Source organism: Cryptomeria japonica, chromosome 8, assembly GCF_030272615.1.
Source record: "Cryptomeria japonica chromosome 8, Sugi_1.0, whole genome shotgun sequence".
NCBI lineage: Eukaryota > Viridiplantae > Streptophyta > Pinopsida > Cupressales > Cupressaceae > Cryptomeria > Cryptomeria japonica.
Genome location: NC_081412.1, coordinates 302,325,727 through 302,397,815, shown reverse-complemented (window position 1 = coordinate 302,397,815; position 72,089 = coordinate 302,325,727). Strand labels below are relative to the sequence as shown.

General features: G+C 37.1%; 1 protein-coding gene across 2 annotated transcripts; it reads right to left on the bottom strand.

Moving 5' to 3' along the window:
- Positions 1 to 37,103: 37,103 nt before the first annotated feature.
- LOC131060556 (uncharacterized) lies at positions 37,104 to 68,864 on the bottom strand. Of its 2 annotated transcripts, none has more exons than XM_057993822.2 (18): positions 67,916 to 68,864; positions 67,496 to 67,773; positions 65,952 to 66,305; positions 65,702 to 65,842; positions 62,533 to 62,665; positions 62,223 to 62,336; positions 62,041 to 62,114; positions 61,891 to 61,965; positions 48,832 to 48,924; positions 48,445 to 48,505; positions 47,970 to 48,302; positions 47,564 to 47,690; positions 43,709 to 43,808; positions 42,890 to 42,959; positions 42,532 to 42,684; positions 42,314 to 42,409; positions 41,812 to 42,128; positions 37,104 to 38,024 (listed from the first exon to the last, which is right to left on the bottom strand). In XM_057993822.2, the coding sequence occupies exons 2-18, from the start codon at positions 67,553 to 67,555 to the stop codon at positions 37,554 to 37,556; spliced, it is 2,772 nt and encodes a 923-aa protein (XP_057849805.2). In that variant the 5' UTR covers positions 67,556 to 67,773; positions 67,916 to 68,864; the 3' UTR covers positions 37,104 to 37,553. The 2 variants fall into 2 exon arrangements, with proteins under 2 accessions (XP_057849805.2, XP_057849804.2); XM_057993821.2 differs by having other exon boundaries at positions 67,496 to 68,123; positions 68,218 to 68,864.
- Positions 68,865 to 72,089: the final 3,225 nt, after the last annotated feature.

Sequence of the window (72,089 nt, the reverse complement as noted above, 5' to 3'; positions counted from 1 at the left end):
TTATACTCCTCAATCTTGGAATAACTCTCAAAACCCTTTTCCTAATTATCAGAATTCCTCATCTCAATGGCAACAACCACAAGGGAATTGGTCTCCCCCTTAAGGTAATTGGCAACAGTCACCACAATGGAGGGGAGGACAGCAATGGGCAAACCAGTCATCAAGTTTCCTGCACCCACAGCAACAGTCCCAACAGCCAGCTTTAATGCCACCAGCTCCTACTACCACTTCATCCAAGCCAACCCAACTGCCAACTCAGCCTGTTCCAAATCAAAATAATAAACCACAATAGCAACACCAAGTTTTTTCAACTGATCCTAATAACTATCCTGCATACTCTCTCAATATAAGTGATATTCATTTGAGGTCAAGGACAACATTGCCTACTCCATCTCCTCCAATCATAACAGAGTTAACAACAGAGGAGACTACTCTAGAAAGCATACCCGGTAAATCTGGAAACCCTGAGTAGGTTCAACAATCTGAAACTTCATATATACCTATAAGAACTCCCCCGTTTCCTCAGAGATTGCAGGTAGAAGTATCTAGGCAGCAAGATGATATAGCTTTTGATCTTATTGATCAACTAAAACATATATGTGTTAAAATCCCACTCTTTCAAGCTATTAAAGATATTCCCATATATGGAAAATATATTAAAGAGGCATGTCTGCAGAAACCTGGGAGGAAGAAAAAAGATCCAAAAACAGTGCATGCGGTAGGATAGTTGGTTGATATTATGTTAGGAAAAATAGCAATCCCTAAATATTTTGACCCAAGTAGCCCTATTGTCAAGGTAGTTATTAGTGGAACTCAAATCAAAAATGCCTTGATAGACTTAGGAGCAATAATAAATGTGATGACTAAGGATGTCATGTAGCAACTCAGCATTACTAGTCTCAAATCAACTCCAATGGTACTACAGCTTGTTGATAGCTCCATTGTTCGGCCTGAAGGAATGGTTGAAGATATTGTTGTCACATTAGATTCTTGGGAATATCCTATTGATTTCATAATCCTCTCTCCCAAGGCAACATTAGGTGGATATCCAATTCTTTTGGGAAGACCTTGGCTGGAAACGACTGATGCATATATAGGTTGCAGATCTGGAGATATGACAATTTCAGATGGTATTACTACCAAAACACTTGTACTCTATTCTCCAGCACAACCACAACTTTATCAAGAATGAGTAGTATGGCCATACATAGGAGAAAAAGTAGAGGAAATTAATTTTGTTCAAGGGACCCATTCATAGCACTTCAAGAGGATGATACAATACTCTCTAACATCATAAGAAATCATTATGGATCAGCTCAACAGTCATTGGGTATACTAGTGAATCCTCTGCATACCCTTCTTCCATCTGCATGCTTTTTAAATTCTCTTGCAGCCACAGATATGTTTCACACATTGCTACCATAGGAGATACAAACCTCTTGTCTGTCTGAAATATCTAATGTAGAATCAGTAATTCAAATAGAAGTTGTTGCAGGGAGAAATCTGAATATAAATAATCAATTAGTAGCAGATCAAAGATTGTCATTAACAGAATTACTCAGAGCCCAACAACAAGCTTTTACATGGGATTATCAGGACATGAAAGGATTAAATCCTACATTGTGTACCCATAGAATTTATATCAAAGAAGATTGTAAACCAATTAGACAGCCTCAGCGAAGGACTAATCCTGCTTTAAGGGAAATAGTTAAAGAGGAACTGCAAAACTTGCTTCATGCAGGATTCATCTACCCTATTTCAGATAGTCAATGGGTCTCTCCTCTGATTATAGTTCCAAAGAAAGGATGAAAATGGAGAGTTTGTGTGAACTATAGGGAGATCAACACTGCTACTAAAAAGGATCACTTCCCACTTCTATTTATAGATCAAGTGTTAGACTCTCTAGCAGGTCAACAATACTTTTTATTTTTAGATGGGTTTAGTGGTTATAATCAAATTAGAATAGCTTTAGAAGATTAGGAAAAGACCACCTTTACCTACCCTTGGGGCACATATGCATATTCAATCCTTCATTTTTGCTTATGTAATGCTCTTGCAACCTTTCAAAGGGTTGTCCTCAGTATATTTTACAGACATATCCCATGATTGTATGTAAATCTACATGGATGAATTTACTACTTATGGAACTACATTTAAGGAGGCATTACAAAATCTGACCAAAGTATTGTAGCGGTGTGAAGATCATAATTTATCCTTAAACAGTGAAAAATGTTTTATGATGAAGCAAGAAGGTATAGTGTTGGGGCATTGAATCTCTCAATCAGGTATTCAAGTGGATCCAGCTAAAATAGAAGTAATACTTGATCTTTCTGACCTTGTTAAACAAAAGGATGTGAGAAGTTTTCTAGGCCATGCAGGGTACTATAGGAGATTTGTCAAGGACTTTAGTCAAAAAGCAAGGCCATTATATTCTTTATTGACAAAGGAAGTTGAGTTTGAATGGACAGTTAGATGTGAAAAATCATTTTCTCAACTAAAAGAAACCTTAACCCAAGCCCCTATGCTTAAAGGACCTGATTGGTCAATTCCTTTTCACATTCATAAAGATGCATCCGATTTTGCAATAGGAGCAATTTTGGGGCAGAAGCAAGGAGTTTTGGAAAATGCAATTTATTAGATCAGTAAAAATTTGCAAGGACCAAAACTGAATTACATTGTTACTGAAAAGGAGATGTTAGTTGTCATCTATGCCCTTAATAAGTTCAGACACTATATAACTAGATATCAAATCTTTGTACATACTAATCATGTAGCCATCAAGTACCTCATGAGAAAAAGCTCCATTATAGGTAGATTGGCAAGATGGTTATTATTAATGCAAGAATTTGATATTAATATCATTGATAAAGTAGGAAAAGCAAATGTAGTGGCAGATTTTCCGTCAAGGATTCACACACCAAACAATAAGGAGGTCATTAATGATTCCTTTCCAGATGAGCATTTGTTTTCCATCATTGTACATAGTCCATGGTATGCTGACATAGCCAACTACCTAGCAGCTAATAAGACACCCCCACATTTCTCACCCAAAGAGAAAAGACTACTAGTAGAAAAGAGTTTCAACTTCTCATGGATAGCAGATTGCTTATTTTATACAAGGCCAGATCAAGTTATGAGGCATTGTGTAAGGGAAGATGAGACATATGATATACATCATGCCTGTCATGATGAACCCTGTGGAGGTCATTTTGCAGCCAAAAGAATAGCTCTCAAGATATTAACTACGGGTTATTGTTGGCCAACCTTGCACAAGGATGCAGTTAAATACACCAGGAAATGTGACAGATGTCAAAGAATGGGTAGACCAACTCGGTCTGATGAAATGCCTCTACACCCTCAGGTGGTTGTTACACCATTTGACAAATGGGGCCTAGACTTTGTTGGGCCAATTGATCCACCATCAAATGGTCGCTCCTATATTCTTGTTTGTACTAACTATGTTACTAAATGGGTAGAGGTCAAAGTCTTCAAGCATGCCAGAGACAATAAGGTAGCAGAATTCTTATATGAAGAAATCTTCACTCGATATGGATTTCCTAAAGAAATAGTGATAGATCAAGGGGCACAGTTCACTTCCACTCTGAGCCTTAGTTAATGAATACAATGTCAAGCATAGGAAATCCACTCCTTATCATCCATAGGCTAATGGCCAAGTAGAGATTACTAACAGGGAGCTTGAATCAATATTGACCAAAACAGTAGCACCCAACAGAAAAGATTGGTCTAGTAGATTATTTGAAGTTGTATGGGCTTATAGAACCACCTGGAAAACTACAACAGGGTTTACACTATTTGAAATGGTATATGGGACAAAAGCAATTATGCTTGTAGAGTTTGAACATAAAACTTTGAGAACAGTTATTTCCTTAGATATGACTCTGTCTGTAGCACAAGAAGAAAGGCTCCTACAGCTTAATGCTTTAGATGAGATAAGGAAGTCTTCCCTGTAGCATATTGAATCTATTCAAAACCAGCGCATGAAGTGGCATGATCGCTATATCAAGGACAAATCATTCCAGCCAGGAGATTGGGCTCTACTCTATGATTCCAGGTATAAAGATAATTTGGGAAAATTACAGACACGGTGGTTAGGACCTTATGAAATAATTGAAACATTTTTTAATGGTATTGTTAGATTATCTACAATAGATCATGTTAAGTTTAAATTGTTATTCAACGGTCATCGGTTGCACCTATACCATAAACCTCTGAGCAAAGATGAGTTCCTATGGCAGTTTTCCACTACCAAGCATGTCAAGATTATTGCAGCCACTACTGACGGCTTTTCCATCACCACTCCATCTTAATATCTTTGTTGCATGATTATAATAAATAATTCCCCATTTGGTGGGAGTACTTTTCTGCATAATAAATATTCCATTCCGTATTCACTCATTTTTTTCATTTCACTCCATCCATTTTCGCATCATTTTACATGCATGACGGCTCAAATATCTTCAAGTTGCAGTCATTCTTGTGTGATGTCAGGTACGCTCGTGTGTATTTATTTTTTTTGCATGTATATAATTAAACCATATTAACTCTAATTATTATATTTTGCATATTGTCTTTTCTTGGTCCTCCTCTGCATGTGTGGACACCTGTCAAGCTTTGGGTTAGGGGGGGAAGCACGCTGATAATTACTCTAGCAGATAATTTTGATGTCCTCTCGGATTGCGTTTTATTTTTTTTCAAATTTCTAGTTTGAGGTGATATCTTGCATTTTGCTTGTCTGTTTGCTTAGAGTTATTTTTAGACTGCAACTAGATTCCGACCAAGTAAAGACACATTGAGTATATTATAGTGCAGAACTTAGTGCAGAAACTGAGCAGATTTATGCCATTATAGAGTTGAAAGTGTTATCACTGCAATGGGTGGTCCACCTATTCTACATGAGCCGACAGTCCATGAAGTTCTTTTTCAGGCCCAGGATTGTGAACCAATATTCAGGAACAGTCAATGGCTACATTATTTCTTAAAGCTGACAGAGTTTAATGAAAAATTGTGAGGAAATTTACCCACGCACTTTCAAATAGAGAAGCTCGGGTTAAAGATTTGAGAGTGGTGGTTACAGATGAACGGATAGCAGAGGTAATTGGGTTACCAACAGATGGGGAGAAGTACTCAAAGTCCAAGGATGCACGCAATGCAAGAGCAGAATTTACATGTCTAGGAGACTCCCCATTAGTAGTAGATAGACAAGGAACTAGGCGAGAATCCCTTCCACCTGAATGGAAAGCAGTGGCATTGTATGTTTTAAAATATTTAACTTGTGAAGGAAGGTTCTCATGCCTGCATTCTCATCACTTCAAGCTCCTAAGTCATCTATGCCATGGAAGAAGGATGAATGTTCTAAGCCTATTGTACAACCTTCTTTCCATAAGTGCAATAGAGACCCAGAAAGGTAGGCCTCTTTTTGTTTCTCATCATTGCCTAATTAAGTTATTAGTTGATAAATATTTGAGAGGTGTTTATCCAATGCTTTGGAATGAATTTGTTGAAACTAGAATGTTTAGGGTTGAGAACTTGGTTATAGAGGAGCCACTTCCATCTCAAGAACAAGAAAACCTTGAAAACCTGGCTCCCCTCTTGAACCCTCATCCTCTATGATATCATCATAACAAAATCTTCCTGTAGCAAAGGAACCCTTACAAAAAGAAGCTACAGCAAGGGTTCCTTCTCAAGGTCTAAGAAAAACTAGGGCTGCCACATGAAAGGAAAAGGACAGAGAAAAACAAGTTGATATAGAGCATAAGGAGAAGAAAAGAAAAAATGAGAATTTACCCCCTCTTGCGGCCAAGAAGAGAAAAAATTGTAAAACCAGTTCCTGTAGTAACTGTTGAAGTAGGTGAAGAATTGGCTATAGGAAGTAGTCGTGCAACCAAAAAAGGAAAATCTCGAAGAAGTAGTGGTAGGCTTCGTAAAAAGTTTAAAAGTCAAGACCAACCCACAAAGCCAAATATTACAATCCTGATTGACTCCCCAAAACAAGAATAATACAGTCCACTCACGATGATATCCCTCCTTCTCCACCAAATGAACCTCAAAGAGACCAAGAAGAAGAGGAAGAACTGCAAAATATTGAGGAAGAACAAGAATTACAGTTCTAGGAAGAAGGGGAACTCCAGGATATTGAGCAGCCTCAGCAGGAGTAGGTTTTGAAAGACTGGACAGCTTAGCATTTGTTGTAGAGCAGGTTATTGAAGCAGGAAGCAAAGTAGAAAGGAAGAAACCTAAAGCACCTGTTTATAGGCCACCTACTTCCCTTACTATTCATGCAATAGGACTTGCTCTTTATGAGGATTGGGAACTTGAAAAGGTAAAAATGCAAATGATAATTGATTACCAGAAGAAAGTTATTGAGCAAAAGGATGATGAAATAGCCCAGCTTAAAGCTAAGGTGGAAACAGTAGCCACCATGGTACCACAACTGATGCAATGTCGAGCTCCTCCTCGTGTTTACTCTCTATACTTAAGAGAATAGCACATTAGTTTCCAAATGATGAGGATTGTCAGAGATTTAAGTCCCTCATTGAAAAAACCAGAAGAATTTTATAGCGCTTCTCAGACATCTCCTACACTAATCAAAAATCTACTCTGTGAACTATATGTACATAATTATGTTGTTCATGATGATGTTGATTGGAACCCTCTCCTTTACATTGGAGATATCCAATTGAGGGCTCTTATGTCATGGATACGTAATGAAATATCAAGGGGAGAATAGTTTCAAGTGCATCATAAGGAATAACTTGAGCTTTCATTGCTCTTAAGGGGTGAATCAAGGGAACCTAGGTGACTTTACTTTGATTGGCAGAAGATTGTATACGAACCATATTATGCAAAGGAAATCCTACGCTTAAGGGAAGAAGTGTATAAAGAATATGAACAAATGGCTCCAAGGGAAGGACAAGCGGCAATAGGACATGTAGTCCAGTGCTAGAATAGCCTAACAAATGAGTTGAAACAATCTAAGCCACACTCTACACAAAGTTACCATGCAACATTAAACAGAGCACCCAAGTATATGCACTTGGGAAGAACAAAGGGATGACATTGGCTACCTCTTAGCTTTCAGCCTTCAATCCTCCTATGGCCATTAATGGGATGTAGGGACAATGATTCACCATACAGTGAAGCAACAGAATGCACCAGGTGGAAGAGATTGGAGAAAATGAAAGGATTCTACTGGAGCTTATCTACAGGTGGTTCTGAACAGGTTACCCCAGGCAATTTCCGAATCAATGTCAGAATCCAAAATTTTCTTGTTGCTGGAGGATCAGCAAGAAGTTAGGTTAGGGGGAGATGATGAGCCTACATAATGGATCTATTTTGATAGATTTTTTATATAATACTCCTGCCTAGGTCTTATGATTAGATGACATTTGGATTATAAACTCTTTTAAGTTGATACCTTTTAAGTGTTTTTGAAACTGGTTTAACTTATACTTAAGGATGTCATATAATGATCTATCTATGCAAATATCTGAAAACAATTATAAATATGGTTTTCATTATATCATGTTAGAATTAGTATATACACATGTTTTTTGTGCATTAATATCATGATGCAAGGTCAGCAAAGGTGAAGTAAAGACAAATGGTGGTTCAAAAGATCAACAAATATATAACTGCAATGCAGACCCAAATAGAGAAATGCAGTAATGATCGAAACCACTTGACTGGTTCTTCATCAAATTGATTTATGAAACATTTATAACTGTTCTTAGTGGAGCTTAGATCTAGGAGGCTAGTCATGCTATATTTTCTAAGTTGCAGGACAGATGTTGTTCTGTTGTCCTATGCTGACTTCTTCTCTTGTTAATAAATCTTGTTCACCTATTTTGTAGGAATGTGGTTGATCAGTTAGAAGTTTGTTATAAGTTTTCCTATAAATAAAGGGATCTCTCTCCTCTCGAGGATAGCAGAGAATGACCATAGTATCTTGTAATACACAGTCTTCTGGTATTGTTTATGTATTTTCTAGTCAAGATGAAATAAAGAGATCAATTCGATTTTGAATAATTAGATAATTGTAATCTGAAGTTCTTGAGATACTCACTCAAGGCAGCCCACTTGGTGAGTAATCCTTTGTATGTTTCAGTTAATTTCGTACTTCTATAGTAGTTGTTTATGTGGTTATTTGCTCCTACAGCCATAGGAAACAATTCGTGTGTTTGTTCCTGCAGCCACAGCAGCAAAGTAGTTCCTGATGCCCACCAGAACTTTTTCATTTAACAGTAATTTCCATTTGTAAGATTAAAGTATTAGTTCATTTGAGATTCTGTGTGTTTACTTTAGGAAGAATTCCCTTTCCTGTAGTAATTTAGGATGGTTGCAAATGAACTTGGTGCACATATAGTGCTGGCCCATTTCAAATTTACATCCCTAGTTGATAACTAAATGAGCCTTTGCCACAGGAAAAGTTAGCTATTTAAGGATATTCAATCTCTGAAATGTGTTTTATTACCTAGTTACTATTCCAGTTGTGAGGATCAACATCCATGACCAAACCATCAATTGATAACCTTGAATGTAGCTTTGGATGAAACATTGATGTCAACTTCCACTTCCAATTATGAATTGCTGACAAATTTGCAAGTCACTTACTATATGTTAGAAAATTTTGGAGTTATATCAGATAGAGAGTGGAGCATGCTATAGAAGCTCATACAATGATTTCATAATATCAATATGTATTGTATAATTTATATTCACAAATGCATTCAGGCTTTTTGATTTACTTTGTTTGTAATTCCAAGGATATTGTAATTTGGTGTGGCTTGAATTATGTTTTATCTTTGTTTTATGACTCAATGAATGCTTTGGCGTGCCTTGAATTAACTATGTTCTATCTTTGTTTTATGATTCTATGAATTTTTTTTTGCAGCTTTCAAGGAAAACAGTAAGACCACTGAGAGGGGGGTGAATTAGTGGATCATTAAAACTTGAAATTCAACTTATGAAGACTATGAAATCAAAGAGCAAGGATATTAATATGAATCTTTTGTAATCTTTTGTGTTCATATTACTCCTGTGTTTACATTACTATACTTAGTAATCTTAGGTCTTATATCTCATTAGTAAGTTGTGGACACCTGGATGTTTATGCCACGCAGAAAGTGTTGGGATACTTTTTTGAAAATTTCCTGCTATAGGTTAAGGCTTATTTTGCTATGAGGTTTTAGTCTAAAACCCTAAACCCTAAATCCTAGTCTTGTTGTGATTTTCTTTTTGTTTCGTTTGAGCGGTGACCTTCAACAACCGGTTCCTAATGCTTTAAGTTATCTCTTAAGCCTATTGTATCGTTTCAATGACCGGCCCCTTAGCGTTAGCCATCCAATTTACCTTTCATCGTGGGCTCCATATTCACCCTATACCTCTACCAAGATCAACAGTCATAGAAGCCGCACAATTGCATGATTGCATTAACCTGCGCGACAAGGCTAATTTTGTAATGCCACTGCAAATGTGTCAAGGGATGACGTAACTCTGATGGGCAGTGTTGGAAGCCACTGAATGATCTAGGTTGGAACCTACATGGCTTGAAGGTGGTGGATATCGATAAATAAAGAAGGGCCCCACTTGAATAAGTCATGCCCTAGGTGGACCAATGAATAACCGCCACATGGATAGATGGGTCATGAAGCAAGGATGTGGGCCCAAGGCCCCATCTCCTAAAAGGAGATAAATAGTGATCACTTTGAGAAATATTAACATGAATTGAACATGCAATTGTGCGATTAAAAAAAGATGCAAGTGAAGGCTAACCCTACAACTCTGCAGATGACATAGTACAAGTGCACCACTCAAATAAGTCACTTCTCGAGAGGACCTAACGTGGATATAATATAACCACCTTCTATCAAATCAACAGCTATGATTGTCACACGATTGCACAATTGTTTCAAGATGCACCCACAGGCTAACTCTGCAACGCCACTACAGATGTGGTTGTTGGTAATTGACACTCATCCAGAAAGATTAATGGCATTTTGGGTTGTCATTGATGGCAACTCATCATCTCAGGGTAAATGGTTTCATTGTTTGGTTAACCAGAATTCATTGCACTTAACCAGTATTGGTATTCACATTGCTTTACACCAGCACCGGCACTGGCATTCACTTCATAACCGGCTAAGTCTTGATCTCGGCAACTTGTTCTAGTCCTAGTAACGTGTATATGGAACCCGGTAATGGATAGGACCCAATTAGGAAATCTTTTGATCCCAATTATTTCATTCATGGATTTTGTGGTAACGTGTGATGGCCGACATGGTCATTGGATTTATGTTTGGATTTCATTATGTTCCAGCAGCCGACATGTTTTTATTTTTTATTGAAGCCGATATGGTAAAGACATAAGCATATTTAAGAAGATCACTTCAACGATAGATCAGATGGGTAATCCAATGCGAATTATTGGTTGCGAATATTTTCAGTGAGTATTTTGGTCAGCGACTAGAAGCGTCTATGTGTAGTTTCACGTGCATAGCATAACCAGTAGCAAAACATAGCATCAACAAACCGATGCACAAAGAAGGTTATCAGAGCATTCACCAGAAGTTATCCAGCATAATCAAATGCAATTTATAAGTTCATTTTCAATTGTAAACACTTTGTAATATTTTGTAAGTCAGTGAGACTTCTTATTTTGTGCTTGAGCAGTGAGCTCTAGGCAGTTGGCCTTTCTACATGTGCAGACCCTCTCATGTAATATTTATATACCTTGATCAAGTATATAGATATTGTGGGTATGAGGCCCACTGTGGTTTTTCCCTTTACAGGGGTTTCCAAGTACAGAGCTTGGTGTTATGGTGTTGACTTTCTATGTGTTATTTGGTATATGCACTTTAATTTTATTTATTGTTAACTGGTTGATAAGTAATAAGTTCAAAACTAACATTACTGGTAGAACACTGATTCGCAACCCCCCCCCCCCTCTCAGTGTTCTTGGATTCCAACAATTGGTATCAGAGCTTGGTTCCTCAAAAGAAGTTTAACCACTTGAGGAAGATCCGGAATTTGGAATCAATGGAAACCAGTCTGCAGCAGCAACTTAGACTTGCTCTTGAGGATCTTGATAATGAGCATATGGAGAACAGTAAATTGAAAAATGAATTTAAGCAAGCCCGTGAACACATCATTTCATTGCAAGGAAAGCTTTCAGCTTCCAATGCTAAGAGAAGGGAACTTTGTGATCAATTGCAAAATCAGAACACTAATGAGGAAGATTCTATGAAGGATAATTGTCAGAAGCTTACTCAGGAGAACACTATCTTGAAGAATGATATGCAAGCCCTAACTATGAGGATGTGCAAGGAGATTGAGGACAGAAAGAAAAATGAAGAAAACATAGCTCAAGCATTGAAGGATAGATCTGAGGAATGCAACAGATTGACTAGTGAGAATGATATGCTGAAACTTGAGTTGACCCAGTCCCGGAACAATGAACATGAACTTGAAAGATGGATTATAATCACGAGGGATGATTTGGTTATTGCAAATAAGTACAAGGAAAAGTTCAAGGATTTCTCTACTAAACTTGATGAACTACTGAAGAATCAAAGAGATTCTAATGACAAAAGAGGTCTTGGTTATGAAGAAGGAGAAAGATTTGGTACTGCACAACAAGATCAATCATTTGGATAGAAGCAGAAACATGACAACCGGAACCATAAATCATGAGTAAGATAGCCTAATGCTCACAAATTCAATGGTATATACTTTATTTGCAATAAATTGGCTAGTCAGTGCAGAAATAGGAATAATCATAACAATGCATCATTCACCGGTCTTGGAAATGTAAGATGTCATACATATAGTAGATTTGGACATAAGGCTAACCAATGTAGATGAAAAGGAAACCAAGTAAATCAAGGAGTTAACAAGGCAATATAGAAAAACAATATTGTATGTTATGCATGCAACAAGATTGGGCACATTGATAAATATTGTAGAAGTAAGAACCCATCAGCAACTAATGGAAATGCAGATGAGAAGGGAAAAGCAAAAGTGGAAGACATCAGGAAGCAGCATGAGATGAGATGGATAAGAACATCTGATATACCACAAGCAGAACAACTGGTAGAGTCATTAGGTCCTACATCGGCAGCAGATACAACCGATAACTAAGGCACTCGGCCTTAGGGGTAGGCAAATCATTGAAGATCATGCACGTACCCCAAATTAGGTTTGTATTTAGAAAATTCTAATTATGGATGGTTACTCAGAAGATTTCAGGTGTTTACCGGAACTGGCTCTTAAACTATGTGAACCGGTAATGCTTCCCGACAACATTTATTACAATGAATAATTAGGGTTAACGGAGATAAAAGGGAAAAGGTTAAGTTATTTCTTCACATGGCAATTGAGCTTTCAAACAAGTGAATTTCCAGAGCATTTCAGAGTCCAAGGTGATTTGAGCGAGCAATTTCTTTCAAGGCAATTTGATCTCTTGACAGATTTTCAAGGTATTTTCGTGTTTGCAGAAACCCTATTTTTCGTGCTTGGTCATAATGGCTTCATCTTCATCTAGCATCGATAATCCTTTGGTGGTTGAGATTAAGAACCACCCTCATTTTCAAGAAGCATCCTTAAAAATCTCTTTTGTACGAGCCATAAGGTGCATTTTTTAAGGTTTATCACGGAGTTCTTCATACTGAGGATATCAAGTCCTACATCCACTGTGATATTGAAGAACTTGGAGATTATGAGTTGTCTTGCGTCTTCACCCAAAACCTAATTTTTGACAACTAGCTCAAACCAGAATTTGAACACCTGCGAAGAAAGGGTTTTACTCAGTTCATGGATTTTCCAACTTTTGATGAGGTTGAATGGGTATGCTATGTTTTGAGTTGCATTCACGGATAATTCATCTGGTTGGACTAGTCGTACAAGATTACAGAGGAAGCTATCAAGAATGTCACATGTTTTCACAAAATCGGAGGTGTTCTCGACACAAGGTGTAAGTTATCAAACATTAAACTCAAGAAACTCATTGGTGCAACTCTTGATGGATGTTCTTTGAGGGTAGATGATGTCAGAGAAATAAATGAAAAGTTTACAGCAATGATTATCGGATATAAGGTTTACCAGTCAAACTGGTTAAACTTTCTCTCTGATAATACAATTTTGATGGCACATCAGATAGCTGAGGATACCCATTATGATCTATGTAGTGTAATGTTAGAAGAACTCATGACTAACCTACAGAAGATCAAGCAAGACAAAAAGAATACCTTCTAGTATGGCTCCTTCATTATCCGTTTGCTATTTTACTTCTTGGGCATTGTTCTCAGTTTTGGCAAGATTCAGTGGGCTTTTGACCGCCCGGTAGCCACACAAGTTGCACAAATTATGGATAAGCAAGGGAACAAGACAAGCAAAGAAAATTTATGGGCATTTTTCAAGACATTCAGGAAGAAATAAAAAATAGGTCCCAGATCTCCAAATCTATAGTAGAAAAATATAAAGATACCATTTGTTTTATGGTTAATAAAGATGAATGTATGATGGAGGTTGTACAACCTAGGACAATTTGGATAATGCCAATGGGCTATGAGGTTGACGAAGCTACACTAAATGCCTATGCACAACATCTATTGCAGGCACCGATAGATGAAAAGGAAGAAAAATTTGGTACTGCACAAGAGAAAGGACTTAAAGTTCATAAGGGATAGGTAGTTCTAGTAATCTGAAAGAAGATGACCAAGGTAGTGGTAGAGTCATTAATAAGTGAAGGTCGTGATAGGGCCAAAGTTGAGCAGAAACTCAAAATTTTGCAAGACAGAGGAAGGAAGAAATGAGGCAGCAGAGGAAAGAGGTAAGGCAAGCCTGAAAAGTAACTCAGGCCACACTCAATGTGGTTCTGATTACAACAAAGACTTCTAAACAACCAAAAGAATCTTTAGTTGAGCCTATTAGTCAGACACCAGTAGAGCCACCCAAGAAGAAGCCTAAGGCGACTCGGCAATATATGACTATTTCTTTTGAAGAAACAGAATCTGATAGAGAAATATAGGAGGTTCCCAAGAAGAAAGGTATTTTTGCTAGAGTTGTGAGGGAGAAGGAAGAAGAACCAAAGCAAGAACCAAAAAAGGAGATTCCCCGAAAGATGAAGATTACAACTGTACATAAGAGGAAGCCTAAATTAGAGGATTAGTCCAAACCTGAACCTAAAAGAAGAACCGGTAAGAAGAAGATGAACACTCAAGATCGAATTGAATAGATAATAAATAATGGCAATTTAGATAATATCTCTTCATTCTTTGAAAATTTATATGAAAAGGACAAGAGGCAAATAGAGGAGGCTATTATTTTCTATCTTGATTCTTTTAGTAGGGCATTGATAGAACTAGAGAAATTTTTGCCCAAGGAGTTATATGATAAGTTAGAAGTCAGGAAGTTACATGCTCAGTCACTGGACAGACAGATTAAGGAGACCGAATTGGTCAATCTTTGTCCTTCAATAACTCCTCCGGAAATGGATGACTTGATAAATAAAACCGGATCATCAGAATTCAATCCCAAGTACAGAATAAAAAATCTTATGTTAGAAATATTTGAATATATTAGGAAGGAAACAAATGAGATGTGGATAAGAGTTCTTTTGGGTCTTGGCTATGAATTAAGTTCTGGTTTTGTGTAATCCTAGAATAATTTGTTTCCTAAGGATAAGCAACTAGTAGACAAACCAAGTGTAGCTATTGAGAAACCGACAAGCACTCAATCGGATACCACTGAACCGGTTGCTGAGACACATTTTGTAACAGAGGACATCCTGGCAGAAAATGTACAGATAGTAGAGGATATTGAGGCAGATGTAAATAAGGATAAAGGTGTAAAGGATTATAATATTTTGTGTGAGGCACCAAGTGGCAAAGCCACCGGTGCACAAGAGCTAAAAGATACAAAAGTTATCTCACCGGCTGATAAGGGTAAGAAGATTGTGGTGGATCTCTCCTCTAGATTGGCAATTGACACTTCTTCCATAGCTAAAGGAAATTTACCACAACTTTTCATCAATTTTGACAAACCCTACCACCAAATATCACCGACAAAGAATATTTTGGCAGCAGCAGCTCTTTAAGCACAGGCTACTTAGGAATTGGCTCAGGCAGAGTCAAAGGACTGAAAATTGATTGAACGCAGTTTTGAGGTTTTGAACCAATTAGTCCCAGAATTTCAAGCTCAGGATGGTGCAAGCTCTTCGGGTAAACTAGAAGAAATTATTGATTTTATCCCCAGGCACTATGATTCTTTATTGAAAATTTCAATTTCAGAGGCTAAAGAAAATTTTGTGGTGGCCCGGAAGCTAACAGTTTTGCAAATGATTGAGATGGATAAGGAGAAACTCCAGACCTGCTTGCAGTCCATTGATGCAACTTTGACTGAAGGAGGTAATGTTTATGACTTGTCTTGATCTTGATAAGATCACTGGCTCCATAGACAGGAAATTGTCTGACTATAGGAAAAACTTAATTCAAATTTCTAACTCCTACAACCTGGCAGTCAATTTGACAAACTCTTTGGATGGTCCAATTTTGATGGTTATGGATCAAATTTTGGAATTGGAGAAGGATAGGGATAGAATAATAAGGAAAGAAAATGAGCTCCGGAATCTGTTTGGTCCCCGCCTTGATAATTTTTTATTTCATAAAACAAAGTGTATTTCTAACTTGCAGAAGGAGGATCCCACTACTTCGGAAGAAATAGAATTTTATGCGAGCATCTTGAATGGATTCATCTCCATTCTTGAATCTCTCAAGAATGGTTGGGATACCTACTTTTCATTTTTGAAGAATAAGTATGCATGTATTTTGAAGTTTGTATAGAATCGACTCATGTCTATAACTATACAAAATTATTTGTGGGCACCCCGCTTTGTCATTGATGTCAAAGAGGGAGGAATAAGTAAAAACTGTATATATTTCTCAAGGGGAGCATCGGATGTACATAGAAGATTCATATGCAGGACAGAAGGTTGCATGAGATTCAAATTCAGTGGCAATTTCATAGATGGTATCATTTTTCACATGAGTGTTGCCATCAATGCCAAAGAGGGAGATTGTTGGCAATTGACACTCATTCGACAAGGTTAATGGCATTTTGGGTTGTCATTGATGGCAACTCATCATCTCAGGGTAAATGGTTTCATCGTTTGGTTAACTGGCATTCATTTCACTTAACCGGTATTGGTATTCACATTGCTTTACACCGACACCGACATCGGCATTCACTTCATACCCGGCTAAGTCCTGATCCCGGTAACGTGTATATGGAACCCGGTAATGGATAGGACCCAATTAGGAAATATTTTGATCCCGATTATTTCTTTCATGAATTTTGTGGTTACGTGTGATGGCCAACATGGTCATTGGATTTATGTTTGGATTTCATTATGTTCCGGCAACCGACATGTTTTTATTTTTTATTGAAGAAGGATATTTAAGAAGATCACTTCAGCGATAGATCAGATGGGTGATCCAATGCGAATTATTGGTTGCGAATATTTTCAGTGAGTATTTTGGTTAGCGACTAGAAGTGTTTGTGTGCAGTTTCATGTGCACAGTATAATCAGTAGTAGAACATAGCATCAACAAACCGGTACACAGAGAAGGTTATCAGAGCATTCACCAGAACTTATCCAGCATAATCAAATGCAATTTATAAGTTCATTTTCAATTGTAAACACTTTGTAATATTTTGTAAGTCAGTGAGACTTCTTATTTTGTGCTTGAGCAGTGAGCTCTAGGCAGTTGGCCTTTCTGTATGTGCAGACCCTCTCATGTAATATTTATATACCTTGATCAAGTATATAGATATTGTGGGTATGAGGCCCACTGTGGTTTTTCCCTTTGCAGGGTTTTCCACGAATAAATCTTGGTGTTATGGGGTTTCCTTTCTATGTGTTATTTGGTATATGCACTTTAATTTTATTTATTGTTCACTAGCTAATAAGTAATAAGTTCAAAACTAACATTACCGGTAGAACATTGATTCGCCCTTCCCCCCCTCCTCTCAGTGTTCTTGGATTCCAAGAGTAGCATATCAGACCCACAAAGAAGAATGGTGAATGCTCGAGCCAATGAGAACGTAAACACATGGATAACCAGGCCATGAAGTAAGGATGATTAAGCAACAAGGTGGATTTTGGTGCGACTAAGGTCGACGGCAAATAAAATATAATAAAGTCATTGATGTGTGGAGTTCTGATTCATCATCAACTCACCGGCTCTCTCCCGCCATCACACCAATATACATGTCTGCAATTAATAACATCAGTTTTCCCATTATGAGCCGAATTTCTCAATTTCCTTTCATGTTTGGGTTTCACAATTAGGGTCTCTGAGAGGCAGCAATTAATTGTATTTTCATTGTATTCCCTCTAGATTTCCACCCTTTCATGTGGGATCCTCAGTTGCTTATGGTAGTCTAAATTCAAATAATTTCGCCTATGTTAAGTTTTGAAACTCTTTTATTGTTTCATTCAATTTGCTCGCAAACCCTTAACCCTAAAAATGGCAAAATCCTCTAGTTTAGAAAAGAGAAAATTCTCAGAGGAAATTATAATCCAGCTCCCTAGATCCTCTAAAACACAAAAGAGGTCAAATCTCAGAGCAAGGATAAATGAGTTCATTATCGACCACACTATAGGCATCAGGGATGCATTGATCCCACCATGGGGTTTCAGTCTCTGGAGGAGAGGATACAACAAGAAAAATGATAGAGTCTCGGTCTCCAATATCTGGACTTATAATTTGGGGAGACTTGTTGTACCAAATTTTTATGTGAACATAGAGTTGATAGCTACAATTGTAGCAAATTATAAGCCTGCCACTAGGGAAATTGTAGCTAGTGAGGGTGGGAGGCTAATAGAGATCAACAAAGATGTGATCAACAAGGTGTTCATGTTCAACCCCAATGTTGATTGGGTTATCAATCCACAAGAGATAGAATTAGATTACAACAAGAATGTACATATATATAAGAAGAGGTTGGTACAATTTTTACATCAAAAATTTAAAGGGGAAGATAGACAGATAATGTCAAAGCAGACAACCCCTTACAGTGTAGACTTGTTTGCTAGTTACTTTGTGGATGCATAGTATATTCTCTATCAATTATGTGTTGTCGATGCCAAAGACTTAATACCAACTTGGATGTTGATGGTCTGTATGGATATCCAAGACAAGGGTATCAATAGACCTTTCGATTATGCCTCTGTGGTGGCCAAAGGTTTGCACAATACATTGTCTGATTTTAAAATTGGAAAGTCCAACATTTTTAGGTTTCATTCTCTTTTATGCATATATTTTTGTACAAAGGTCTTAAAGTATGGAATCCTCATGTGAAAATTATTACCAGTATTAGAGGAGAGCCTCTCCCGGTTCAAGAATGGACCTATATCTAGAACTCACATATTGATCATTCTAATTATTTGGATTTTGAGAATCTTTTTGTAAGGAATCTTCTTAGTATCTTTTAGAAGAAGGTTAAGTGGGGACTAACCCAAGAAGATAAAGAATTCCTAAGGCCTAAAGACCTTAAGCCCGAATTAGGAATCACTCATAATTTAGGGTCATGATTTTATTTCAAGGACCATACCATTATAAGAGTTTTTGGTAGTCCGGTTACCCATAGGCAATTGCCTATTACTATTCAGGATAGGGTAGCTTTCCTAGAAATTATGCATCAATTGGTAGAGGCAGATAAGTCTTTAGTAGGGGGGTCACACAAGAAAGGGTCCATGATCCCATCATAGGTTGTGATTGGGATGTATTATTATCAAAATAGAAAGACCTATAACATCCTTGAATCTATGTCTAAATAAGTATAGGTTATCTTGGGCCAAATATAGGTTCTATGATTCAGAATGGCTTATTAAGGGCCTTGGCAAGGTCGGCATACAAGAGCATAAATGGGATAAGGAAGATGATGAAGACATCATAAGAAATGAAATTGATTATGAGGAAGTGTTGAAAAGGAAGGAAAGGTGACATAAAATTCAGTATGAGGAGAGCAGAAGGAGAGAGGATAGTTCATACTCTCCTGCTTGGGAATCGTTACTGATTCTGGAGGCCAGAATAAGGGCAATTTTTGCCAACTACCCAGATGTTGATAGTATGCCTCTGCCCCATTTGGATTTTATACTTCTGGTACAAGTGGTGAGGGAAGAAAGACCTAAATCGTCTCAATTAATTGATTCCCCCATTGAGTCCCCAAGAACCTCCTCCCATGAGTGCTAGTGACTCTGAGTCATCACACCCTTCCCCTTCAAAGAGATTTCTTGCAAAAGCAACCAAGAAAAGGCCCATGGTTTCAGCATCTTCTAGTGGCCCTCTTTATCAAGTTCCAGAGAACCCAAGGGTTGTTACTCCATTGCACATGCTCTCCCTAGGAAGGGAAATTCCATTTCAATCATATATAGGCTTTGATTTCCAAGGGGGTGAGCCTCTATCCCCTCATAGATTTGATACTATAATAGGGGTCACCGTTTAGGAGTCTCCAAGGGAATGGGCCCTAGATGCATTTAGGCTTGGAGGAGATTTAAGTGAAGATGTTAGATTAAATGCTTGCGAACAATTTAAGAGTGATGATGATTTCATCCACACAAGGGAATTTAAGCATTTTTTTATCAAGAATTTGATAGATAAGATAGAAAGGAGTAGAGGTATTAATTTTGATTAAGCAAGCTATGAAAAGAGGAAAAGACTAAAAGAAGCAAATCAACAGTTTGTTATGATGACTCCAAAAATGGGGAGGAAAATTGTAAAAAGGAGTGGAATACTCTTATTAGAAGGATGGGATATATCCTCTGCCATCATTTTTTATGGATTAAGAAAAAGACATGACATAGACTTGGACTCTATGGATCCAGCACATAGAGAAAAGGTACTTTCAAGAGTACTGTTTGATGATCATATGGATCAATTGGTGATTTGGTGTCTGCATAAAGTTACCAAGAGGCCAAGTATGAGTTCTGAAGTTGATCAATTGTTTGGAAGTCTATTAGCTAAGAGAGTGGCTGACACTTCCATTACAGAGGCAACAAATATCAATTTGAATGTGGCAAAATTCGCTCACAAAGTGGCTATAAAAACAGAGGAGGAGCTCTCTCTTGTGAGAGAAAGACCGACAACCTTGCAGGAGCAAGTATATGCAAGACCTACCTACAAGCCTCTGGGCATGATCCAACATACTTCTGACGAAACAATTGGACTAAGGAATGATCTAGATCAAGCTATATTAGAAATTGTTGATATCGGAAATGAGAAAGATAGCCTAAAGGTGGATACCTTGCAAACAGAGAGGAAAGTGAGAATGAATATGGCACGATCATTGTTACAGTCAAAGATCAATAAAATTTTGGAGCATGCAAATGCAGAATGGGATGATCATAGAGAGTTATTGAACTTTTCTCATGATCATTTGAGGTGGAAACACTTTGTAGCTTTCTCATTATCACGCGAGAAAAAATATTACAGTATTGGAAATTTCATTAGCTAGGCCTCTTACAGGTTTCCTATATGTTATGGTGGAGAGCTTCAAGACAAAGTTTGAAGTAGCAAAGCAACTCTTCACCATTCATAAATTGTACACACAGAAAATCAAAAGTGAACTCAAAGGCTTTCATTGTCTGGTTACCAACCATATGCCCACCTTATTTGACAGAGAAAAAAGAAAGACAGAAGGAAAGAGGGTCTTAAGGTCTAAATCAGAATGGATAGCTAACATCAGAACACTTCAAGGATAGATGTTTCCTGATACTACTTCAGATGACGCACTATTCAAAAAAAAGCTAGGGTCATACATGGATGCACTCTCAAGACTTGACACTGGAATGACCAGAATGGAGGTAGCAAGGACAGAAATTGTAGATGAAGAGTACCAACAACATCTCAAGGTCATCCAAGACCTCAAGAAGCATGGATTTGGGGAATTCTAACCCCTTCTTCTTCCAACTGTCTTTTTTTAAATTTGAAATTTTGAAATTTTGATTTCACAGTTTCCCACTCTTTTTTGTAATCTCAGTTTTCTCCAGCAATGTACAGCCTGCGAAAGAAGATAAAGGAATGTTTGTTCCTGTCAGAGAGCTAAAAAAAATTGTCTTTTCTTGTCAATTGGTTACCTACATTTTGAAATTGTAAAAGGTCTTAAGCTTGTTGTGTCCTTGTTTTATAAAAGGATATTCAAGGCCTTAATTTGGGGGCTTCTTTGAAAAAAATGAAAAATATAGAGGACTACAATAGAATTTAGTATTTTTGTAGTACTATATGCATCCTATTTGCAGTAAATTTTGCAAGGGATCATATGTATAAACTTTGCATATATGAAAGCACCTTGAAATCCAATTCAATGATTTCAATGTTGTTTCTCTTAACTTGTGATTCCATATACTACAAAAGTCCAATAGAAGCGGCTATACTAATTCACCAAGGGTGAATAATATAAAAAAAAATCATGACTGTTATCCAGAATCTTATATGAATCAATGAAATTGAGGATTTTTTGGTTCATATGTCTACACTGTGTTGTTGAGTTTCAATGGGTTTCAGCTTCTTCTAAAGTAGAAGATTAAAATAGCTTACTCTATTCAAAGGGATTATATGTATAGATCAAGTACTAAGTTGCAATTGGGAAAATTCATCTTATGCTATGGTAGATATTAAATATTAATCATATTTTTTTATACTAATGCAATTAACAGTCCATGATCATGATGTAATTACTAATGCAACACTACACTTTTTTTATACTTCAATGTTGAATCAAAAATATCGAATAAATAATTACTAATGCAAACTTATTCTTGAACACTGAAAAACAGTAGTACATTAATTTATTAACTTGTAAATAGAAATTTAAAAAATGTAATTGCATATCAATATTAAATGACAATGGCAGAAACATAAAATATCATCAAGCACAATTAGGATTTTGTAATGTGACAGATGAAATACATTATGCAATATGCAACCAAAATTTGAATAAATACCTAGTAACCACTAGTGTTAAATCTCTTAAATTTTTCAAATCATCTCATCATCTTGATCATCAACTCGAGAGCTTCCTTGATTATCGTTTGTGTTTTCTTCACTCTGCATACCTTTGCTTAACCACATCTCAAAAATCATTATTACATGTGTCACTAGCATTCATTATGTCACTATCAGTTGGCCCACTTTGGTTTGAAGTGTTGCCCAATCCTCTTCTTTAAGTTTTGGACTTCCAGATTCTCAGTGCCCTTTCATAAGGGAAACTTCAGACATTATACCTTGATGTATACAACCGCAAGCAATTTTCCAAATTCTTATCTAGTTTTTTCCTTATCTTTGATTTTGAGAACCCCAAAGCATTGAAAACTCTTTCATCCTCCACCGAACCCAATATCATGTTTTGACATAAATCAACAACATTCAGAAACTTTGATAGTGAATTAGCCAATTGTATGCTCTAGCCTATCTTTGTCCAAACCTTTGTTACTGGTCTCTCTTCCAAGGGGATCTCCGCTTTTTTTGATTCTTCAAAATGATGTCTCATAGTTAATGCAAAATGGGATGATTTCTCTCTAAGAATTGTTTCATTTAAAATTTCTTCTATAGTTTGTCCATTGATTTCTATAGATTTGCAAAAATGGTTTATCAAAGTCATTATCCTATGACGAAAATCAGCTAGATTGTTGAGTTCACAATATTGAGGAAACACAATAGATAGGGAATCGTTTTCTAATTTCTGAGGAAATTGAAGAGGCCATTTTCTTTAGACTAGCTATCACAGAATCAACAATCTTGCTAAAATCTTCCCTTGTGACACCTACTTCTTGCTTCTTAGAGCGCTTTCCCAATTTCTTGATTGTGGCAAGGTGGTGCATTTATATCTCAAATCCGCGTACATTGCCACATAACTCTTCGTTTGCATTAAATTGAAAAAAAATTGTTAGGATTGTTCAAATCTGTCAATGTCTTCCATCTAGCAAATTTTAAATCTACAAATGTTTGTTCTGATTGATAGAGATTATCGAGGGTCATGCCTGTCATTTTAGGTAGCTTAGCATATTTTTCAATATACATAGCTCTTTCTTGGGTTTTTTTCACAAGAAGGTCCATTTCCTCTAGCATGGGGAGAAGACCTACTAAAGTTAGGATTGTCTCTATATCACATTGTTGAAATGTGGCGACTGATCAGCAAAGTATTGTACACTTAGCATGTATCCTTGCTGGGGTTTGGGGTCGGGCAGGGGTTCGGGGGTGGCAGCCCCCGAGAAAAGTGGGGGTTCGGGTTCGAGGGCGGGAGCCACCGAGAAAAAAAAAATTTGTAATGTTCCGTTGATGAAAACCGACATTGTAATAAAACCCTAAAAAGGCCGACTTTGTTTGTTGCCCTAAAAACACATGTTATAAGCGGCTGGGATGCTTAAGGCATTGTAAGGTTGATGTACTATTTTTGCTGGATAATAAGAAAGATTGGACGGCTGTGTATGGTGGACTTAACCCATTCTGGGTGAGCCACATTAAATCTCTGTGTTATCTGTGTCCTGTTTTTAAATCTGCATATAATTGTTAGTTCATATTTGCTTCGGATCTACTTGAAACCCTAACAATTGGTATCAGAGCGAGGTTTTTCTGGAAATTGGCAGGACTTTCAGATTTGAGTGGGAGCAATGGAGGATTTCAAATTCAAGGTCGAAAAGTTTAACAGCCAGAATTATCAGTTATGGAAAATGCAGATGGAGGATTACCTGTATCAAAAGGATTTGTGGCAGCCATTAGAAGGAAAGGCAAAGAAAGCGACCACAATGTCAGATGAAAATTGGGACATTTTAGATAGAAAGGCACTGGGATCCATTTGATTGTGCCTTGCGTCGTCTGTAGCATTCAATATAACATAAGCAAAAATGGCTAGATTTGATGGCAACATTGGCTAAGTTGTATGAGAAACCCTCGGCTTCGAATAAGATATTTCTTATGAAGCGTTTGTTTAATTTGAAAATGAGTGAAAGAGGATCTATAGCGGAGCACTTAAATGATCTTAATACAATTACCAGTCAATTGTCTTCAGTAAAAATTACCTTTACAAAAGAGGTTAGGGCTCTCTTGATTTTATGTTCTTTGCCAGAAAGGTAGAATAGCTTGGTTATGGCTGTAAGTAACTCTGTCTCTAGTAAAAATACTTTGGTATTTGATGATATTGTTGGTGTTATCCTAAGCGAGGAAATGCGAAGGAAAAGCACAGGTGAGACTCCAACATCATCGGGTAGTGTTTTGAATGTGGAGAACAGAGGAAGATCAAAGGAAAGAGGAAAAGGCCCTTGGAATGAGAATTCACGAGAGAAGTCAAAGAAAGGACGCTCTCAATCTAGAGAAAAGAAAGATTGCTGGTACTGCGGAAAGCTTGGTCATCTAAAGAAAGACTGTTGATCTCAGAAAAACAAAGAAGGAGACAAAAATGAAAATGATAGTAAGGAAGCTAATATTGCAAGTAATACTTTACAAGATGCTTTAATCTTATGTTTGGATAATGTTAATGATTCCTGGGTAATAGATTCTGGGGCTTCATTTCATGCTACACACCATAGAAAATATTTTCTAGATTATGTTCAAGGTGATTTTGGACAGGTATATTTGAGTGATGATGAGCCCTGTCAAATTGTTGGAAAAGGAAAGATAAAGATCAAGTTGCAGAATGGAAATAACTGGTTTCTGCAAGAGGTAAGACATGTTCCTAGTTTAAGAAGAAATTTAATTTCTACAGGGCAACTAGGTAGTGAAGGTTGCATAGTTACCTTCTCAAACAGTATGTGGAAGGTCACTAAAGGATCATTAGTAGTAGCTAAAGGTGCGAAGGTAGGCACATTATATCTATGTACTGGTAACACTTACTCTACCTTAGCTGCTACAGATAAAGTTACTACAGGGAAAACAACAATAGATGTTGCAAGAACAGATTCGATAATGTGGCACCATAGGCTTGGGCACATGAGTGAGAAAGGGATGAAAATCCTTCACTCCAAAAATCTATTGCCAGGACTAAAGAAGATTGATTTAGAGTTCTGTGAAAACTGTGTTTATGGTAAACAGAAAAGAGTCAGATTTCTCAAGGTTGGGAAAGAGAAGAAGAGTAAGAAGTTAGAGCTTGTACATTCAGATGTATGGGGACCGGCTTAGGTATCATCTCTTGGTGGCTCTTGTTATTATGTTATTTTTATTGATAACTCAACCAAAAAAACATGGGTATATTTCCTAAAACAAAAATCAGATGTTTTTGAAACTTTTAAGAAATGGAAAGCTTTGGTTGAGAATGAAACAGGAAAAAAGTTGAAGTGTCTCAGATCGGATAATGGAGGTGAGTATTGCAGCAAAGCATTTGAAGATTACTGCTCCTTAAATGGGATTCGAAAGCAGAAGACAGTTCTAGGAACTCCACAGAAAAATGGTGTGTCAGAGAGAATGAATAGGACTATCATGGAACGCGCGAGGAGCATAAGATTGCATGTTGGATTGCCCTTACATTTTTGGGCAGATGTTGTACATACTGTTGTCTATTTGATAAATAGAGGACCTTCAACCCCTTTGGATGGTGGTATTCCAGAGGAGGCATGGACTGGTAAAAAGGTAAATTATTCTTTTCTAAAAACTTCTGGTTGCGAAGCTTTTGTCCATGTTGATAAAGAAAACAGAACCAAGCTTGATGCTAAATCTCAGAAATGTACCTTCATTGGATATGGGATAGATGAATATGGCTATCGGTTATGGGATTTTGAAAATAAGAAAATAATTAGAAGTAAAGATGTTATATTCAATGAGAAGGTTATGTATAAAGAATAGATGCAGGAAAAGAAGCATGAACAAGACAAACAAGAATATGTGGTGTTGGATGAGATTCCTGAAAATGAAATGCCACAGGTACCTGATGCTCAGCAACAACAGATTGTCTCACAAACTCCTGTAAGTGTTAGACGTTCTACAAGGACAAGTAGACCCCCTGAAAGATTTTCTCCTTCTTTGTATTCTATTTTATTAACGGATTCTGGTGAACCAGAAGAATATGAAGAAACAATACAGGTAGATGTCAAACAACAGTGGGAGCTAGGCATGAAAGAGGAGATGGACTCCTTCATGAAAAATAAGACTTGGGACTTAGTCCCTTTACTTGCAGAAAAAAGAGTCTTTCTTAACAAATGGGTTTATCGGCTGAAGGAGGAGGAAGGAGGTCAGAAAAGATATAAGGCCAGACTTGTGGTAAAAGGTTTTGCATAGAAAAAGAGTATAGATTATGATGAAATATTTTCTCTAGTTGTAAAAATGACTTCAATTAGAACTGTACTTAGTCTTGTGGCTGCAGGTGATTTACATCTTGAACAATTAGATGTCAAAACAGTTTTTCTCCATGGAGATTTGGAGGAGGAAATTTACATGTTGCAACCACAGGGATATGAGGTCAAAGGTAAGGAGAACTTGGTGTGCAGGTTGAAGAAAAGTTTGTATGGCCTAAAGCAAGCACCCCGACAATGGTATTTAAAATTTGATAGTTTCATGGTTGAACACGATTATCATAGATGTCATTCTGATCATTGTGTATATTTTAAAAGATTTGATAATGGCAGTTATATTATCCTATTGCTTTATGTTGATGACATGCTTGTTGTTGGGTCTAACATGCAACATATAAATGATCTTAAACAGAAATTAGCCAGGTTATTTGCTATGAAGGATTTGGGTGCAGCTAAGCAAATTCTCGGTATGAGGATTACATGGGACAAGAAAAATAGAACCTTGAATTTGTCCCAAAGTGAGTATAAAAAGAAGGTGTTGAAAAGATTTAACATGCAGGATACAAAAGAAGTTAGTATACCTTTGACAAGTCATTTCAAATTGACTAAGGAGATGTGCCCAAAGGCACAGGAAGAAGTTAATAAAATGTCTAACATCCCGTATTCGTCAGTTGTTAATAGTCTGATGTATGCAATGGTATGCACAAGGCCAGATATTGCACATGCAGTGGGAGTTGTGAGCAGGTTTATGAGTAATCCAGGTATGGAACATTGGAATGTTGTGAAATGGATTCTTCGGTATTTGAAAGGAACTACTACGAAGACATTATGTTTCAAAGGATCTAATGCTTCTCTGAGTGGATTTGTTGACTCTGATCTGGCGAGTGATATTAATTCACGGAGGATTACTACAGGGTATGTTTTTACTATAGGGGGGACTGCAGTCAGTTGGATTTCTAGGCTGCAAAAGGTTGTTGCACTTTCAACCACTGAAGCTGAGTATGTTGCTGCTACAGAAGCCAGCAACGAGATGATTTGGTTGCAATGTTTTCTGGAAGAATTGGGTCAGACACAAGAGGATAGCCCATTGTATACTGATAGCCAGAGTGTCTTTCATCTTGCAAAGAACTCTACTTTTCATTCAAGGACAAAGCACGTTCAACTTAGGTACCACTTCATCCGGACTATTTTGGAGGAAGGTTAGTTACGGCTTGAGAAGATTCACACAAGTGAGAATCCTGCCGATATGTTCACGAAGGCAGTTCCACAGGAGAAGTTGATTTCTTCATCAATTTCTGTTGGTCTTCTTGATTGATAATTGTGGAATTTATACCAATCGAGTCCTAGTGTTTTATCCAGCGAATGCTTCTTGTACAGTGGTGTTGTGTAGTATCAGTCTCCAAGTGGGAGATTGTTGAAATGTGGTGACTGATTGGCAAAGTATTGTACACTCAGTACGTATCCTCATCGGGGTCTAGGGCCAAGCCGGGCCCTGGGCAGGGGTTCGAGGGCGGCAGCCCCTGAGAAAAGTGGGGGTTCGGGGGTGGGAGCCCCCGAGAAAAAAAATTTTGCCATTTTTCATTGATGAAAACCGACATTGTAATAAACCCTAAAAAGGTCAACTTTGTTTGTTGCCCTAAAAACGCATGTTATAAGCGGCTGGGATGCTTAAGGCATTGTAAGGTTGATGTACTGTTTTTGCTGGATAATAAGAAAGATTGGATGGCTGTGTATGGTGGACGTAACCCATTCTGGGTGAACCATGTTAAATCTCTGTGTTATCTGTGTCTTGTTTTATTTCTTTATCTTTTGTATTTAAATCTACATATAATTGTTAGTTCATATTTGCTTCGGATCTGCTTGAAACCCTAACACACACAACCTACAAAGCAAGTCAGGAGTTTTCTCTACTATGTGGTGATGTTCGTACATTACTCCAATCAAGGATCGAAATTCTGAATAAACTCGATGCATCGGACCATGCAAGGAGATCCATCTGGTATTGACATCCTTAAGAAGCTTGTTCCCATCGGTTATTCCATCGGCAAACTTTTGAAATTCCAAAAACCATTTGGGACTTTGACAGAAGTATGAGTAGACCTCTTTAATTAAATCTTCAACATTTGTTACTACAAGATACTTGCTCATAATTTTAAAAGATAGATTCATTATGTGGGTCATGCAGTGAATGGCAGGGCGAACAAGAAGTTTGCAGCTTTATGCAAAGATCATTCTTATGAACTTGCATTACTGAAGCTTCATCCGCTCCTACACATACCAACTTTTTTGCAATTGTCAAGTCATTCATACCTTCATATTCAATTACTGAATTCTTAACTAGTTGAAAAAGAGTTTTATGTTGTCGCACTCTCCTTCAATTTAGAAACACATAGAAGATGAGATCGGCGGACATGATCCTTTACGGTATAAACATGCATACACACCCAAGACATATTATCTATTGTCGTAACTTCATCCAAAGACAATGCAATAAAGTTTGAATCTCTAATTATTTCTTTTATATCTTGTTTTTCAACCTGAGCAAGACAACTTGCCCATTCCCAACCACTATTTACTGACCCATGATTGTTAGGAAAGTTAGGAACGCCCAAAAAAGATAATAAAGTACTAATTTCTGGGTAGTCTATCATAGGACGCCCTCTGGTCAAAATATGAAAAACAACACTTAACTAAACAATTTTTCCCATTTGTGCGACTATCATTGCCTTTCCAAAAATAGCTTCAAGAGAACCTCCAGATTCAACGAGTTTTGCCTGTCTTTTCAAATGTGCATCATATTCCAAGACACACTTAACATGTTGACATTGCTACTTTGTTTTCCATCTTATCACTGATTTTTCAATTCCATCTATGATTTGCTTTTCGTAAACTTTGTCAATATGCTTTTCAATTGTGTCAAGCTTCAACTATAACCTCTTATCCTTTTTATATTTCCAACTATAAATCTTACACCTACATTCTATTGGAGGGTCATCTTTGTTTGGATTCTCCATTGGTTCAATGAATGGATACTTTGACACCCAATCAATTTGAAAATTCCTCGCCATATCTCACTCCCGACCCATTTTTTATTTAGATTTTATTTTCCCTTTTCTTACATCATCATCATCTACGACATTGTCAACCAGGTCGATTATCACATTCCCACCACCCTAGGTATCTACCAGATCTTCTTCTTCATTATTATCTAAGATATCACATTTGCCACCTTCTTTAATATTTGGTGTAAGTTGTGAATGTGGTTGTGGTAGTTGTGATGATGTACCTTCATGATCATCTTTTTTACCACAAACATTGCTAAACTGCGAATTTAAGGTTTTGCATTTTGTTGCCCTCTATTGGCTTTCACCACATTCAGGAGTCTTACCCTTCTTCCTGTTTGACATCTCCGACGACATAAAGGATGCAAAAAAACTATCTACTTGTTTAAGCAGCAATAATAGACTATAAGATTCATTACCCCTAGGGCCTAGAATCTAGATGTCTGAGGTCTCCCTACTCAATAAGAATGATCTAAAAATTGCTAACAGATTGAGATGAATAATATTAGAACACTCCAAAAAAACGATCACTTACCTTTAGATTCTCAGAGAGTAGCACAAAGCACTAGTAGACGGCAATGCAGCAATGGTTGTTCATGTCTGTAACTTGGCTATTGATCCGATTTGAGAGCTCTGAACCGACCAAATTGTATATTTGTAAAAATAAATTTGATCTTTCATACAATCTTATACCAATCCATATTTGGCGAATATTGCGAGACTTTTAAATGGTTTACAAAAAATTTCGTGAATCCCACTTAATGCTAACACGTCTTATGGAAACATAGGGCGAATGAAACATCGAAAAAAAATACGTTGTAATTTACTAGGCGATTATTGACCATCCATTGGGATGGTCTTATAATAGAATTGGCGAAATCAATCCTCCCACAACATTGAACAATTAATGGTATTGGCAAATATTGGGGAGAATTAACACTTTTCCGAAAATGCCTGGTGAATTGGGTCCTCATCCAAATTGAACTATTGATGGCTATTGGCGAATTACGTCAATGCATTAAGGAACACTTCCGAAAATTAAGGTGAAAATATTAAATAGACCGTTGCGTAGACTCTATTGGTGAAATCTTTAAATCGTTACAAATAATTAATATAAATGAAGGCGAATTGAAATGCATTTGACCGAAAATTTATAAAGTCGGGGTGATCCGTCCACCTCGATCGATCCAACTTATTCGCCATTTTTGCAATATCCAACACCAAAAATTCTCCAACAGGCGAAAATTTGCCACTAAAATTTTATCTGACCAACAGACTTGGGTGTTGGAGGGAGAGATGGAGATTATGCCTCTGGTGAATAACTATCTTATGGTTACTTTCAACTGCATATCGAGATAGGGTCTTTGAAGGGGGCCCTTATTTCCATAACCGGACTGGGTTGTTTATTAAACCTTGGCATGTGAGCTTCAATCCAATTGAGGAGCTTCTGAAGAGGCTCCCGATGTGGATACGACTTTCACGCTTTCTTGTGGAATGTTGGCACGATGATGTCCAACACTTGCTAGCTTCAATGCTCAGAAAACCGGTTGGATTTTCGCAGCAAACTCAGCTTAAAAAGGTGATGACTTTTTCTCGTATCTGTGTAGAGATTTATTTAAGTATGTCATTATCACATTCTCTAGATATGAGTGCAGGTCCTTATTCCTAGGTGCGGCAGTTGGATTATGAGACACAACCATTTCGATGTCATCTTTGTCATGAATATGGTCACCTTCAATGAAGATGCCCAAGGGTTGGGGTCTGTGGGACCCCAATCTTCTCAACCTTCTCGCAACCCACCTCGGGCTGATAAGGGGAAGGATCCCATTCCTAGTGATGGGGTTGGTGAGGATGGCTTTGTCCCAGTCAAGGCACATAATAGGAACCGGGATTAGAAAAAGACCTTGAGGGATAGGTAGGAGGAAGATACGTTTAACAGATTTTAGGTGTTAGGCGACCTTATCCAATAGGAAGTGAATTCGGGTTTGGTGAATCTGGATCAGGGTGCTCTTAGTATAGGACAAGAGGGTCTTATGTCTGAGGCTACTCAGGTTATGCAAGATGCTGGTGCAAGGCAAATTGACACGGATCATCAAATGGAAGTCCAACTGGAATCGTTCCTATTGTGGATGAGAAGAAGGGAGGTGGGGATGGATCCCCTAAGGTTTTGGATGCAAGTACTGAAGTGGTGAAGAACATTAAGCCTTTTTCTCATTTGGGTCTTCTTCAAAAGGATCCAAAAAAAGGAATGGGGGAGAATTATTCCAGGCTTGGCAGAAAGAAGGATATGGAAAAGATTAAATTAACACGGAAAACTTTGGTGGATTTAGGGTATGTTAAGACTCTAGATTCTCATTTCTCAAACCCCTTGAAATGATTGTCCTATCCTGGAATGTAAGGGGCTTGAACAGTGGCCCTAGACAAAAAGTTGTTTGTGATTTGGTTAGAAGTCAATCTCCTGATGTTCTTTTCTTGCAGGAGACTAAGTTATCAGTGGAGTGTATGTTAGTTTTGATGCCCAAGTTATGGAGGAATGGTGAGTGCCAGTGCGTTGGTGCACATGGGTTTGTTGGAGGAGTGGCATGTTTATGGAACCCTCGGAAGATCCACCCTCTTTGGTGGATGTCCTTTAAGTCTTCTATGATTGCTTCTTCTTTTCAGACAGAGGAGGTCATACTTTTCACTAACATCTATGCACCTACAGAGATTCAGGGTAGGCAACTTTTGTGGTCCCATATCAGGTTTGTCTGAAGCATGGTCCCTTACCATCCGTGGATTATGGCCGGGGATTTCGATGCTATTTCTAAGTTGGCTAAGAAGCGGTTTGGTACTGCGAAGCTAGAGCCCTCTGCGTTGCTACTTCAAGATAACATCTTAGCTTCAATTCTTGTGGATGTCAAGCCCCATAATGGACAGTTTACTTGGAGTAACCGGAGGGTTGGAGATAATTACATTGTTGAACAATTGGGTTGTTCTTTGGTTTCTTGTTACTGGGTTGGTGGTTTGTGGTCATCTAGCTCTAAAATTTTGGATTGGAGGGGCTCAGATCATTGGCCTATCAAGCTTGCTCTTTCTTCTGCTCGTATGCCTTGGTCTCCTTCATTCAAGTTCTAGCTTATGTGGTTGTGTGACCCCTCTCTCCATAATTATGTTGTTGATTGGTGGAGGTGTGGTAGACCTACTTATGGTACAACAATGTATACTTTTGCTAAGCTACTTCAATTTGTCAAATATTAGCTTAAACATTAGAATTGACAATGCTTTGGAAACATTTTCCATGCTAAGGTTGTTGCTCAGGCTGAATTGGATGGTGTTACGAAGTTGATTAGGGAGGAGGGGTTGACTAAAGATTTGCTTTGGGAAGAGGCCAGGGCTCTGAAAGCACTAGGGGAGTGTGAGATGCGGGAGGAAGTTTATTGGAAACAAAAGGCTCAAATAGAGTGGCTTTAGGAAGGAGATAAAAATACTGCTTTCTTCTTCAATTCGGTGAAAGCTAGGAGACATGGGAATTCTATCTATACTCTAGTGAATGACAAAGGGGAGCAGCTTTCCTCTTTTCATGAAATCTCGAGTGAAGCTGTGTAGTATTTTGCTTCTTTATTTAGGGAGGTCCCGTAGGGAGGTTTGAATGAGGAAGCTCAAGTCCTTTCGTGTATCCCTTCTCTAGTTTCTCGGGAGATGAATGAGCATCGTATGAGTGATATCTCACTAGAAGAGTTGGAGGGGACAATGTTTCAAATGAAGAAAGGAAAAGCTCCAGGCCATGATGGTTTCCCAATTGAGTTCTTTCAAGAATTATGGGATATTATCAAATTGGACTTGATGGCAGTTGTGCACAAGTCTCAGAGGAATAAACAGATGTTGCGGGCTTTGAACTCTACCTTCTTGGCTCTCATCCCTAAGTATGATGGGGCAAATAAGTTAAGTCAATTTCGTCCTATTGCTCTTTGCAATGTGATTTATAAAATTATCTCTAAATTGATTGTTGATCAGTTGAAAAAGTGGCTTAAAGGACTGATTTCTGAGGAACATAGTGGTTTTGTGGCGGGTCGGCAAATTCTGAATGGCATTGTGATTGCAACAAAAACCATTCACTCTATGACCAGCTCCAAAGATAAGACGATGTTCATCAAGTTGGATATGGCTAAGGATTATGACAAAGTGTGATGGTGCTTCCTTCAGAAGGTTATGAGTGCTTTTGGTTTTGGGGAGTGGATTCAATGGGTTATGAGTTGTGTTACTTCGATTTCTTTCTCTATGCTAGTTAATGGTGAGCACTCTGAGCTTTTTGGTGCCTCTCGGGGTTTGCATCAAGGAGATCCCCTCTCTCCTTGTTTCTTCTTGTTGAAGGTCTGAGAAGTTTGATGAGAAGGAATGTGGAGTTGGGTCTCATTCAAGGTTGGAGGTGGGGAGGTGGTTTACCACCACAGTCTCATTTACAGTTTGTGGACGACACTACTTTGATGGGTATGGCTACTATCAGGGAAGCTTCAAATTTGCATAGGGTGTTGGATGTTTATCTTGTTGCTTCGAGCCAATTGATTAATGAAGATAAATCCTTCATCTTTTTCTTCAATACTGTGAGGCCCATTCAGAGGAGGATTGCTCATATTTCGAGATTTCAAATTGGGGCTCTCCCTTTTGACTTATCTTGGTATTCCTATCTCTGTTGGTAGGCTTCCCAGGGCTTCTTGGTAGAAAATTCTAGACAAATTTTGTGCAAAAGTTAATCATTGGACCCATAGATAGCTATCTTTTGTGGGTCGTGTTCAATTACTCAAATATGTGGTGCAAGCTCTCCCCATTTACAGATGTATGATTTAGGTGGCCCCGATGAGTTTGGTTAAGGAATTGGATTCTTTAGCAAGACGGTTTTTATGGGTTGGCAGTCTGTTGTCCTCTAAATGGAGCCTTGTTAGATGGGACATTGTTTGTAGCCCGAAGCAATTTGGTGGTCTTCGACTGAGGCAGTCATCTCTAGCTAGGGTGGTATTGGCTGCTAAATTGTATTGGCAGTGGTGTAAGGAGCAGGATCAGCTATGGGCTAGGATTTTAGCTCATAAGTATTTCCCGAGGACCCCATAGATGGATATTTCGTGATATCCCCTAATTGGGAGAGGTTCGATGATTTGGGATACGCTCAAGAAAGCAGATGCGCTCATCAAGGATGACTTACTCTAGATTTGCAAAAGGGAGACGAAGGTTCTTTTTTTGTTTGATTCTTGGGATGGCTTTCCTCCCATTGTTTCTCAATTTCCAAACTTGTTGAATCTTTGCTAGTAGTTCTTTGAGGCTGGGTGGTCAAGGGTAAGTGACTTTAAGTCCTTATCTTCTCACAGTCAATTGGTGGTGGCAAGATGGAAGAATCATGATGAGTGGCCTGATGTTGGGATGGGGGAAGAATGTGTTGTGTTGCACAACATCCTTTCTAGTAGGCGTTGTAGCTCTCTCCAGGATGGGCACGTTATTTCTTGGTCCCCTAATCCTAAGGGGCTCTATACTATTGCTTCTGGATATCTCATAGGTTGGACGGGTTGGAGATTCAGTGGTGGAAGAGAATTTGTAACAAGTTCTCTTGGTCTAAGTGTAACTTCTTTGGTTGGACTTTGGCTTGGAATAGGTGTTTGACTTGGGATAACCTTTGGAAGCAAGGATTTCGGGGCCCTTCTATTTGTGTTTTATGTGGGGATGAGGACTCTTCTCACTTGCTTTTTTGTTGTCCCTTTGCTTTGCAGCTTTGGCATTTTTGGTGGGGAGTCTAGAAAAGTCCTTGTGTTCATGCTTCATCCCTAGTGAAGTTTTAGAGTAGGTTGGGTAGGCCTCCTTCTATGGCAGTTTTTTTTGCAAGATGTGTGATATGTTGGACCTACCTTCGTATTGTGGCAGATTTGGTTGGAACGGAATCATAGAAATATTTTGTGGTGAAAAGATGTTGATCCAATAAATTTGTCAAAGAATTATGGGTATGTTTCAAGAGATGGTGGTAGCAAAGTGTAACGTGGCGTTTCCTTTAGAGAGAGGGGATGCAGAGATTGTGGATAGACTAAGGATTCAGAGATTGTCTTTGTCTTTGACTTGTGTTAAGAGAGGAAGGAGGGTGAAAAATAAAGTTCAAAAGGTGGGGAGGTGGCGACCCCCTTTGACTGGAACTTTGAAGATCAATACTGATGGTTCTTCAAGAGGTAATCCTAAACTGACTGGGACTGATGGGGTTGGCAATGATTTTTTAGGCTCAGTAGTTATACTTTATTTTAATTTATGAAGGAACGCAATCTATCAACCTTGTGGAACATTTGGCGATCCTCTATGCTTTTGAGCGGGCCTATGCGTTGGGATGGTGCAGGGTTATCTGTGAATCTGATTCACATGTTTTGATTAATTTGCTAGTTGAACAGAAAATGTCTGATATTAATTTGCAGCCGGCTATGTTGGTGCAGCAAATTCTACATATTAGTTCTTTGATGGAGATGGTGTCTTTTGTCCATATTACAAGAGTGGAATAGGGCCACTGATTGTCTGGCTAAGTGGGCTTTTGAGCATAAAGATGGTTGGAAGATTGATGAGTGGGAACAAGTTTCTCATGAGTTCCAACGACTTGGAGGGGATTCTTGTTGAGGATGGGGATGGTAGTGGTGAAGGATGTTGATGTCTCTTGCTTTTGCTAGATATTTCATGTGGAATCGTGGGGCCTTGGCCCTTTATGTAATGCTCTTTTTTGAATTTCAATAAAGTTTTTACCTCTTTTTATAAAAATATATATATAATATACTAGTTACATCAATAACCCATATATATATAGAGAGAGAAAGAGAGAGAGAATCAACATGCTAGTCTTGTGATAAAATAATTTAAAAAATGAAAACAATAATAAAATAAATTTTTTGTAGGCTTTAGCATATCAACATAAAAATTACTCCATTAGTATGACGAAGTAACCTAAATATTCTGGGAATCCAACTCACCTGCTCAATAATGAGAATGCAGTGTCACACTTAGTTATGATAAAACCACTACAGGTTTTATCACACTGCATTCTCTCCTCACCTGAGTTTGACATCTCAATTAATTAAATAAATTTTGTGTAGGCTTTAGCATATCAACATAAAAATTACTCCGTTAGTATGACTAAGTAACCTAAATATTCAGGGAATCCAACGCACCTGCTCAATAATGAGAATGCAGTGTCACACTTAGTTATGATAAAACTACTACTGGTTTTATCACACTGCGTTCTCCCCTCACCTGAGTTTGACATCCCAATTAATTAATCAATCAAAAAAACTGTCTTAGTAACGATTAACTGCTGCTCCAATATTTTCTTCATGCTAGTTCTGCCAACCCCAAAAATGACACAGTTAGAGATACAATGGACATGGAGACGGTAGGCCAAACATCAACCAAACAATTGCGCTTTAACACTATACATGTTAGTTTTGCTAGTTCTAACATAATAATGATATATCAGTGATATTTATCTTCTCGGTGCTATGTAAATTTAGACCGCATTTTGCAGGAAGCCCATTTTCCCTGGTTGACTAGATACTGAAAGCAATATATTTAACTTCTTTGTGTTACTACCCATCAATGTATTGAATTCGTATTATAAATGCTGGCAAATCTTGTCAACAGTTTTCATGAAGTTGAGAGGGAAGCCTATAACCCCCTAAGAATGTCCAACAGGGCTATATTATTGAAACACAAAATATGACTAAAATGAATACCTTATGGCATACAACCCTTCCAAATTCAAAAAAACCATGATCGTGAGCAACAGCAAAACAGACAATTGTGTACCCTTCAGGAGAACAGAAGTAGCTAAATCGTTCACAAGAACCAATCAAAATGAACTTTACAGTAGAAGCATCCTCACAATCCTCATCTTGATATACCTGGACGTACAATTTCTAGTCTTTTGTCCATGCAATCCAGGCCAGGAAATCGGGCTTGGAAGAAAACCCAAGTCATCACATATGAAGTCCTGAAAAAATGTGATCTTGATTACACATCCTTGCAAAATACAATTGACATCTATTTTTGAAATATCATTTTACAGGCGTAAGCCCGGTCAAATTTCTGACAGGCTCCACTGCTATATCTGGAAAGCTACATCACAGCCTCCAATTAGTGCCACTCAAAAATGGGGCCTCAGTTAAAAATGGAAGGTCATATTCACTTTTTCCAAGTGCAGATGACCACTATGAATCTATGTTACGCTTGAATAAACTTTCAAATAGTTTAGAACTTTGTCCAAAAGCTCGGTTAGCATAAAATGATAAGCATAGCCTTAAAGATTGAAAATTTCCAAAAGCTTTATTGCGATCATTTGTTTGTATGGGGACACCATTGAGGCATACATAAGCCCCTTGCAAGTCCACATCTCTATTAGCAACTGAAAAGCTTTGGTAAATATGTCGAATTGCACCCAGGAAAAAGCAAACTGTAGTGACAATTAAACCCAGAAGTAATAGTGTCCTAAAATGTTGTTGCCACCATGGGCGAAGACCACCATCTCCTGTACAGAGTCCTTCCCCCGCTTCCTCACTACTGAATAGAGTCCTATCAGAACAATCCAGCCGGGCACCACATGCTGCATTGTATGATTTGCATGCCGAATGGCATACACGAAATCGATTATCACCATCTTTGTCACATCTTTGAATAGATATCTACAATAACATTCAGCAAAATAAAGGCAAATAAAAGCAATTAGTTCCAAATCCGGCAGCATATCCACTACAAATATATTTAAAAAACAAAAAAGGGAATTCAAATTGGCTTTACAATGCAAAAACATTAATTTATCCCAAAAAAAAATTAAAACCAATACAAAACAATTCAAAATCCATCTCAACTCAGCTTGGCACATAAAAAGCGATGACTCGTTAGGTCTAAAGAAAAACTATAGCAATCATGTGAGTGTCACACAATCAAGAAAAGCCAAAAAAGCATCAATTATATAGTAATCTAAAGACAATCACAGCATTTCTGCTCAATTCCATTTATTTGCATAGCAATCCCCTACTTTTTATAGTACAATAATCTAACAATAAAAATGATCTACCATGATACCTGGAACAAATTTCTGTAATAAATATAGAGACAAGTTGAAGAGAGACAAGGACCATGTGAGAAGTTCATTTGCAATTGTGGGATTGGCTACACCTTTCCTATTTTCTATTGATGGTATTAGACTCTTAAATTAAGTATAATCTAGAAATTACAATGCCATGCAAAATGCACAATGAGGTGAGCAATAACTAAAAACAGGTCAGAACCCAAAAGTTGAAATCATCAAAAGTTGCACATTTCTGCCTCCCTGAGGAATTAACAAAGCAAAACTTTGTCCTCTGGCTCCAAATCTTTTCAGGAGTTCTGTTACCATGGTGACATCATATAATTAGATTGAAAATAAATTCTAATTTTAAAAGTTTCAAATGTTTAAAATGTTTTGTTCAAAATAGCTGTCATTTTGCTCACAGACTACAATAATATTTTCATGGAAAAAGCAAAATCACTTCATTGAATCTATATACTGCGGAGTAAATTTTTGCTGGAGAGTTGCAGAAGATACAGTTTCTCTCAAGACGTTTACTCCAAGTCATAGTTGCAGAAATCACAAGAAAATTGCAATTTCTCACTGCTCGTCCCTTTTTCCAATTGTACAGTGTTCCACAGGGATGTATCCCCACCCCCCCAAGAAAAACCATGTCCCCCATATGGGAGCATTTTCGAGACTTGGGGACTTGAGGGAAAAGCCCCCCCCCCAGCACCACCACCTCTGCCAGGGGCACCGCCAGGTCCTTTGCTATATGGCTCATGCCATTATAGACCACTTGCAACCTTCAACTTCATGAAAACTAGTTTGCCTTTCATCAGGCACCGCAGAGATGTTAAATTGCAGATTTTGCCTTAAGATTTCAATTCACCTCATTTTGTATATCAGCACTGCCCACCCCACCCCCTACTGCCGCCATCCCCCCTGCTGTCCCCTCGCCCTCCACAAATTTAGGCCCCTGGTCCCCTTATCCCTGACACTCATCCCCCATCCCACATCCCCTCATCAGGAAACTCCATGGAACTATGCAATTTTTCAAACCTAAAAATCACTTGGAACAGGTTTTTGTCGATTTATTCCCAATTTTTTTTTTATTTTGTTGACCAACTAAATCACTTAAATCACATATTCCCAAACTTTGGCAATAAATCTGCAAAAAAAAGTGACTTTAACCTAGTATACAATTTTTCCTTTTTCTTCCAAAAACCCAAACCCTAACCTGTTTTTTTCACTCTTTGCCTGCTTTGCACTTGTTTCTTTTTTTTTCCAAAATCCTAACCCTGCCCAATTTTTTCCCCAATTAAATCAAGATTTGATGCAATTTTTATCTTCTGGTTCACCAATTAATTCCCAAGAACATTTTTTTCTGCTACGCTCCAAGCCACCAAATACACCCTGCGTCATCAGACAAGCGACCACAGTATCTTGATAAATCTGTGGCAAAGATGCCTGGACGATACATGCTTCATCTCACCAATGCATACTATTTGCATCATCTAGATTTTAATTTTGGGTTGATTCTAGACGTACCAAAAATCCACAACACTGAAGAAAACCTGCAAAAGGATGTCAAGCATGTATTTTGCATTGAGAAATCTCTCTTCTTTTTTAGGGTGTGCTGGATTGCTATTTATGAATGTTTGCGATGTCTTTGTAAATCAAATCCAAGATAACCTGTTTAATTTTTTTACTTTCAAACCGTCAGTTTTGCATCCTCTAGAATCCTAGATATCTTAATGTTTTCCTCACCAAGCTTCCAGGAGAATGGGTGTGTTTCAGGTGACAGGTACAGCACAAAAAGTTCTTGATTTTTGGAACTGCCAGGGGACAAGCAGGGGCACAGAAATATTTTTTAATTAATAAACACCTCATGCATATTAATTTACATAATGTACGCATTATAAATCAACCAAAAATATGAGTGGAATGGCACTGCACCATGAAAGTTGCATTAGGAAAGAAAACCCTAGAAAGCCACACTTAAGTACAAAAAACAAATAATCAATTTCAAAACAAATCAAAAATCTAAGGAGCACTTAAAATACATTTTGTTGATAACAGAAATAAAAAGTATAAATATAATACAGTAATCACTAATAGCACTTTGATCAAAAACCATAACTGCAGACAATTAAGATGAGAGAAACTCAACTATAGTTAATTGTTGATGATTCCGAAGCATAGTTAATTGTGCTGATTTTACAAAGCCTCAATCGGTGCCAAATTTAACCAAAGCAATTACATCTAGATTTGATTGGCTTACAGCCAGCCAGTATTAGAGTCAACACTTTTCAATATATTTAGTAGAAAAATGGGATTGATGTCTATTGGATGAATGCTTAATAAGTAGCAGCCACGGTTGCATTTAATTTTGAAACAAGTGGTGGGGGACAATAAGTTCATACCCTTGATACTTTCAATTCCAGAAGGGTCCTGGACATCTCAAAACTGCCATGAGACCACTTCAAAGTATGGTCAAACTTATCATTATAAACCACATTAACATCACTGCTATTACACACCCAAGCTCACCAACAGGTAGACTTTGAGCTATCCCCTAAGATTAATCTTGTGGATGAGGGCAACAGTTGAAACAGCAAACTTTCACAAAGGAGTCCCAAAACTGAAATTCCCATTTGCATGCAGCTACCACAATAACCCAAAGAGGCACTCAACTTACATAATTGTCAACATCATGCACAGGGATTTTGAGCCCCTAATCATGTCCCAAATCAGCCTGGTTCCCTTTGATGCCAAGATGCAACATTTGCAATAAACAAATTAGGTAATAGATAGCCAATGCGATACAGCCTATTGCCACGTAAATTAAAGAAAATGAAGTTGAACTAATTTTTTTGCCAAGTAGATTCATTTTATCATATTTGTAATGTTAAAACTTCAATGTTAACAGCCTTCTTTGTCTGATTGGTAAATGGCAGATGCTTTGCACACCTGTCGTGATGTATTACCATAACCGTCATGTTGACCATCTTTATCATCTGTTGAAATTAATTCCAATTGCTTTCTATGTTTAGGGATTCAATTGAACATACGATTTCTGAAAGCTCTAAGCCTAAGAATTCCTTGTATTCTTGATAATACTGATTATTCCCCATGCACAGAAAAAGAAATTACAAAGAGCTTTGCCAACTATGTGGTTATTATTAATTTGTTATGAACATCCTAAGAATTTCATTATTTCAGACATTTGAGATACGTTTACATATTGACAGTTACATCAAATATTTTTAGGGAGTGGATTTGTTACATAATTCTCAGTAGTGAATTTGTTACATAATTCTCAGTATTCAGCTAAAGTTCAAGAAGGGCATTTGAACATAAGAAACTCTATCCAGAAACATATCAAAAAAAATATGGAAAATCAAGCGAAATCTCACCCAGCAAGCCAGACGCTTTGCTGCTGCTGCACAGTACCCATTATCCAAAATACCAAACAGTATGCGGCTACTGGGAATCAGCCTGTTATAGTTTGGCATAACAACAGCTGCTTCTAACTGCTGCAGAATACTTGGTTCACTTGGAGCACAGTGTTGACCTCCTACATCCCATACCATGACATCTCCACACATTGAGAGACTTGAAAATAGAACACTGCTGTTTTGGCAAGTATATCCTGCATAATCAGAGCACCTAAACTCACAAACACCATTATCACAAACACCTCCATGTAAGCTGCATTGCTCATCACAACCAGCTGCACAATGAACACCATTTGTCAAAATGTAAGAAAAGAGGGCAATGTTTAGTTGATTAAAAACTTTTTACAACTTTCTTTGCATAATGAAAGGCATTGTTTAGTTGCTAAATGCACAATTTGGCAGAGGTCAGACTAAAGCAAAAGTAGTCATGAAAAAATGGAAAGAAATGAAAGAACCATACCAGTTGAACAGTCAGTTCCTGTATAACCCAGTTCACAATCACATACTCCATTTGAATTGCATGTACCATGCCCACTGCAATTTGCAGGGCAAGTTCCTGAACAACATAAATCCTCTCTGAGAACTTCACAGTTATACAGATGATAGTATGATATCTAAAATTAAAATAATAGAAACTTGCAGGACCACCACCTTCCATACAGTACTGAAGGAACTTACTTGTTCTACAGTCATTGCCAATAAATCCTAAAAAGCAGTGACATTTTCCACCAATGCACTCCCCATTATAGTTACATGAATTTGGGCATTGACCATGTAGGGTCAAAGAATTATCCCCACAAAGTTCATTATAAGGAGGGCATAATAACTCCCCTGCAACAGAACTTCAATAAATCAAACAGAGCACTAAAGTTAAGGATTCCATCTAATAGGCTAGAGATGTTTCATATCAGACAAAGGATCTTATATAGTTGAGGTTTGCAATAGAAGATCGGGAGAGTGTGCCCATGACAAATAATATCTTAAAATAATCATTTATGATGCTGCAGCTTATAATGTTACATGTCAAAAGTCATACCATTAAAACCAGTAAAGAGTATTGCTCCACCAGCTTCAGGACAAGCTTTCCATATACCATCAACAGCAATCTGGAGAAAGATTTAACATTTAATCAACAAACAAATTAGTTGCTTTGATTTGTAGCTGAAGCAATATGTCAAACTCAAACACCCAAAGATATTCTTTTAAGATGTGTGGGAATAAGTTTTCATGTTGCCTTGCAACATGTGCAACAATTCAAAATATCTATTAGAGCTGAAATTTTAACAGAGGACTTTTCTGGCTTTTGATCAAAATTGTATTGTGTCAAAAGAGAATTTAAACTTTGGGATGCTGTTTTAATATTCTTGGAAACCATGCTTAATTTCAGCCTTTCTTATTGACCTGAGAATTTTCTAAAGACTGTATTTAATCTCTTAGGTGTTTTTCTGTTCATCTGAAAATTTGAATCAAATGGTTAAATTGTATTTCTAAGACAATTTTGTTTCCATGCACGAAGTTATTGGTAACATAGCTTACATGTACAAAAGCCAATCAAAGCCCCATGGTTTTTGAAACCACATACTTTACTGGAAGGTTTCTATCGATATTCTCATGTTAAAGTTGTAACAGATCTTTTATTGTGTTGAACATGGGCACAGATACCAAGCGTGAGGTTTGCCATGGAAAGAAATATCCTGTACCAATAAGAACTGAGGGCTATAACAGGAATATAAAGTTTAGTTCTTTTGTAAAATGTTATAGAAACGAATCCCTAAATCAATTTACCAGAAATCAAATTTCTTATAAACAGAGAGATAAATGAACTACTACAAATTAGCATAGACTATATTCTCACCTCCAATTTTTTATTTCGACAACGATGCTGATAACAACCATTGCCTTGTGTTTGAGTTCCTCGAACAAATCCTGTTCGAACCAAAGATGATGCCATGCACCTGGGAAACCATTAGATAGTAAATTAGTAATTATAAAATAAAATAATAACTATGGATATCCACTATATGGTTAAAAGAAATACAAGTACTAGGTTATAAACTTAAATCAAGGAAGTAAAAGATAAGAAGCTAAAAATCAAGACCTTATTTTATACAATTGATTAAGATAAGCTCCGATATTGAGAAATGAAGGAGCTCTGCTAGGATTCTGTATATATCTATCAGAAGTTTATTAATTTCTATGTTATATGCTTTTAATTCAGATCTGTAGATATGGATTGAGGCATTCTACTTGATTTTGAGGATGGTGCAGGAAAGCGGGGAATATTTGTGCCCCAGGTCAACCCTGTTTCCATCAAATTTTGATTGGAGAAATATCTTCAACATTTGCAAGGATTATGGTGGCTGTCATTGGTAAGACAGAAAGCAAAACTATTAAGCAAATCATTGGACTACTATTCATAAGACTTGCTTAGAAGCAAGAGCCTATAGTTCTATTCTGCATTATTCCTCATACATGGGTTGATATGCAGATTTATTTAAATCCAGCTATGCTTGGATTATGTATGCCTGACCAAACAAATACTAGAAAATAATCTTTTGGGAAAGCCCATGGTTTTCCAGGCGTGCTGAGCTTTTCAAAATAGATTGGCACATTACCTACAAAAGAGATTTCAATCAAAGCCCCAGTCAGGATGCATGTTCTATCTATGCTCTCACGAGTTTTGAAATAAATGTCTTCAAGCAAGTGAGAAAACTTGTCGAGTGTGCCATGAGTATTGGGCACCAAGTAAGAGAATGTCCCTCTGTTGCCAGTCCAGATGCATGTTTTATCTATGCTCTCACAAGTTTTGAAATAAATGTCCTCAAGCGAGAAACCTTGTCAAGTGTACCATGAGCATGGGCACCGAGTAAGAGAATGTCCCTCTGTTGTGCAACAACTGGCTGCCCAAATCCCAATAAAGGGAAATCTGAGACAACTGATTTTCAGAAGCCAAAGAACAAATTTGCAGCCAAATCTAAAAACAGAAAAATCAGGGCAGGAAAAATAAGACCCAGATCATGAAATACTAATAGATAAAATATAAAAAATATAAAAAGTCCCCCAAAAATAAAATGTTTTTGTGGCCCTTGAAAATGAGGAGCTTATCCCTGAAACTTCACATAAATCAGATAAGGAGACAATGTCATACCCCCACCTTAATAACATTTTCCACACCATCTTAAGGATGAGTTTAGATATAGTTCAGAAAATCATCTTAATAATAAGAATTCACGATTTTCTTCTAAGGCTGAGAATCGACAGATAAGGACTTAAACATTCTTAATATTCTTTCCCTTGATCGACAACTGTCATGTCCTCACCATGATGTCTCCATCCACATTAAGAAAAAGGGGGGAAATTGTCTTACTGGAAGTAAGACTTCACAATTTCCCCTCCATCGTAATTATCTATAAAATCTGCAGTAGACCTAATCAAGTAAAGATCATTGAATGCTCCTCACCCATAGTGATTACATTTAATTCTGAAAGATAGATTAATCAAGATATGTTATGATGGAATGGTTAGATAAAACAGAATAAAATGTCCCTAACCGATAGTTATGAAGGAACACATAATTATGAAGAGATACAGCTCTTCCAGGAAGTGCCATTTGTACATATCTTGCATATTCTCATCATATGGTGTATTTTCCTTATAATTGCTTACTTGCATATTCTCGTGCATTTTCCTTATAATTGCTTGCTTGCATATTCTCATCATATGTACCTGCATATGTTCTAAACATTTACAACCAAGATAGTAGGAGAGGGGTTTGCAAGTAGGGGAACAGTGTTGGAGTCATCCTCTAGGCATGCCACCTCATGGAATAAGACCGGGGAGTCCCATGAGGCCAAATAGGTGCAGAGGGTGCTGCCTTTGGGCCTATAAGACCGGGGAGTCCCATGAGGCCAAATAGGTGCAGAGGGTGCTGCCTTTGGGCCTATAAGGATGGATTTCCTGGGTACCCTATTGTAAAGAGCCGCCATACTCTCTATCTTGGTAAATAGATGCATTAATCATAAGGAATAGGATAATGGTGGAAAAGTTGAGGAAAACGGTGATAGGATACCTCACTAGATATTCCACATCATTTGAATGGCATGGGCCACATGAGTCCAAGGGGGATAAGGTCTGCCCTTGGGCCTAGGGTAGAGGGTCTCTGGGGTACCCCTCTTAATCATCCTATCCTATGCCCTTCTATAATTGACTTCTCTCAAACATAATTTAATCTTGTAATTAGGACTCTGCTTTATATATTTATGATTTGAATTTTCTAATTAATAGATCTATTTAATAAATAATGATTATGTGTATTTCCAAACTTACCTGCAGGGTTTCAATCAAAGTAACAGGTATCTCTAAACCCTACTCTACCTCAATTAGGGCAAAATTTGGGTACTTATAATTTGGGGACATTACAAATAAATCTTGAGGATACCATGATGACAGTTGTACTAAAAAAATTGCATGGAGAACATTTACATCCAATACAATGAAATAGAGAGATTATCATAGAAAATGCTGTCAAACGCCATTAAGAGGAATAAAATTATCACAACTCTGGAGATTGGACTCAGAGACTAAAGTAAAGATTGTTCAAGCAATGGGAAAAAATACCAGTAGAAAAAAGAAAGATATAACATTCATAACAATATATAAAAACAAACACAGGGTGAACATGGTTCCAAGTTCTCAGATTCAACTTGAAGAAAGTCTGAGAAGGAATGAGATCAAGAAACCTTACTATATTCTAATCAAAGAGAAATAGTGAAGAAACAACCTACTTACAAATATTTGATCTCCAGAGGGCACAGAACCAACAATGGAAGAAGTAACCTTCATATTAATTTTTTGTCAAGGATGAAGAAGATTACAACTGAAATTAAGATTAAAACCACGATGAAGGAGCTCATGTGATCGTAAATTACATATTATTGGTCTTTATTGCAATTTCTAGTCATCTATTTTAGAAAAGTGATTTATGATTTCTGGACATTTATTTTATGTGTGATTTACAGTCATCCATTGCACTTCTGCATTTTCTGGTCTTAAATTAAAGTCTCATGCTTTGGTCGTGAATTTCAATCTTGGTTCTCTGGTTGCTGGTTGCAAGTAGAGTAATCACAACAGTGTGGATGGCCTGCTTTGCAAAATAAGGGATAAAGTACAGGCAGAAGTGTAGATAGCACGCACTACACAAAGAAAAGATTGCATGAAGACTTCAAACTATAGATGTATAAGAAAGGTTTGCATAAGTCTTTTAAGTCTAGATTTCTACCACTGTTTTCTCAATATAATCTAGTAACTTGCTCTCCCATTTTTGGTGGTATATCATTAAAGTCTATATATACCTTTATAAAGTTCAACAGTAAATAAGATCAAAGAATTCCTAATTTAAGAGAGATTTAAGGGTTTTAATATTTTATGTTTTAATCACAAGCTCAGATAAACAGGACAATTACTATAAAGAAAGCTTGTATGCTGTGTCCTCCAGTATCACACACATACATGAAGTTGGGTTTTATTTGCAAACATTTTTTAATAGAAATAGGACTCTTATATTTAAGTTGTTAAGTAATCAATCCAAAATTTGTTTTAGTAAGATGGTTTGATAGACACTTCAAGACAAACAAGTTCATGGCAGTGTAGTAGCATGAATTGCAAACCAAATAAGTTTAAAGAACTACCCAGCTAGACTCATTGAATCTACCTGGAATCAGGACCACGCATTTCTCCCAGCATACGGTCAGGCGGTCGTGCACTGTTTGTATCAGTGCATGAACCATCTGAATATGCTACAAAATATGTACAATAATCTGCCAATGAAGATTGGCCACCTGCAAGAAGACAGGAATCGGTGTTAAGAAATTAAAAAACAGTGTCTGGCTGATACTTAAATCTCTAGAAACTTGGAAATTAAAAATCAGTCTTAGTAGTTAGTATAACAAGTTGAAATAATGATAATATCTGATTTCAAGTATTAACAACAAGAATATAAGCTTTTTCTCCTGTCCACATTCAAAACATCTCTTTCAATTGTTGCAAAAACACTTTTAATCCTTAGGACCAAAGAGCCATCATCATCAGCCCTGGAATCATTAAGCTTATAGAATCACCTTTATTGGGCTGAGGAAAATAGCGAGCCCACTGTGGCAACTCGCCACTATAGCTTACAATTGGGCAATAACCTTCAGCCTCTCTATTATAAGTACAGCCTGAAGAGTGTGAAGAATTACAATGGTAAGCCCCCTTCCACTGATTGCAGGGAGAACTAACAAAATCAGCTCCTTGATGTCGGCCCCAATCAAGCTGTTCAGCCATACTATAGTTTGCTTGATACCACCCACTATCCTCCAAAAGAGCTAGTGTCATTGGTGAAACAACAGACCTTGTGTCAACAGAGCCAGTCATTATCTCATTCATCAAAAGTCTCTTCTCCCAATGTGATCCTGCAGTTACATAAGTGGTGAAGAAGCTTTAGAGAAAAATGCACAAAGCAGCACATGTCAATCGCTGCAAATGTCATAGATTACGAAGAGTGCCCAAGCAATTGAACCAAATAAAAAACAATCGAATGATTTTATAACTGACCTGCTGTACCCCTTCCTCCTCCATCTTCAAGTTCTAAACCAGAAAACTCACTGGAAAATGCCTGGCAATAAAAACAATGCATTTAATATTTCAATATGGTGCAAAACTCTACTTCACCAGATAGCAGAATATAAGACTTTAAACTAGTGTGAAAGATAGAGAGTAAACAAAAGCAATTAAGTTGAGCCATCTGAGATACCTGTAGTCTATCTTACAAATACACACAAAACATATAGACTTGATTTTAATTTATGAATATTTCAAAGATATTGTCACATAAAAGTCACTGGACAAAACCAGCTTCATTAGAATGAAAGAAGATCCTAGCTTTTGTTGTAATAATACTCTACAAATGACCTGCCACAGTAAGACGGATATAGGGCCTACCCCATAGTGCAGCCTCGAGTGCATGACGACACGTGGAAGCACAACTCGAGTCACCATTCGACCAAGTTTTGAATCCATGGACTGTGTCACAACCTGAAATTTGCCCAAGTGAAAGGTGTCAACTTGACTGAAAGTAAAATCTAAAATAACTCTTCTATCACATGTCCACTCTGGTCAGACTACTGTGCACCAAATAATACAAGACGAACCCAAAATCAGCATTGCCATTTGAAAATTCAAAATAATAAAACAATATTAGCCTGGTTCATGCACTAAAGATGATACCTAAATTTCAATATCATTTTAAATGTACAAATATAAAAAAATTCTTGTATGTCCATGATTATTGGATTTACCCCCTTTGGAGTCTATAATCAATAGTTTTAGAACAAGGTGTTCAGCAACTGTTAATTTATAGTTTTGACCCAAGAATTCTCATATTCAGTCACAACAGTTATGCTAAATAACAAAACCATCCAATTCATATTACACAATATGAGCGTACAAAATCTGATTGACCTCAACAGCTTCTGATCTCCTTTGCACTAGTCTAACCTTAGTAAAATAATGCATTAGTTACAATGAGCTATGGGTCCACCCGCAGATTCCCATATTTGGGTACATGTTGTCTATTCCAATGATTGTATAGACCATATGGACTTAATATGGCTCATAACTGACAAGTCATATGATATGAAGTTGGATCATTTTCTGACTTGCCATATAGTTTAAAGTCTGGTCATAATCTGGCAAGTCATCTAATCTATACTCTGGTCATAATCTGGCAAGTCATCTAATCTATACTCTGGTCATAATCTGGTAAGTCATAATACATTAGTTATAATGAGCTATGGTTTCACCCCCAGATTCCAATATTTTGGTAAATGCGGTGCAAAGTATTCCAAATATATAATAGCCTAGATGGACTAAGTTTGGGTCATATTCTAACAAGTCATATAATCTGCAGTTTTATCATACCTTGACAAGCCATCTAATCTATAGTCTGGTCATTCTCCGACAAGCAATATAATCTGTTGTCTGCTCATACTTTGATAAGCTATATAATCTAAAGTCAGTTCATGCTCTTCGGAGTGACCACCATGCATAAATGATGTACAGTGGCAACAAGCTGGAAACCTACAGAAACAAAATAATAAAATAAAAACCATGGCATAATTCTAAATGGCTTATAACAATCATTCCATGCTAGAAAAGTTAACAAGGCACAAGCAAAAGACTGAAATTGTGCCCAAAATAAGCAGAAACCTATATTCCTTTTAATGATAGACAAATCTGATTGTTAAGAAATCATTAGTTCTCCCCCATTCAAGGGATGGAATTATAGACAAATCTGCAGGTTAATAATAGACAATCCTAGAGCAGAAGTCATCTGAGATAATGAAGGGAAACTCAACAAAGCTGCTTTAAAGAAATTGTCAGATGGATCTAATAATGAGGTTGAGACTCAAGCAATGCTATTAGGGCTTCATCTCACAACTCAATGTGGAACAAAATCATTGCAAATTCAAGGAGATTCCACTGTTCTCTTTTATGCCATTTGAAATAAAGACCCTTAATGTTAGAAAACTGTAATATCCTTCATAAAATGTGATCTCTTCTGGAGTCTTCAACAATTACAGTGGGACGTTGTTTTCAAGAGGTCCATGACGCTGCTGATATCTTTGACAAATTTGGCATTCATGTGCAAGGTAACTTAATTGTGGATTCCTCTAGTTTGGATGGTCTCTCTGCAAGCTGGCATAAAAATAAAGGTCTAAGTTCTAACTGATCACTCAAACATCCAATTAGAGGGCTCAAGACTTGGTAGTAATCATTAATGATAGGTTGAGTGATTCAATTACGATAGTTACTCCTTTATTCAATAATTGTTCTACAATGCAATCACATTCTCCAAAGCATTACTTCATATGGGGCCTGACATTAATTCTTAGCAAATTCCATGTCATTTTACATTCAGACATGTTAGGTTGCCGAATTTTTCTCGCTGCAGTTTACAGCAGTGCATACAATGGATCCCTCTTTTCATCTTAATTCAAAGAAGCAAGAGGTTGCCTTTTGCAGGCCAGACACCAAATTGAGACTCGAGTATATCTTTGTAATACAGTCACAAGCCATAGTGAATGTCATTCACAAGGTAATAGGATCTGCTTACTTAGAGGTAGATGTTCGGAGCAGGGTTAATAACTTAATAGTGATTTTTCCTCCATGATCATTTGTAACTTGTTGGATTTATTGCATGACAAGGGCTTGGTAAAAGCAATTTCGGTTCATTATTGCAGGGAGAAGAATCTGGCCACAGCCACCACCAACCCTGGCTCGGTCAATCCTCTTCCCATAGCACAATTGTCAAGTTCATGGGAATAGTATGGATGATCTCATTCCATTAGTTGAAATCTAGGTTTATGCCAATGGTGAACATGGTCAATAATCTGAAACAACGACTGCAAAAAAGCATAGCAGACTTTGAGTGGCTGAATTTGGCACGGTTTCAATTGCCCATACTACCACACTCTGCTCACCCTGTATGCTGAACGTGCTGCTCATCCTGGTAGGGCCATTCAGTACTTGATCAGGATAGCTGGGCTTCTGATTATTGGCAAGGGCACTGGTGCTGGGACAAGCAGGGCTGTGGAAGGTACTGGAACTGTATAAGCATGTAATGGCTTCATGATTTACATAGTAGTTCAGGCATAATTTTGAATGTATAGATGTATGCCTATTTAAGTTTAGCTTTCCTATTTTGTGCTGCCACCCTTTGGAGCAAATCCACAGTGAATGTAAGCACATGATTGGAAACATGATACTATTTCTATGTACCTCTATTTAATATAAAAGTGTGGACCCCATGTACACATTTAATCATCAGGAAAAGAAAAATAAAATATCATAAATTTGAATGCTATGGAAAAATTCAAATATTTGGCACCACAAATATGTAACAAATGTTAGCACTCATTTATTCTCTATGTTGATGTTCTATAAGACCTCCATTGATTAACTTAAAACTACCAAGACATTTCAAAAAACTATTCAATCATTAAAGATTGCAATTTTTGTTCAGACAAACAAATCAAAATGTCTATAGAAAGAACATTTATAGAAGATTTGCTCATATTGCTGATTTTCAAGCATTAACATGTAATATAGCCATTTAAACTTCAGGAATCAAAAGTAAACAATGAATTCTAAATATAGGATCACAAAAAAGAATAGAATGTAAGAATTTACATTAATGTCCACAAACAACCAAAATAAGTCGATTGAGCTCAAGAAATGCAACTATAGACAATAGAAAGAGGGAGGTAATATATATTTTAAGTGTACCATATTTAACAATGGTACTATATTAGAAACAGCTTATTACTTTTTAAACAAGAACTGCATGAAAGAGAAGACTTTAGACAGAGGCAAATTTGCAAATGAAAATTGTCAAATTTCGATCTGGAGAACACCTGTTGTAGCATTTCGCAAGGTTTTCAGAAGATTAAAACAACATACAAAAAATAACGTATAAATATGTATCTGGATTATGGTGTTTATTACTTATCCAAAATGGGCTGCCTAGGACTTGAACCCAAGACCTCCCTATTGATGTGGTTTTTATGACACCTCAAACAGAAAATAAAATACCAAGGTATTCTATCCTCTTTTGAACAAAGTAACCTCATATGTTATACAACATGATCAAATGAGATGACTCCAAGGTTTATAATGCGAACAATGCGACTTAATTGTCGTGGATAGACTCGGTGTTGTGATGTGATTTTGCTGGAATCACAAGGGGACTTAAGCTTTGCTTGAACATTGCTGGAACACGGACTCTAATTGCCTTAACTTACTTGGAAAATAAAGACAAAAGGGATAAAGGTTTAGAAATCCTATACTAATCCTAAGAATGTAAGAGATGATTGTGGAATCGGTAACACCAAACCAAGCTTTGCTGTGCCATGCGGGAACAAACCACACAAAGATGGTGCAATCTACTAAGGGTAAGCAAATGATTTTCATATCACCCATGCAAACCAACACCATGAACAATGAGCATTAAGTAATTGAAGTTAATGCTTTTAATCAGGTTCACTTCAACCACACGCTGCAATTTGCAATCAACAAACTCCGAGTGGTATGAACATTAGGTTTCACCATTTATCAATAATAAGGTCTTCCAATCATCTAATTAACATCTACGCTATGAGAAGTAGAGACCATACAACAAGTTGAAATAGCACACCAAAATCCACCATGACTTCAATGAAAATAGCATGTTTATAACAACAAGCCTTGGCACCAATCTCCTTTGCTCCTATTCTACTCAATCTCCTTTCCTCCTATTCTACTGTTACTAACTGTCTTCTATCCTCTAACTAATAATCATCCACTGTCTATTAACCTTTACAACTGAGAGGTTTGACGTTCTACTTCTGTGTGTTTCAGGAGGTTCTGGTTTCTTAATGGTAGGCTGTCAGAATTCCTATGGGGTTCAACCTGCACCTTAGCACTGGATCATATTGATTGACAGGGGACCCATATCTTTGGCTTATTTTGAAGCAGTCATCTTTTGCTTGGTCAGTGCTGTCTTGTGGAAACAAGGCCATTACTGGACACTTCCATGAGGATGTAATTCTGGTCATTCCTAGCTGGACGCACATCTTACTACTGTGGCTTTTTTTTTTGTTCAAACACTTTTGACTGTTACTGGACCCACATGCCAAGTGTTTATCCTTTTATAGAGGACATGGGTATTATTGCCTGCAGTTACCTATTGGCTGTTGCCGGTTCCTTCTGCTGGGGTTTCAAGTGGATCATGGCTTTTCTTCCCAGCAAATCCTGTCTGTCAGTTACCCCTCGCACATTTTCTGCCAAGCATTTTACCTTATTCCAGATCGTGGTATTTTCAGTCACAGCAACTGTCTGACAAGGTCTTACCTCACTCATTAATTATCACATATGAGCCCTTAGGGGCTGTGGCAGTCTCCTCTGCTAGGGCAGATATCTTCCACAATAAATAAAAAAATAAAAAAATAAAAAAATAAAGATGAAATATATGAGGGAGACAAGAACAGGGTCCATGGGAGAACAAAGCTGCATATTATTTCTGCTGACCTGTGTAAGATTATAGTGACCAGGCAGTGACTTCAAATAATTTCTGAGTTCTTTGTAATGCTTTGTAGCTGGTCTGAACGCCTGAATCAGGTGCAATTTGATGTTTGAATAATTAATTCTGAATTACTGTTAACTTCCATGCTGCATTTTGTTTGGTTCAGAGTGTGAAGCTGCAAGGATCAGCTACCTCTCACCAGGCACCCAATCATTGTCTGCACCAGGAGGACTTGACGGCTCAGCCACGGCATAAAGGTTTGGAAAAAAAGGGGGTCTGCTAATCTCAAAATAAAATAAAAACTTTCTCTAGAGCTCTGAGAGAGCATAGTAGAGATGAAGCGTTACTCAAAAAAATGGTTAATAACTTAATAGTAAGGTTCAGTTCTCTAAAGCCTTCACTTCAAGAGTTAAACCAACGGATGAACATACATGACAACCCTTCCCGGAAGTACCAATTGTCATCTACCCAATGCACAAGGTTTCTCTGTGGTGGTTTGTGACTCTTGATAGACAGGAACAAGTTTTTAGAAATGAGGCCATGGAATTGGGGGATGTCTCTTTATTCCTAAAACCATGGTTTCCTAGTTTTAATCCTTTCACTAAGGAATTTAAGGTATCTCCAATCAGGGTAAGGCTCCCAAATCTACCACTTCATTTTCGGACACACTCTAATTTGAAAAAGATTGGAGACTGAATAAAGTTTATTGCTAAGGATCCTTGTACAAATGGATATGAGCCAAGTCCTAGTAGAAGCAAAAAAGCCTTAAGCAGGAAAAGAAATCTGGAAACAATCATTAGATTGTGAGAAAAAATCTGTGTCATTGCTGAAATTATTTTACAATAGGGCACAAAAGCAGATGAATGCTCAAAAGTCCAAAGGACCAATGGGCAATTGTCTTGATGGAAAAATGTGCATCCCCAGCACCAGTTGATTGTCTGTTCTTTAATTGCTGCTGCCAAAATCCCAGATGTTATTCAGAAAGTGGATGATAGCAATATAGTTGAAAGTGAGGAAAATATATTGTATGCCACTCCTGTTCAGGAAGTAGCTAAATATGGAATAAAGAATATAGATGGAGCTATAATTTTGAGGCCAAATATAGAGAGCGCTCACGAGAAAGGGAAATTAGAGCAAGCTCGTGAAATTAGAGCAAGAGTCTCATTCTAACGATGAACAAATCTTGTATGAAATTGGGAGTTATAGTAAGAATGATATTGATGAAAGGATGTATGAATCGTCAAATAATGAACGGACAACAGTGAAGGGCAGGAAATCCAAAGAGAATGCTTCACTGCAAATGGTGTTGAGATCACACAGGAAACAGAAAAAACAAATGCTGAATAGTAAGGCAGTAGCACATTAGCATCTGGCACCTAATAGCCATAAGAAAATCTTTTGTCATGATGGTTTTCATTGAGAGGAAGTTGTTTGCTTGTTAAATGCAATGTGATATGCTTCTTATTATCTTGGGGGGTGCCTAGAGAACCCCTACTTTTATCTCTGAGCAATCAATCCTTTCGGTTCCTTTGTGGGTTAAAGATTTGGAATTTGACTATGCATAAGATTAGCATAAATACCAACCACGTCGAAACAAAGTAGAATGTACAAAGTCTTCCATCTAAATATTGTAGCACAACCTAAGGTGTAAACAGAAAATCTCAGCATACAACTTTCTCAATTGCTACCTGATTGATGGGTCAAAACTGACCAATTACCTGAGCAACACAAGCTTGACTCACAAATGGATGCACTCCCGTAAAATCTGTTCTTTTTGTTGCTCTTTACTTCAAATCGACCAACTAATTTTCAGCATCAAAGTACCCCATTTTTTTAGGTATCTAAGTTTGATTTATAAATATTTGCAGCAGTAGAATGCTAATAACCGATATCACAAGGTTCGAGTTCGAGTTTGGCAAGAATAAAAATTGGATTAAGTACAAAAAAATTCATTACTATATTCGCCTTATATAAATTTAAGAATATTAAAATATAAAGATGTTGAAACATTTTAATTTAAATATTATAATTGCTAAATATAATAACAATTAATAATCTAAATTAAATATTTTAAAATATTAAATAATAGTAAATGATTAACACAATAATCACAATTTAATAAACACTTTTAAAAATTTCAAGTAGTCATCGAATATTATATTGTATAACAGTTTTAATAATGGTCATACAATCATCAAAGGACTCTAATATTAATAATCGAAATTTAATTTAATACTAAATATATTCAAATTAGTATATTGATAATTGATTGTATATATTAAATATTTTAAGATATTAATTTTTTATTTTTTTGATCGATAAACTACAGCTATATGGGGTTGCAGCCTGATATTAATTCAAAAACATTTTTACATCCATATTCAGAATCTGTGTTCTTAAGCATTCAGACCTGCAAACTATCCCCTGCATATCTGCATATCAACCTACTTCTACTACCCTTTGTGTCTTAATTCAAAGACTATACCATTACACCATTACATACAGTCCTGCAAACCAGTACATACAATCAAACCTTCCTAATACCAACCTAAATTATGAAGTTAACCCTAAATTATAACCCTTACTACTTTATACATCTATCATTTATGCAGAATATCAGACAACTTACAAAAAAACCTCCACTATCCAAACACACGAAGGAGCCTAGGGCAGACCACGAGCCACCTTAGTCCCAACCTTCACTGGGCAGTCGGGACCGCATGCGTTGTGAGCCTCCATCTCCGCCACAGTAGGAAACACCCCTCCAGAAGATCCCATACCTCTGTCTTCAGCCGCGACCAAACCCACATCCTCATCTTCACTCACCAAGCCTTCACAAACTAGATCTCTGCAACCACCCGGCACCACCCTCCTTCATTAAGTCCACCATTTTCTTGAGAAACAAGGCATTTCTCTCCACCACCATCATCCGTTGCGCCACCCTTGCTTCATCTGTTGTTGTGTAGCTAGGTTGGATCCCTTCTAGGGCCGACCTAGTGCACAAAATGGCAAGTGGCCTGTCGGCCTTGGCATTTGGATATCTCAGTTGTATGAATCTAATTTGGGGCAGGTCCTATTTGGGCGAACCACTTGTGTGTAACTTGTGATTAAGTTAAATGTAACTTGCAACTAAGGGAGACTCATATGTAACTTGTAATATATAGATCTGACCCTATCCTTGGCGCCAAAAGTATATGGCTGACTTGAGATCTATTAGGAGGTATTGATTCATATATATGCAAGGTCATGATTGCATAAATAGCAATGAATTCAATAACCTGAAGATCATGTAGCGTGCTCGGGGGTGACGATAAGAGCTTATCGTCTATGGTTGGGAAGGCAACAGATCCAATGTTTGCTTGTGGTTAACAAGCACTACCATAAAATCAACATCATCCACCGAGACCAAAATTGGATACTTTTTCACCTCTTTTCAACACCGATGGACCACATAGTTATCCATTGGCAGCAGAACTATTCTCCTTTTGTCCACATTTTCAAGCACATCTTTGAGTTCACCTAGGTAGCACTTCTTAATTAGTTTCCTGCACAAAGCACCCACCATCTCCTTTCCTTCACTAGCATCAATGAGGCTCGCAACAAACATGGCAGAAATGTCTGTGTTGACCCTATATCAGTGCTCCACCTTTAGAAATTCATCCCCTAATATCCTCTTAACAACATGCACCGCCATCCCATGCTCCACATAAAAGACCTGCTTCAACCTCTTTTCAGAGATTGCCTAAAACGACATTTGTCTTAACCTGCAGCACAATCTAATAGGTGTATCCATTGCAATATTGTTCAGACCTCAACCTTGTGAATGTAAAATACCTTCTGTAATGTCCCCTTTTGGGATGAGATGATTTTTTATTGGATTAGTCTATTATTGGCCCTCATAGGCTAAGACTGACGGTTAGAGGGTCCCAGTTGGCAATGCAGGAGGCTTATTCCCATTCCGGAGGTCAGAAGTGTTCAGGATTGCTCTTCGTTTGGTTCAATTTGGCACACTTACTATTTATAGTAAGTCACTATTTTAGGATAGTCAGGGTTACTATTTATAGCGGGGACTTGAACATGCTATGATTGCAACGCACAGTTGGTTCGACTAGATAATGAGGAATTTACTATTTATAGTAAATCAGTGATTGTTAGAGAGGGACCCTTACTATTTTTAGTAAGGCAGTCGGATGCGTAGTGGGAACAATGGTTGACCTCCAGGTTCAGAGGGGACAGAGAGATATGAGTAATTAATGAGATATTAAAATTACAATGGCATTTAATGATATTATTTGCTAAAGATTATATTATAAAGTTATTATTTAACTTTATAAAATGTCATTAGGTGTGGGGCCATTATAGCATTAAATGACTTTGTGATATGTTGACATAAGGTGGGGGTTAAAATGTATTTAAGTCATTTTCATAAAGTGACTTTATAAATTAACAATATAAAGTCACTTTATTTCATTAAGCTCTCCAGCTTGTTCGAGAAGCTACTTCATAAGGAGGAATTAAAAGTAAAGAATGTTTTATCCCACATTGCTAAATAGTAAAAGTACAAGCATTCACCAACTTGAGAAGCTCTATAAGCAAGGCTATCCTTTCATTTGAGGCATGTCATGAGAATATTATGTTGAAGCTATTTCTCTTGTTGCTGATATTCAGTGACTGGATCATTCTGAGGATGAAACCCCTTGGAAGCTGAAGATTGGACGCAAACTCAGACCTTCTAAGTAGAGTGGATTTATATCAGAGTCCACCATTGAGCTTAATTAGTGAAGTTTCTGAAGTTTACCATGAAGGGTTTGAAGAATACTTGTTGCAGATCGAAGACTTAAAAAAAAAAAAGAGTGAATCACTGTTACAAAGAATATTGCTGCTGCTGTGCCTTAAATCCTTTGGCACGTGGGACTCATGCTGCTCATTAGTGTGGCGTTTTTACTTCAAGAAGAGTCAAGGGTATGATGGTATATCATTGAGGAGGGTTCTATCTGCTGTGCGTGCCATTCTACATAGCCACGTGGGCTCACAAAGTGCAGATTGCAACTTACAGCAGTCTGTAGCAAAGTTCTGGGCAGGGACGTGTAAGCTTGAGGCAGAATGCCAAAGCTTTGGTGCATATTTCATCACTTTTGAGAATGCCATGGACTTTGGAATCCTTTGAATGTTTAATATGGTGGAGAACATTTATCACTCAGACAGATTGATCACTTTCAGCTGTCACATTCATAGATAAATGTGCATTTCCAGATTTCAATAAAAGCGAACAGCTTGTCTTTCAGGGTATGTTTTGGCATTAATGAGTTGGTATATATAATCTATTCGAAATAACAATCATTTCCAGCTCTCTAAAAATTGCATTTAGTATCCAGACTTACATTGTAATGCCAAGAGTCCTGGCTCATCATTCTATACTAGCATTGTAATGAGATAGAACATCCATAAAAGGTAGGAGAGGTTGCATGATAACTGTTTGATGAAATGCCTTTGCTGTAGTTATTCATTCAGTTTATATTGAATCACTAGTATGCATGCCAAGTGTTTGTAGAAATGCTTATTGGCTGTAAGAATCAGTTATAATCATTTTCAATCTTCATAAGCCATTGGATATCTAAAACAGAAGTCTTGCATTGCATCTCTGTTATTTGTTAAGCTTATTTACATTCTTTTTAAGCTTTTGGTCATCATTGGCAATCATCAAAACAAACCCAAACAAACTGAAACAAGAACAGCAAGTACAGACTTTGCAAGACAAGTGTTTGACAATATTCCTTGGAGCTCAAATCATCACAACAGGGTCAGATTTACCATATTACACCTTTGCCACAATCACTATAAATTTCTCTACAGCCCATCATTCAATGAACATCACACCATATGTCGAGTACCATCCTAGTCCATAAATAGAGAAATGAGGACCTTTGCACATACAAAACCTGCTATATGTGTCCTATTTGTCTTGGTATCAAATTCTCCTCTCACCACCTCACTCTGGTCACTTCCATCTTTGCCACCATTCAATCTACGTTGGATTCAGCCACCCTCCAAAATAAATGCCTCAATTGTGCCAAATCCCCACATCAAGCCCAATGGGAGGTGTACCCACAACAACCTACGAAGAGAAATGATTATCAGAATGCTTGACATCTCAAGCCCCACCACACCCGTCCTGCTCTCAGCCACCTCAGCCACTCTATTGGCTAATGCATCAGCCTCTTAATTATCTTCCCTATAGATATGAATTATTTTGAACTCCTCAAGGCTTCTAATAATTTCCTTTATTGATCTCAACCACCTTTCCAATTTCCAATTCGGGATCGATTTTTGCCTGATTGCATTAATCGTTAAGAGGGAATCACCTTCTAAGTGAATTTGCCCCGCACCAACTTCAAGCCCACACATAAGACCCAGAAGAGAAGCTCTAAATTTTGCTTCCTTGTTCATCATCACCCCCAAATGTTCAATCCTTTCACATAGGATGTTACCTTCATGGTCTCTAGCTAAGAATCCTGCACCACTTGGCCCCAGATTTCCTCTAGATGCCCCATCAAAGTTCACTTTGATCCATCCAATTTCTGGCTTTGTCCATTTGACATTCCCCCTTGGATTGCATAGAAGATTAACCTTCCAGACGCCATTAATGGGGAATTTTAAGATATTAAATTTTCATATTCAGAAAAGTAAAACAGTGTTGATTCATTTTTACTATGTTAAAATTTATTTAAAAAAAAAATCTAAACAAAAATAAAGAAAAAAGAACAAACCATAAAAACAAATGAAAAATAAAACAAAATCCTCCCACAGCATGCCCCCTATAACTCGCAGGTTTTAAGCAAGTTCCTCAACCCATCAAGGGCGGATACAGAATTGGGGAGAAAAAACCATCAATGCTAGCAACTAATTCGTTAATGAAGCTTGCAGTTTTTACTCCAAAAATGGTTAAAAATGTGTTTCTACCATACACTTTTTATTAAAGGAAAATTCTAACCATTTTATTATACAAATATATGGGCGAACTAAAACGAATTTTTTGGGCTTTCTAAAAGTTCTCTGGATTTTGAATTTCATGGATCAACTTCATTGAAACCGATGACATAGCTAATAATAAATATTAACAAGATTGCAGCCCATTTACAATGAGAATAAGGTGGATGAAGAAATATTCATTAGCAGATAGATAATGATGTGTCAATTTCCAGCATTCTTCTAGTTTGTTGTTCAATGTTGTCAATTCTCCACACTAACAATGGTCATGGGTTGATGGCCCTGTTATTAAAGGCTTTGAGGGTTGATTTGTTGAAGAATAAAGTACAAGATGTGAGTTATGTTGTTGTCGATGTGAACAATGTCAATGGGTAGACGAATATAAGAAATTGTACTCTCAATTTTGATACATTCAAAGAGCTGATTTGGAATTACCATCTTGATTATAAAATTTAGGTATCGAAACATTAATCTATCAGCAATAGTGCAACACAACAAACTACATACAAAGGATCTATCACAGCCTTGTAGTTTTATGACTTTCCTCCCATATCACACTGAATTTTAACATTTTACTATTTTAGAAATGAAGAAAAGATAAAAACTAAATTTTAAAATATGCCTCACTGATCATGTCTAATAATGAACTCTTCTAAACTTGTAGAGCAATGAAGAAAAGGAAGCATGTCTAAAACAATGCCAGGAACTCAAATGTGATGAAGACTACCAGGTATCGAAACATTAATCTATCAGCAATAGTGCAACACAACAAACTACATACAAAGGATCTATCACAGCCTTGTAGTTTTATGACTTTCCTCCCATATCACACTGAATTTCAACATTTTACTATTTTAGAAATTTAAAATATGCCTAGCCAATAATGGTCTGACTAGAAATGAGAATGTAAGAAAACAGGAATGATATACAAGAGATTATTGATCAATATTTACCTGATCTCGTCTTCGCTTGCGGTCATCTCGGAAATGTGCAAAGGCATGTGGATCAAAGCCTAGAACATGCATGACCTGCACAGTTAAAAAATCAGAAGAGACCCAGATAAAAAGAATAATATTTGTTTTTGTTAGAAATAGAAGACTGACCTCATGTATTAAAGTGGCAAAAAGCAATGTTTCTGCCTCAGCAGTAAGATGTCGAGGTGCTACATTTACATGACCTGGAAAGATGTTTTAATTTATACATTCAACAGAAGTTGAACAGTCATATGAGAAAGAAAATAGCACTGGAAGAAAGGAATTTCAAAAGATTAAAGGCAATAACTTACCAGCAATAGCACGGCCCCATTGATCACGTTCACATGCCACAGCCCAGGCAAGAGTATTTCCAGTCGTCGGCCTAGTTGTTACTAGGAGTACTAGATCAGCATTTGCAACACCCTCTGAAAATTGAGACATATATACATCATAAATATTAGGAATACACTTGAAATGGGAAAATGATTCAAGCAAATTTACATCAAATAAACAAGTCGGGATCATATAGCTAATGACACATAAAGTATATGCATTGAAGTAATTCACTCTCATGCAATGCAAAGAATGCGTTAAAAAAAGGGCCAAGAAAACTACTCTCACCCTCCACATATTGACGAGGTAACTGCACTCCACCATCCTGACCACATGCAGAATAGCCACTTAACCGGAGATTACCCTTTACAGGTTCCACTACCAAAGCCCTTCTAAACCACTCTGCCGTCTCACCAAGTGCCTACCCAAAACGCAACCACAATTACAGATAATGATGTAAATGGATACAAGTGCTTTCTCTTTCCTTCGATAAATAGCATGAGAGAAAATTTGGGAATATCAATACAAATAAAATTAATAGTGATCCCAAATTATAGTGTATTCACATTATAGCTGGTAGATAGCTCTACATTCCAGTATAATGGCCAATATGGCCTGTGCAATATGACAATTAGAAATCATTTTTCCGGCCATATACACCTATAATCAAATCAAATTCACAAGGATTACACATAAGAAAGTCAGTGCCATACCGTTTCATGCATTCAAGCATCATTGGGATACCACTGCAAAAGAGGAGCCAATTAGAAATATCCTGTTTGTGAGAGCAAAAAAGGTTATGTGTACACACAAGAGACCTGCCAGAAGGTACTAAAGGTTGTCTCTTATTTAAAATTGGATATTTTTGGCTGATGACACGTTAACCCCTCTGCTGAATATTTGTGGCAACTTGGCAAGTATTAAATAGTGATAGAAGAAATGTGAAGCAGTTTGTACATTGAAGTAAGTTGTTTCTCTTTCAAGTATTTGAAATAACGTAGGCTGCTTTTCAGCTGAAATTTTAAAGCTCAAATCACTGAGCTATTAGAACATTAATTAGAAGAACAGAGCTCAAAGTTCACAACTAGGCTCAAAATCTAAGAAATGAGTTTAATTGATTCTGAATTTGCTGGGGTAAAGTTACCAACTAGGCTCAAAATCTACGAAATGAGTTTAGTTGATTCTGAATTTGCTGGGGAGACAAGGAAGAAGATGTATGAGAATTCTTGAGTACTTTAAGATCAGTTACCCCCTTACTGCTCCGTTAATGTTCATGTCATGTCCATGGGATTTCTAGTCCAAGACTAACTGTACATAAATAACAGAAAACTTTTTCTAGTCCAGGTAAGAGGAATAGTTTAGTTTGGAAAAAAAACGCTAATACTTCAAAAATAGCACAGAGGCCCATGTTCCTATTAGAATATTTAATTATATTTTAGTCACCTATATTTAGTTCCTTGTTTAATGGTCATTTAGCTTTTTAGTTAATTAGCTTTTAAGCTTTATTTAGCATTTAGCTTTTTTTTTTTAGTTAATTAACTTTTAAGCTTAATTTAGCTTTTAGCTCTTTAATCTTTTACTTTAACGTTATGTTCTAATTATAGAACATCGTCTTGTAACCTTTATATATACGTGTGTATATCATTCAATGTAATCATCCGATTATTGAATCATTCATTCAATTTATTTTTCATGGTATTAGAGCATGGAAATTAAAAATTTCGAAATTTTTTGTTATTAAAATTTTTTGAAGTTTTTTATTGAAGAGATTTTTTTTAAAACTGTTTTTTTTTTTTTAAAAGAGCAGGATTTTTTCTCGTCCTAGGCAGATTTTTTTTTGCAGGTTGAAAATTTTCCTAGGGTTTCTGCAATTTTCGACTAGGATTTTGACCTTTCAGTTCAAGTCGAATTTGCATTCTGATTTCAGATTCTTGGTGGGTTTTTCGAGAGCTTTTCTGGGTTGGTTTCAGATTTTTCTGGGTGCTTCGTTTTCCATACCTTGAATTTTGTGCAAGCGAATTTGCCTTGGAATTTAAAAACAGTCAACGATTTCTGCTAATTCTGTGGACCTCGGGAATTTTGGTGTCTTCTAGGCGCCGTTTATGTTGTACATCCGACCTAGGGTTTCTGCCCCTATTTTTTTTTGCAAAAAAATCAGAGGTATTTTTTTATTTTCTGCAAATTATTATTTTTTTCTGATTATTTTCAGGAAAAATTTCAGATTTTAAGTTTGCAGAAAATATTAATTTATGGGTTTCTTCCAAACCTCAAAATTCGTGCCAGAATTCTTCTCCAAGGTTTCAGATTTTTTGTGCAACTGCTTCTATTCTGATTTTTGAATCAGATTCTTTGTCTCATGCTTTCACTAGGTTGACCTCGTTCAACCTCTATTTTTGTGATGGCATTTTTTACTAACATCATGTTGTAACACAGACAAAAGTTCAACAACTGTCACGACACCTGGAAACAGTGCATGTTCACGATATCTAAATATCGTTGCCTTGATCAGATTGATTTAGGCCAGACCTCGTCTTACAGGTCCTAGGGTTTTCACGATTTTTTCCTGAAAAATTGTCGGTCGGTTTTCTGATTTTTTCCACAAAAAATCATGGGAGGGTTTTCACGATTTTTTCCTCAAAAATTGTTCGCAAGGTTTATAATTTTCCCTTTAAAATTATCTCATCTGTAATCCGCGATATTCGCTTAAGATTTTAGTTATCTGGGTTTTACTGTTTTTTTCCACAAAAACGATGATTTGTAACCTCAGATTTCTTGGTACTCTTCTGCAAAAGGGTTTGCTGATTTTTTCCTCAAAATCATTGTTTCAGGCTTCAATAATTCGTGTGTGCTAGATCTCTAATTCGCGTGTGAAGGCTACATTAGCTTGGATGGCTTTTGGTATTCTTGGTCATTAACACTTTTCAGATCCAAAAGGGTCTCCACCGCCGCAGAGTGTTCTTTTCATTGTGATCAAAAGACCTGCAGTGTCTTATGTAGGGTAGTTAGTAGATAGAATGACCATTAAGGGAGGGTATTAGAATATTTAATTATATTTTAGTCACCTATATTTAGTTCCTTGTTTAATGGTCATTTAGCTTTTTAGTTAATTAGCTTTTAAGCTTTATTTAGCATTTAGCTTTAGCTTTTTAGTTAATTAGCTTTTAAGCTTAATTTAGCTCTTAGCTCTTTAATCTTTTACTTTAACTTTATGTTCTAATTATAGAACATCGTCTTGTAACCTCTATATATACGTGTGTATATCATTCAATGTAATCATCCGATTATTGAATCATTCATTCAATTTATTTTTCAGTTCCTTTAGCCAAGAAGAACAAAGCCCCTGGAAGATATTAAAATAATAGGCATGGCCTAGTATGGATCAAGCAAAAACAATGTTTTGAGCATGTACAAATGACGGCAGATCAAGATAGGATGCAATGTTTAAATTTATGATTACCTCATGGAGTCTTTTTTGCTTATCTTCTCTTGATATATCTTCTAAAGTGCAGTTGTACCAGCAATCACCATAAACTGGAGGTTCTGCACGTGAATTGCAAACAGGCACTCCAGACACAGAACTTAAGGGTGGCTCCCCTAGCTAGAACATCATGCATTGACGAAAATTGAAAAATAAGCAAAAAAACCATAATTACCAAGTAAAATCTACATAATATTTGACCATAGAACCAGAGAATCTTATACTTCACCTTCACAATGTCTCCAACATTCCGACAATCTCTGTCCAACGAGTGCCCCACAGCGTCATAGTTCAAAAATATCCTGATTGGCTGTTTTTTCTCTAGTGGTGAATTCCTTTTGTCAATGGACAACAGTCCCCTACGTTTCCTGTGATTTCTGGCAAACCCAGATTCATCATCATAGACCTGCGGAGTTACAGAATACTCCCTCTGTCCAAAACGACGGCGTTGTTCTAGTATATCATCATGTATACAAGAATGTGACTTAAGAGTCTTTACCCCTCGCTCCACCTTCTGCTTGTAAAGTCCAATACTTTCAGCTTTGCAACCAACAATCCCTTTCCACAGCAGCAGCAACAATATCTGAACAGAGAAAACCATTAATGAGCCACTAGGAACTCCACAGATGAGAATTTCTAAATCCTAACCAAGCACCACCAATAACACATCAAACATGGTCAGAAAATCCCTCACCACTTACTTCTAGAGATTGTTAACAATCCAGACTTGCAAATTAGTTGCAGAAGCAAACCAAAAAATGTATGGAAATTAAAAAAGATGGCTTCAAAACACCCAGATCAAAGAAGAAATGGCTTCATTGAAAAGCATACTGTACCTCAATTATAGGTACACAGAATTAATAGGTGCATGATAGTTATTAAGAATACGTTTTGCTATTTATGCTGATGAAATACATCGTGCCATTATTGGTTATATGAGCTTTTGGAAGTGATATTTTCAATGTATTATCCAATTGCTGAAGTTCATATGAGGATACCTACTAAGGAGAATCAACACATTCAAAAATATTTTTGCAAATCCAACATATACAATGTATTATAGGTGTTAAGGGATATATATATTTTCTTAGAGATGGGCATCTAAGACATTTGTTACGAATCCAACGTCTGAAGCATATGATGTTATATTACAATTTCTCACAGATAGCCATATAAGGCATTTGTTACAGTCCGATATTGGCTATCTACAACCTCCTATCTATAATAAAAGCAGTCTAACATGATAAGTTATAACATCGAATTTCTATACGAGAGGGAGGTATTAGTTGGTATGAAAAACATTGTGTCAATTCGCTCGCATGAATTCCTTAAACAAGAAGATTGTACAGTCTGTGACTCTGTGCTAATGATAATTCTTCCTGAAATTTCCGTTTCTACTTTATGATTATATTTACTGGTGCGGTGATTATTCTATGGAAAAAAATATTTCCTTTATGTGCGAAGTATTACAGAGTGCATATCAAGATTTTCAAAGAAGTCATATGCAGTGATGATATGTTGTATTTTTTACAATACCAATCGCAAATACATAGCCTGCATTTTCCCAAGCCGCGACAATTGAATTTTCTCGTACGAGCCAGTACTTTGGCAGATGATATGTTTGAATACTTTGATAAACCCCAAAACCACTTGAGGTATTCTGCTCTGGTAATGAAGTACGCGAAATGATATTCTAATTCTTCAACATATCCTACTATTCCTGAAAAATAAGTATAAAAAATGAAAAATAGTTGCCTATTCTAATGAGATTACCTTGCACATAGCCAAAAAAAGAATCCATGATTTTGGAGACATTTCTCTCGATTTTCTCATGGCGCTCAATTGCCAAAAATCTGCACAGGCTCAAGGTTCCATCATATTCCCAAACAAATCCATACTTGCAGCTTCCCCAACTTCAAGCGTGCCCTTCAAATAAGCAATGAAGCAATCGAATTCTGCCAGATACCCACAAGCTTAGCACAAAAGGGGCCATAGCACTCGCTACAAGTAAAATGGCCCTCGAAATATTCTACCACGCACCTTTCTGCTTCCTGTTCAATCAAACAGGCGGTGGCTTGCCTTTAGAGCCTTCTTACTTTTATCTCGGCAAACCTTTTAGCAGGTAAGCAAAATAGATGCCATCATTGTCCCACTACATAAACATATTAAACAAGAATAATGAGCCACACGCACCGAGGCCATGGAATCGTCAATTTCTTAAAACGCAAGACTCCATTGGCCGTCAAAATTGCTGTGGTGTTAAAGTACTGACGCCCCACGATGTACGGCCCACCTGGGATGGCTTTTCCACAGCCGGTCTCGAGTTCGACTCTGCGGCCGACCTTGTAGTCGTAGTAACAGGAAGATCCGGTCCAATTGATCACTTCAGTTCTCTTCACGCCTGCTAATATCCCATTCACTGACACTCTTAGTTTCCATTCGGAAGCAAAATAATACCAATTTTAACAACATAAGCAGGTGGGCAATGCGCGTACTTGACACAACGTTTACGAAATTGCAGCGTATAAAGCCCAGATCAACATTCAAATAAAGAAAAAACTCGTTCGGTCCTACTGGCAACAAACAGAACACATTTGAGGTCAAAACAGAGCCATTGACACCATTTTATATCAAGGCTGAGATTGAGAATCCAGTTTCTGCAAGCCTTTTAAAACCCTAGCCGTCTTCAAACCCCTCCTGCTTCAAATCTCACCGCTTAAGCCAGTAAAACAAAATAACCAACAGACATAAAAATGCTCTTGTCGTATACGATGTTTTCAAGTTGCAGTGGGAGAATCGTTGGCTTTGGTTAGATCTACGGATGGCTCGCTCAATATTATCGGGGAAAAGTAAGTACCTAATAACATGCTTTTGTTTTTAATATGCTCACACGCCACGCGGTATTCTGGGATTCAGAGATAATTAATGGAGCATATGCAATTTTGTTGATTATTAATTTCAGAGATGAGTTGAGCTGTGCAAACCGAGGCGTACGAAGGTGGACCCTTTTTGTGCGGTGTGATTAACAATTGGATGGAAGAATGATGGGGACAGTAAGACTCCATGTTTTCTCTGACTCTGCTTCCACCTTGCAATACATGTAAAACAAATGGAGCTCAACTTAAATATATTCCATAGTTTGGTGCAAACATCGTCTGATTTGTCTGCTGTAATTGACACCCATCTCATCTTTACTATAAATTCCAACTCCAGATGATTCTGACTCCATCAAGTACAAGCGTACGGGTGAGGTTGATGGCACACCCCACCTTTGCTTCCAAGGTTGGTTCTCTTTCATTGGATGTTGTTAATTTTTTATTAAAAAAATAGTTTTTTTTAAATAGAAATAATCGGATTATATATAAATGTTTATATCTTTGGTTTTTTTAATAGAAATATCTTTGGGTTTTTTAATAGATGTTTATACATGTGGTGTCATTGAATTATAACGACTCTAGTAAGCACATGTGCAAAGGGATTTTTAAGTCAAAATTGCCAATGTCAAATTGTCGTGTCAAATTGTGGCATGCAGAGGGATCTATACAAAACCACTCATATCTATACAAAATCATTCATGGGACCCGTATGTCAAAACCATCCATGTGTCACCAAAGGTTTGAACCCTGCATCTAAACCAAAAGTTGCTCTTTAACTAAGCAACCATGTGTAGGAGATCTCGTCCCAAAGTCATCTAGGGATCAAATCTAGCCCCAAGGTTTGAACTGTGCATCTAAACCAAAAGTTGCTCTTTAACTAAGCAATCAAATCTCATCTAGGGGTCAAATCTAGCTGAAACATACCTCTAAAGGTTTGAACTTTGGTGGATGGTTTCTTAAAACATACCATCTTCCTCACCAATTGTGCTCAACCAATTGAACTACAACCCTTTGGCTAATGAACATTTTTTAGGGTTAGACTATGTTATTTCAATAAAATATATAAATAAGATTTTTTTTAGATTTAGATCAATGCTTCCTTGGCACCAATGTCTAGTTCATTGTTTTGGACTCAACTCTAGGTCTCCCTATATTTATTTAATCAAAAAAAAAGTAAAACTATTCGTGAAAGTAATAATTGTAGTTGTTTGAGTAGGCTAGATTATATAATTATTGACAATATTAATGGTTGATAGGTATAAATTGTTAGCAGCAATCAAGAAGGAAGATTGAGAGGGGGGGTGAATCAGTCTTCACCGGATCTCATAAATTAAACTCCAAAACATAAACTGATAAATTGCAGCAATAAACAGATAAGCAAATTACCAACGCAACACACAACACCAAGATTTTTGACGTGGAAAACCCGGTTAAGGGAAAAACCATGATGGGAACCTACCCGCAATAAGATGATACTCTGTAGCAGTATGTGAAAATATTACAATGGGGAATGCACATGAATTCAAGCACGTTGCCTAGAGCTCACTGCTCAAAAGATATTTGCCTGGAAGGCTACAACCCTCAGGGAAGTCTCACTGACTTACAATATGATTCGGACTACAATCTAGAAGAAATGAATTGAAAGAATAGCATCTCCAAACGCCTGATTACAGTTCTAGTTAAGCACAAATGTCTGCTCTGCAACACCAATCTCTTCTCAATCACAACATTGAAGGATAAATCTCTTGTTTGCACATAAACCTCTCTCTCATAATGCAGACACAACATTGCCACCAAAACTAAGTGAATAACTCACCTATATATACAATTCATCAACCTTGATAACAAGGTCAGCTAAACCCTCAACTCACAAAATTACATTACACGATACAAAGATCGATCATCGGACCAATATAATGATTTCATTACATAGCATGGACCTAAATCAAATTCCCAAATGATCACATCCACCGAAAATCATGCCAAGATCAACTGCAACACGCTATACCACCACTAATACCACATAACATGAACATCATCACCGGTTGATGAAAACCACCAAAAACTCACACAACAATCAATGTGAATCGGTAAAACAAATAGGACATGACTAGGAAACACCAGCAAGCACATTAGAACCATCACCAACAACTACACCAACACCACTTATCAAATCTTCATCGATCAACATCAAAAAGCTCAAGAACACAACCAATCAGCAACTACCACGAAGAAAGATAACTTGCGGAGCACCAAATCACGAACCATCTGAAATGAAGATACACAATATTATCCCAAACAATATCCCAAAACCTCGGCACAAGATCTTATCACACCGGAATATAATAGAGGAAATACTGGATTTTGCAAAACAGTGATCAGCAAAACCAAACTACAAACCAGATCAAAAGATCTTCCCAAACTCACCGAAATAAATCACAGGAATATGTTGACATCAATGAGAACAACATATCCTAGCAACAACAATGAACAACCATATCCAACAACTCCAACATAAATATTTGTAACTTTGTTATCCAAGAAATATTGTATAATTATATTTTTTGAGTAATTAGTTGATAGGCTATTTATGTGGGCATCGCCCACCGGAATTTAACTCCTCGCACTAGAAAAGTATCCTCTATCGATTTCGTCTTGTTGGTTCATCTTCTCGTACATTTTAAACCCTTATTTTTTTGCCTTTACTTTATATGAGAAAGGTTGTGTCACTTAATGTCGAGAAGAAAAGTCGTTGTTGCCTACGCGGCCTCTTGGGTTATCTATCTCGTTGTCATGCACACCGCGCAGAGATCTTAATAGCTGCAACTATCTCCCACAAATTATCTTCTTGCGATAGGTAATACAAGTGTTAAAATGAATATAATTTATTTTTTGTTTCCTCTGTAAGGGACAAAAACTATGCAAGAGGGCCTATGGATTGCTTGACCTCCATTATAGTGAAAGAAAAAGAGGAGCATCCAGATACCCTAAAATGCAACTACATGGCTTCATTGGACCACGCCAATTCTTTCATTCCCAACTTAACGTGTCGCGGTTTAGGGATGAATTTCACGAGACAATCCACATTGCACAAACATTTCTAGTTGACGATTTTTTATTGTAGTTCCATTTAGTAGTCATAAAGCTCCATTATAAAGACAAATTTGAAATTTTGTTGTGTTTTGTTTTTCCTTGTACTGCTCTCCAGTAAGCCACTTTTCAAACTAGTCATCTCTACTGCCTTCATAATTCAATAAGTCAGAATCTGAGATCAAATTTCATTCTTTCAAACAAGGGAAATATTATGTAGAATGAATTACAATGATTAATTTTTATTGATGTTGTGGAATGTGATTGAACAAGATGAGCTGACATTTCAAAGATTTTCAATAAATGTAGATTTTGACATGTCAACTAATAGATATTTCATTGATCCCTATGAAATGAGAAATTGGAAGAACACATGATTTGCATTGTTCCATTTGAACAAC

What these genes read in the sequence shown, in the direction of transcription:
- LOC131060556 (XM_057993822.2), bottom strand. Translation starts at nt 67,555, where the DNA reads ATGAGAAAATCGAGAGAAATGTCTCCAAAATCATGGATTCTTTTTTTG. An exon ending in ACTCGAGGCTGCACTATGGG is followed by an intron (nt 48,506 to 48,831) that starts GTAGGCCCTATA and finishes TTTTATTGCCAG; the next exon opens with GCATTTTCCAGTGAGTTTTC. An exon ending in AGGAGGAAGGGGTACAGCAG is followed by an intron (nt 48,303 to 48,444) that starts GTCAGTTATAAA and finishes ATGTAACTGCAG; the next exon opens with GATCACATTGGGAGAAGAGA.